General features: G+C 41.5%; 3 protein-coding genes across 3 annotated transcripts in view; 1 reads left to right on the forward strand and 2 right to left on the reverse strand.

Annotated features, from left to right (window-relative positions):
* The window catches only part of STMP1 (short transmembrane mitochondrial protein 1), a 6,214-nt gene extending 5,747 nt beyond the window's left edge, over positions 1-467 (forward strand). Inside the window, exon 3 of the mRNA XM_015629462.3 lies at positions 18-467. Within this exon, the coding sequence (XP_015484948.1) occupies positions 18-98 (81 nt within the window). The 3' untranslated portion in view covers positions 99-467. The remainder of the gene's footprint in view (positions 1-17) is intronic.
* Positions 468-5,930: 5,463 nt separating this feature from the next.
* On the reverse strand, positions 5,931-32,264 carry SLC13A4 (solute carrier family 13 member 4). The gene is made up of 16 exons (XM_015626955.3): positions 31,430-32,264; positions 25,668-25,796; positions 22,959-23,095; positions 22,567-22,748; positions 21,819-21,873; positions 20,266-20,302; positions 19,561-19,638; positions 18,092-18,276; positions 16,797-16,916; positions 13,845-13,946; positions 12,640-12,741; positions 11,456-11,553; positions 10,214-10,344; positions 9,703-9,864; positions 8,050-8,187; positions 5,931-7,396 (listed from the first exon to the last, which is right to left on the reverse strand). The coding sequence occupies exons 1-16, from the start codon at positions 31,526-31,528 to the stop codon at positions 7,259-7,261; spliced, it is 1,893 nt and encodes a 630-aa protein (XP_015482441.1). The 5' UTR covers positions 31,529-32,264; the 3' UTR covers positions 5,931-7,258.
* Positions 32,265-33,639: 1,375 nt separating this feature from the next.
* Positions 33,640-57,017, reverse strand: FAM180A (family with sequence similarity 180 member A). The gene is made up of 3 exons (XM_015626954.3): positions 56,728-57,017; positions 36,794-36,894; positions 33,640-36,501 (listed from the first exon to the last, which is right to left on the reverse strand). The coding sequence occupies exons 1-3, from the start codon at positions 56,801-56,803 to the stop codon at positions 36,160-36,162; spliced, it is 519 nt and encodes a 172-aa protein (XP_015482440.1). The 5' UTR covers positions 56,804-57,017; the 3' UTR covers positions 33,640-36,159.
* Between the last annotated feature and the right edge of the window lie 14,439 nt (positions 57,018-71,456).

Below are 71,456 nucleotides of genomic sequence, written 5' to 3' on the forward strand. Positions count from 1 at the left end.
TTGTTTTGTCTTTAAAGATTCCTAACATTGCAAAGAAGCTGGAAGATTTTAAGAAGGATGTGGAAGCCAAGAAGAAACCTCCTAATGACAAGTCCTGAAAGAGCAATGTTCCCCAGGTCAACTCTGTGTGTGCACCGAGGATGCAATTTTACCTTTCAGGCAGCAAAGGTCAAGTAGAGGGTTGGCATGCTTAGTCTCCTAGAACTGGAATATCCTTCTTTTGAAAGGGCAGTGGTGAACTTTTCCTGGGACTGATTTTCAAAGGTTTCAGAATTTGGATTTGCAACTGATACACGACTGGATGATATCATTTGTATTTTTCAGTATTTCTTTTCCTAATATTTTGTAACCTGTTTTTACCTGATCTGACTGGAGTGCTTTTGGTCCTGTTACAATGTGTTCCTCACACTTGATAATACCCTAGCTCTTAGAACAGCACAAAAGAAATTAAATGCATCAAGAAGTAACTTTCAGAGTTTCTTGTCATTTGTTGTGAGCAGTGATCATTCACTATCCTTCAGCCACACACACACACAAAGCAAAAAAAGCAGCTATTAAATCTCCTGGTGTGTAAGAAAACACACATTCTATTGTCTTCTGCTTGAAACCATAATTCTGCAAAAATCCTGTTGTGAATTCTGAAAAAAAGGTTGCAATGATTTGAATATATGTCAGTTTTATTAATTCAAGAATCTATTAAATAATTTTTTTCCCTTAAAATGGAAGAATTCTATCAACTCTGTAACATGGCTTAAATGACAGTCACCTTGACAGTCTTTCTCAGGACATGAAGAACAAAGAAAAGTGTCAGGAAAATATTCTTGCTTTTATTGAGAATGCCTGGTGATGGACTGCTCCAGAGAAGCACAGAGAATAACCTCTATTTGTTCAGGCTCTAGATTAAAGCATACCTAAAGTGCTTGTCCATTAATGTTTTAATTAGGATGAGGATTGTGCCTTCAAAGTGGTTTGTCCTTTTACTATGTTTTCATTCTCATCCTAGGAGAACTGTAGAGCATATGGTCTGTATTCCTCTCAGAAGAGACTAAATCAGAATATGTGCTTTGATCTCTAATGGGAGTTTAGTCCATTAGACAGGTCTAGAGACACTCAGAAGGAAAAGAACCCAAGCTCTGGGCACTAATTGTCTTGCTTTTTCAGTGACCTGTGCTGTTTGATATAAACATAGCATCAAAGCTCTTTAAAGTATGGAACTCTCTATGTATCCACTGTAATTTTGACCCTTTACCCCAAAGCCTTTAATTTGGATATATCTGAGTGGACTCCTAGTTCAGGAGTTCTCACTGGATCAGTAAGGAGACATTTACAGAGTATCATGTACCAAATGCATCCTTTGCCAAAGTTTGGTGGTGCCAGAGTTCTTCCACAATGCACTCCTGAAACAGAGGAAGGTATTCCTCAGGCAAAGATTCTCCTTCTTAAGCAATATAAATATATCTAAAGAATATTTCACCTGTAATTTTAAATCCTTTCACCTCTGCCCTGAAATGTGTAGCTGACATAAAAGCTTTCAGTCTTTGCAAAGGGTTATTTGTCCAGTTTAAAAGTCAGGCAATCTTAGTAGTGATGCAACCAATTTTCTCTTCAGTAACCCCAAGAACCTCTGACATGGAAGAATGGTTGTAGGACCTAACCCCAGCTATCAGAAAATATGTGGTAGCAGCATGTGTGGAAGATACCCAGAATGTGCTTGGTGAAGGGAGTTCCCTACTGAAGTACAATTATGTTTAGCTTTTACTGAGTTAGTGCTGTATGTTCTGCTTCTTGCAAGAGCTTTCCACTACCTTTCACAGAATTCAGACCTGACTGAAGGAATTTTCTTCCATGCACAAAAATGTTTCCATAGAGTGACAGTGCTGCACAGCTGTTTTGGTGCTTTCATGAACAAGATGAACTTAGATTTCCCCCAACTTCCTCTCCCTCCCCTCCCTTTCATATTCTTGAGCATTGAAAAATATTGTCCTTAACCCATTTTTTTTTCTTTGCTCACCATATAAAATTATATTAGTGTTTAAAATTGGATTATTTCTTTCCTTAAACATTCTTTATGTTCTTCTCTTTCTTTACATGGAGATGAGGAGTGAAATAGTGTTCCAAATCTTGGTGTTTGTTGCCAAACAGGCCAGTTACTGTAAAAGAGTTTTTGGAGCTGACTCTTTCAGCTTTGCATCCCAAACAGATGTTAGGATTTCTTTTTTCCTATCATATTAGGAAGTGAGAAGCTGCAGATGTAAAGCTGTAGAAAAAATATATGTTCATTAATATTGAAGAAAGGATTTCTGAGGTGTTTCACACTGTTTGCAACACTTTCCCTTTTAGCTCAAGCTAGGTTTTTTTCTTCCCGCATAATAATTATCCAGATGTTATACATCTGGATAATGTTATAGCACAGCTGATGTGGACTTTGCAACTACTATATAACACATTTTGCCTAGCCTGAGGTTATCCTAGGTGATCCTAAAATTTAACCTTAGCTTTCAGAGGGCAGAGGGTGGGCACAGATAATGACTGCTTGATGCAGGTCTTGCATCTGGGGGCTCAGAGTGCCTTGGATGCACTGGTGTCATAGCAGGGCACAAAAGATGGATGCTCCATGAAATTACCTAGGAACAAATTTCCCACTTAACACGGGCTTTGTGAATATCTGCCCATTTCAAATGCCTATGTGGGTAGCTCAAATTGCCAACTAAAATATGCAGGCTTCCTTCCTTTGCTGAAAAACAGTTGTGTTCATGTTTTCATTATTTTGAGACGTATTCTGGAGATGAAGGTTCAAAGCAAAATAGGAGGAAAGGAATATATGAACTACTAACCGACTTCTAAAATATTTACTGTGGATTGAGAGTATTATGCTGTTTGGAAAATGCTGCCCTAAGGCTCTTCTGCCATTAAACAGTCAAGGGTTAATAACCAAAATAAACAAAAAGCCAGATAGCAAAGCTAATTATTAGCTTACTGGGCGCCAGAACCCGGGTAAGGTTGGTGGATGCACCTCACAGAACTTAATTACATGAATGTTCTGTGGTTTTACATCCCACAACCACAGCCTGCTGCTGCATGATATGTGCTCCATCCCTGGTGAAATGTTTTGGTTTCAAAGCAAGAAATTGGAATTTTTGGAATTAGCAATGTGTTAATTTCATAAGCCTAGATAATATCTGTGTTTGCAGAAACAAGATTGTGCATCGATATTCAAATGTAAAAATCAATATCAATATTCTGTATGGGAAGCAGAATTACTTTGGACATTAGGTGGATATCAGTATGTAAGTTGCTGCTAAAATCCAGAAAAAAATCTACTGTACGGTTCTTTTTATTTTTGCCTCAGAAGAACAAAAAAGAGAGATGTAGTTTTATTTGATAGGCTTCTTGGTGATACGTGTTAACATTTATTTTACAAAGTCCTAAACCGAGGTCATTTTTATTGAATTTGTACTAAGATAAAATAACTCTGCAGGTTATTTGCTTTTTCACCTGAAACATACATTGTTCACAGATGATGAGTTTTACTTTCTGAAAAATAAATTTCATAATTTGTCCTCAGAATAGGTGCTCCTGCCAAAGTCATTTCTGGCTTTAGTCTTTAAATGCACATGGAAAAAAAATGAATATGCCAATCCTGTAAATCACTGTCTCAAACCATAGCTACACAGTATCTTTCCTATGCTGTGAATCCAAATGCTGGAGTGAAACACACTATTTTTTTTTCCTGTATGGAAACATGGAGTCTGCAACAGAATAATTCCACAGATTAGGGCCTTTCTCTGACCACAGCACTTCTTGGGCCCAAAGATGAAATGCAGTGAGTAAGATACCAATCATCATGTAAAAAAAAAATAATACAAGGGCCTGTTTTAAATTCTATTACTCAAATTTTCTGCAAACAAGAGAGACTTGAACAGCCATGTACAAGTATTAAGTACAGCTATCATGCTCTGCTTTTTTCCCTGAGAAATAAAACATTTTCAGCTATGGAATGAATAATTGCTCAATAGAAATCACCTCAATTTGCTTCAGTTAAATTGTTCAGATTTTAAGTCAGGTATATTAAAATGTCCATATATGAAGCCTTAATAGCATTTTAGTAAAAGGTAATATAAAATTGTAAGATGAAATATTATACTTCTATTAATTAATGCAGCTCTATCGATAAATACTGAGCTGAAAGCAGAATTTTTGTTTTCAAGGCTTGATGTATGTGCTGAATCTTGAAAGCACCTTGAAATCACTTTAATTTGAAATCAGACTTATTTGTCCTCTGAAGAAAATACTTCTGCCTTGGTTGTTGGTAAAGAAAAAGTTGAGGTAGAGTGACAGTACACTGTATCTTATGAGTGAAAATTTCTGACTTGGCTACTTGCCATTACTACTACTACTACTGCTACTACTGCTACTACTGCTACTACTGCTACTACTACGCAGCAATAAGAGCAGAGTCTGGTGGTGGGGCATGTACTGCCTGATCTCATGTGGAAAAAAGGCCAGGACAGCACACTGCCTTCCTACATCTACCTGCTGGGACATGGCAGTGACAAATGGCAGCAGCTGTGAATGTGGAATGTGCCAGGAGCACCAAAGCAGGAGTCTGTTGGGGAAATTCCTTGCCTCAGTCCACTCCAAATGCCTCTGCACCGATCTTGTGAGACAGAAGCTATTCCAGAGTCTTCGGGAGATGTTTCTGAAGAAATGTTGGAGATGTGCAATAGCACCAAGCCATTTCATTTACCTACTGCTATTGCTGTTCTTACTGAAGAGCATTGCTGGACACCCTGTTTGATTTGTGAGTAATCCCATGTCTCCCTAAGGCTGGCTGGAATGCCAGCTGCTCATCTGTCACAAATGAGAATATCCTGTGTTCAAATCCCCTGGGAAAGCTCTGGGAGAGCAAGGTGTGATGGGAGCTGAGCAGAGCTGAGAAATCAGTATTAGGAGGGCAGAGAGTGGTTTGTTGCTGAGCAGTAAAGCCATTGGAAGATGCTGGTGGATGAAGCATGAAAAGGATTAAAAGATGAGTGCACAGTAAAAGGTGTAGAGCAGCTAAAGCCCTGGGAGGAAAACAAGCCAGAAAGAATTTCATGTCAGGGAGAGAATGGTCAAAAGTAACTTTAGGCACTGTGAACAAAGAGATGTTCTGCTTGCTGTGTGTAGGGACAAGACTTGGTATTGCAGACACGCCCAGCCGCTGTAGTGCTTGTCCTGGAGGAGGTTGCCCATGCTGGTGGCCAGGCATTGCAGCCCCTTGCTCTCCTGCTCCTGGGGCTTCAGGCTGGAGCTCGTGTCAGGGGAGGCCAGAGGACCTCTGCTCTGAGCCCATTTTGGGGTCCGTGTTCAGCAGCAGCCTCCTGCTGGAGAGCAGGGAAACAGCCAGGGAGAGGAGCTGAAAGGGTGGAGGATCTGCATGGCAGAGGCTGCTGTGAGCTTTGTGTGATGGAGTGTGGTGCAGGAGCAGGCTCAGGCTGGGGGGAACACAGGAACAGGTGAGATGGGAGAAGAGTTGAAAAAGCGAGGCTGAGTTCTTTACCCATCAGGGGCCATGGGGATGCTTTAAGTGTCTGATGCACAGAAACATTGCTATTCAAAATGAAATTTACAGGAACTACCAGGAATAGCAATTATTTTGCTAAAGGATGCCCCTTCCTGCTTTTGGAACAAGGGCTGAGACACACTTTTGGGTTTTTTTTCCCATATTTCTCCCCTCTGCCAGCCTAAGACCTTTTATTGTACCTGTTTATTTCCAGGATGGGTCTGTGGGATCCCTCTGTTTTGACAGAAGCAGTAAACTAACACCTCCTGCTGTCTCAACACTGCTTCTCTAAGGGTTTTCTGGGTTATGGGTGAAATATATCCAATTTATGTTCGCATGGAGCCCCAGAATGTGCAGTAATGAATAATTTATTTTATTGACATTTTATTTTTGCAGAATAGACATTCACACTATCAACTAGAGAGACTAGATTAAAAGTGGAAAGCATAAAAATTCATTAAAGTGTATGTGCGATTACATGAGATTCAATCATTCTAATATACAGCTTATATGTATTGACATTAAAGAAATTATTAAAAACTGGACATAATACATGAGAAGAGTTAATGAGTGCCAGAGGGATCCAGCGAGGAAAGCAGGGTATTCACTTTGTTGATGAGAGATAAAAAGGTTGGCCTTTTGGCTTTGTAGTTATTTGCTCTTGAGCCACAGTTTCCTACCTTGGAAGTTCCTGCTCTCTGGGCTGCTAGAGAGCAGGGGGTGTGACATTTCAGTGAATGCATAGGATGGGGAGATACAGCAGCACCACTCCACTTCAGCCCTCTCCCTTCTTACTCATGGAGCAGCACTGAGTGCCATCGGGGATGAGACTTTGTCTGTCAGGGGAATCACAAGTGCCTAACAGCAGCCAAAGAGACAGGAGAGTGATAGGGGGTGTTGGCCTGGTAAGGTTTTGCTGGTCAAGCTTCCCCTGCTGAAAGAACTCCCACTGCAGCAATAATTAAAAAGGTCTTGAACAAAACTTTCTCTTCCTGAAGCTTCCTTCCAAAGCTGAGACGGCAAGTACTGCAATATTGGAAACTTATAGTAGTGCTGTGTAAAAAAAACCTCCCATATTCTCCTCCCAAGGAGGTTTCTCCTTCCTCTCTGGTGGTTTCTATTATCCCTTTGAAGTGCTGGAGCTGGTAGTTGGTAGCTGGATTTCTGTCCAGGTCATATGAGTTAGGTGGAAAAGTGGTTTTTGCAATACAGTGATGAGTCATCTCAAAAAAATAAGAATTTGCCTTCAAAAGAAGTAGGCTTATAAAACTCCTCTGGATTTGGGAATAAGGCTCACCCTGCATTCAGTGTAGAAGCCAATAGTAGGACTGAATTTGCTACTGCTGAGTACACCAGTGTATGTGTACTTGTCTTCTGCTACTGGAGTCCTACATACAAGTCCTACATAACTGCTCTATGGTGTGAAAAAGCTATAGGCAGGTAATTTGGAGGAGTGGATTTTTTCTGAGTTATGGTATCCCAGAGAAGACAGCAATAGAGCAAAGCTAATCTCCCCTTTTAACTCATGCTGATTTTCTGAACTGAAAAGCTGTTGCAGAAGACTTCCCAGTGAATTTTTTTTGTGGTTTTACAGTGGATCCTGGTTCTATGTATGCACAAGTTTCCTTCTTTCTTTCATAGATGAAATGTATGTTCAATATTTTGTTCCAACTTGCTTTGGTCTTGCACTTTCACTCTTTTTTTCGTTGAAGATTATGTTTGGCTTGTGATGTTGCTGACTGTTGCCCATTCTGGAAAGGTGTTCAGCTGGAAGAGTCTAATTCCCCATGTGTTGATGGCCACCATGACAACAGCCAGACCAATTAGATTTACACCCAGGCCAGCTTTCACCTGCAAAAGCAAAATGCATCAGAGTAACTTGATCAAAAACAGTTAACATAGGAAAAAAAAAAAAAAAAGCAAAAAAAAAGCAGTAGGATCTATACTGACTCATGTATAGTGTGATAATTTATGTATAGTGACTCCTAGAACAAAAGAAAAAAAGCATACATGGGAGAATATGTGTCAGGGTACATGTTGGAATATTCAGGAATGATAGTTAGAGACTGATGCAGTTCATTCACTGCTCAGTTTGCCACTTGGAGTTCTCAACTGGATAATCAGAATGGGGAATTAAACCACACACACATGACTTACTGTGGAGCTGTGTGATAAATCTAATTTCTTATGCTCTCTTGTGATTATCGTAGTAGGTCAGTGCAAAGGATTGCGTACTCCTAAAGCTCTTTAGACCATTACATTCATAAAAAAATACAGCTAAGAAATGTGTGCATCCTACAGCAGATCTGTGATTGTTCTTAACCTCACAGCTCTATTGTGTAAGAGCAGTGCAGACATCACTAATTAATATTGGCACCAATATAATAATTTTTATTGCACCAATGCAATTATTATTATTGATTATTATTGTTGGCTGCTGGATGTGGGACTAGGTGTTGGAGTTGCATGAAGCACAGGAGGATACACCCAGAGCCAAGACTCACCATATCTTTGATCTGGCAGTGCCCATAACTGAAGACAATGGCATTTGGAGGGTTCCCCACAGGCAGCATCACCGCAAACGAGATGCACATGGTGACAGGAATCAGGGTGTATAAAGGGTTGATAAGCAGGGTTTCTGACTGGAAGAACAGAGGGACAGAAGTGTTTCACCTAACCCATAAAAGTCACAGCTGACTATTGGTATGAAAGGACCCTCTCTGTATGCTGTGAATCGCACCTGCCAAATTTCTAAACTTAGGTGTGGAAGTATTTTTTGGTTGGTTGGGGTTTTTTTAGAACAGTGCTATAATTTTGAGGCTCCAGGGATCTCTCTTGAGACCTTTCACCATGAGGGAGGGTGGAGTTTGCTACTACAGTAGGACACCTTCACTCTTTCTCCCACTTGTTCTCTGTGCCATTCTGTATTGTGTCTTCTGGACTTTAACACTGACTGTTGCTTCAGTCCTCATCCACAAGAGCTCACAACAGGTTAAGACAAAGAACTGCCTTCTTCCAGTTGTTGAATATGTTGTGAGACCATTATATGATGTCCTCCTGGATAGTGCTTAAGAGAACCAGCTGTTCATGATCCAAACTTGCATGGTGAGAAGGCAGAGATGATGGAATGTTCTTTACAGTGGGCTAAAGAATGCAGTGTTCAGTGGTGATAAAATTTTCCATTTTCATTTACATCGCTTTGGCCCAGTTTTGTATGAGAGGGAAAAGGAAGGATAAACAAGGCCACAATTATTTTGGGGAGGGAAGTGTCTCCAGGTTACTTTTGCAATCTAAAAAGAGAGTCTGCCTTAAGATGGCATTTCATGCTACAAGTAAATCGGTGCTCTGAATATTTTTTCAGGAGAATCCCTTTCTGCATGGAGCAGAGGCAAATCTGAATTCCTAAGCCACAGAAACACAATTACATATTTTGATCTGACCACATCTTAATATTTACTCAGAACTGTTCCCATAATATGCTTTAGGACAGTCCCATAAAATAGTTATAATAGGGAGAGATGATTTATGACCTCCATTCTTGGTAAGAAAATTCTCACATTACGTAACAAAAAAAAAAAAAAAAAAAGGAAATTTTTCTGTAACTGCTATTCCAACATAAAATTAAATTACTATCTCTTTCTTCTACCTTTGTCAACAGCATCCTGATGTTTTTCTGCCCCTTACAAACATCTCTGCTTTCCATGGTGGAAGACAGTATACTTACCAGATCAACCCTTTGAACACTTCTAATTCTGAAATAAAATTCAGGACTCGAGTCTTTTCTCACAAGTAGGGAGCAGGTGACTACTATGTAATGAACAACACCTTTAAAATAACACTGCCAAAAGCATCTCAAGCTTGATGTGAAATTCACCTAACTCGTTGATTCCATATCACCTTTTCTGTACCTGGCATATGAATTCCTCAGTGCACTTGGCCTGATAGGTATTATAAATTCCTTGATGCTCAGATACACTTTTGGCTGCCCAATTGTATTATTTTTCCTAGTTCCAAGACTACAGAACAGTAGCTTGGGAACTGAGGCTGGGTGAACATGGTGAGGCGTGTGAACAGAGTGCCAAGACCCTGACACCCTGAAAAATTCCCACAAGCCTGTGAGGAAACAACAGACTAAAAATGTCACTATTTTAACTCACCATGCTGCATAAAATAGGTAGGAAGATGGTGATGGTTGCTGGATTACTAACAAATTCTGTTACTATGGACACCAAGATGCAAGCCAGCAGAGTTACAGCCCAGTAGGGAAGGCTGCTCAGGGAGAGCATCTGACGTCCAATCCATGTAGAGAGGCCGGAGGTCTGGGGAAAGGACAGAAGCACAAGAATTAGTAAATATCTGGTATGTTTGTAAAAAACAGATTCTTCTTTCTGTGCCAGTTTACATTAGAGAATCCCACCAGAAAATAATGTTTAGGTCTATGCTTTCTGCATTTCCTTTTTCTCAGTAAACTAGATTTCACTGCAGTGTTTAATAAATAGCAAGGAAGACATATATTGAGTGCAGGGAGTGCAGCCTACTACATTATGTACAAACTTGTAAGAGTCCACATCATAAATCCAAACTGAGGAGCATACAAAGGAATAAAAGAGCAGGTTGATAATATGTTTAGGAAGGAGGATTAAAAAAACCCCAAAACTACACCAGTACCTTGCATCCAGCTGCTAAGGCATAACCTCCTCCAACCAACACTACGATCTCCCAGGGCATGGTCTTCTGAAAGTCCTTCCAGGTAATGATGGGCTCCAGTGTGTTAATGTCTGTTGACTTTTCACCATCTCCTGTATCAAATAAAGTGTGTGTACAGCCCTTTTTGCAAAGATTGTCTCATTTTTTCACAAGAACATAAATGATTGTGCATGGGACTACCTGAGAGAGAAGAAAAGAGGTAGTGCATAGCCTGTTTCTCTGGATAGCCTGGCCTCAGAAAATGCAGTGTATTCATTCCACACACCCTGACTTTCCCTTGGCTGCTCTGTTGATGTAAGTAGTTGTAAACCCCTGTGTTTTCGTGTTACAGCTTTTTGAGGGACTGTGAGCTGTGTTGTGATATGAATGTACATATATTTGTAGACCACAGAGATGGTGTTATGATGGGATTATATTATCAAAGAAGGGCTATGAAGCAGGCCATGATGCTTGATGAAGTTCATTTAGGCCCCTAGATTTTATCTGAGGACATTTGGTTTTTTTAGTGCCTGAGTGTTTTCTTGAAGGAGTTAGAGAGTTTCATATTTTCCTAAAACCTGTACAATATATGACAGTGTAAAAATATATGTTTATATAAATTTATAATCTCTGCACAAGATTGTGCAGAAAATTCTAGTTTCATACAGCTCTGCTGAAAGACTGGCACAGCCAACCAATCAAACCACTGAGTGCTACCCAAACAAATGTGAAATAATCTCATTATCAAGAAATCTGTGAGAGAAGCATTGCACAAAATTGGAACATTGTTTGGCACTTTATGATCTCTTTTTTGTTTATCTTAAGATATTACAGTGATTTCTACTGTATAAATTATGACTAATTTTTTTACTTGGGTTTATCTTGAGCTGATTTTGCAATATAGTTTTTTAATATGGAACTCCATCTAAACCTTTCCTAAAGCTTAGTCCTTGGTCCTAAAGTCTAATAACTCTGCTAGCACAGAAGAGGGGGCAGTCTCAGATTCAAGACCTGTTTGTCACCCTCTGAATGAGACAATATGAATTAAGGCAAAGAAAAAGGAGATCTGGTGCAGGAAGGGCTGGTATCAGAGGAGAAACTGAACCTTGGCTTACCAACATAAAACTATCTTCTGGGAACTTTTTACAGACCAAAAAAAAAGAAAAATAATTGAAAAATCATTGAAAAATGTACCAGCTCTCTTTCTTACTGCATTCTCCTCACCTTTTCTCCTTTTACCAAAACATGGCTTTTTTACTGGAATCAGGAAAAGGAGAAACCCAAGAAATACAGAAACAGTGGCATCAGTCCGGTAACCTTTCCTAGGAAAGAAACAGCGGGATTTTTTTTCATAAAAACACATTAACAGAAACATTTCCAAAGCAGGTACATAGCTCCAAGCACATTTCTGCAGGTACAGTTGTATTCCCACATCTGAAGTAATACTAACAGCCCACTAGAAAAGTATGCCTGCATGTCAAAGTTACAAATTGGATTTTTTTCCCATTTATTAACTGAGTCTGGTAGCCAGCTTCAATCACAGCTCAATAATTTTTAACATTCTAGCTGAAAAAAAAATAGTCCCTTTTGGTTTACAAATCTATTAACTTGGAGGTACAGAAATGTAGTGTTTACTGTGGTGGTAAGAAAAGTAAACACATTCTGGGGAAAAGCCAAGCCAAACTGATCCTTTAGAATTGAACTGTAGATTGATTTTAAATTAAATGTTTAAAACTCTTTCTGTAAAAGTATTTTGAGGAGTGCCAAACTCCAGTGATCATCATAAAATCACAGTATTAGAAATCATTTTTCTCTCAAAATTGGAATAAAAATTAATTTTATACAGTAGCAATATAAAGAAAACTTACATTCAGATCACTTATACTTTGATGTGCAAAGTGTGTTAAAATAAGCTTTAATGTAATTTGTTTCAATATTATTTCAAATAAAAGAAAAATTATTTGCTTCAGTCATCATTCTCAGCAATATTTAATTGAGTGGACATTTGCTTGATAAAAGACTTTTTGTCAAAAGTTTTAATTTCAATTATACTTGCAATATATTCTAGTGAAAACTTCTTTATTAATGCACTAAAATACTTTAAGCTCAAAATCTGACCCTCCTATTCTATTACATTTGAAGTGATTTAATTTACTTTCTCTACTTAATTTACTTTGAATACTGAGACAGAATGGAATTTTTCACCTTACAAACAAATATAATTAAAGCAAAAAAAAAATCCTAATTTTTCTAATTTTTTAATAAAAGACTCCGTTTTCCACTGCTTCATTAAATGTGGTTGATGATGTCTTAGGGGGAAAAAAATATATATATATATATATATATAGTAGGAAGTCATAAGAAGCAAAGTTGTATTCCTGTGCAGTTCTTTAGGGGGTTTTACTCACTTCTCAAAAAAAGATGACCATCCTGGTACAAAGCCAGGCTCACGAGTGAACCAAAGCAAGGTCATCAGGATGAAGAAGAATCCAGTCACCATCTCAGGATAGCTAGAAATGAAAAACAGAGAAAGCTAGGAAGTAATTCCAAGGTCTGTATGAAGAGCAAGTTCCAGAAGAAGTAAGAAAGTAGAAACTGGCTTCAAAAAAGGATAAAAACCATGTGAAAAATAGCAAGGAAGATTAGTTTGAATTAAAGAATTCTACATTTGGCTCCCAGCTTGAAACCATCTAAACCCAGTAAGAAATAGGCTAAAAATAGCCATCTGTATTTGCAATACGATCATTCATGAGCAAGACCTGAAGGAAAATATTTCTAAATGCTTGTTTTGTATTTGCATTATTATCTGATTAAATGTGTTAACAAGGTGAAGTTCATATTAGCATTCCACTGTAAACATAGTCTTGCATTTTTTAGAAGTTTAGAAAACCTAAGTGCAAATGACAATGTAAATTAGCACAGATGGAGCACACAAGGTGACTTGAGGATACTTGAGGTGGCTTAAGGATTTTTAATTTAGCATAGATTTAAATTAAGAAAGATTTCATATTTAGGCACAGCCTGAACAACAGTCTAGTTTCAGAGCTTATCATATTCAGGCAGTTGATCTGTCAATATTTCCATTAAAACAGCACAAAGCTGTTTTGTGAAGGAGGAATTCTGTGCCATATCAGCCCTTTAGAAAATGAAAATCTTGCCAAATAATCTTTTCAAGAGACATTTCTTGCCATCGTGCATAAATATTATAGGCGACTGGGAAGGCTGGACAACTCATGGCATAGGAAAAAGCCTCTGTTGAACTTCTATCCATTAAAATAAGTATGTGCCTGAATTAGGAGAAGGGATCCTTTAGTGTTCAAAGAAAAACCCTGTCTCAGATAACCTTTGAACCCTGTAATAAACTCAAATCCTCCCTTTTCCCCCCCATTTTCCTCAGAAATAGATGAGTCACATGTTAGCTTAGGCATGCTTGTAACAAAGTCTTTGATTTTCGTTTGTTTTTGCATTTAGTTCTATTTCTATCCTGGAAGGGAGGAAAATGAGCTGGGAGCTTTAGAATAAGCTACCTGAGCCCAAGGCAACATGGAGAGCAATAGGAGAGAATGGTTTGGCCTAGAGAGGCAAATTCCCAAGGAAGGCAGGTCTGGTTTACCTAACATTTCCCAGTTTCTTGTATTCCTCTTGAATTCTTCTCTCTGACATTTCTTCCCGTTTGGTCTTCTTCTTCTTGCTCACAGAACAAGTCTCTTTAAAACTGAGATAACACAATAAAATTAGTCAAGGGCATAAAGACGGGGAGAAAAAGTAGTTAAAAAAAAAAACAAACCAGCAGTGAGGTAGATTGAAAACTCTGGTATCAGGGTCTGTTGGGAGATATGTGACTGGGGCAAGGCCTGATGGCAATGGGAAAGGAAATTATTGCGTGTGATATTTGATTAATCTGGTTTCAAGTTCTTTTAAGATTCTGTTGTAGACATAGTTGGAAAGTCCCCAGGGTGCTCTGACTAGTACTGATTGGTATCACTGAGCCATCTTGAGCCATGGCTGGGCTCCCTCTGCGTAGGCTTCCTCAGAGAGCTGCCAGAAACCTCCAAAAGACATGGCTAGTGTCCCTCACCACGTGGAAAGATTGTGACAGAGGTCAGCTATCAATAGAAATTTTTCATGGGCTAACTATGCTTTCCAGTTGGATCAGGGTTATCCAACATATTTGGGGCCTGCTCTGGCTTTGGAGACCATATTTGCCTTGGATATTCAGGATTCATAATGACAGAAAGCTGTGCTTGGGATGGTGTTAGCTGCCACAACCTGACTGCTTATGCTTATACTGTCACAATGATTGCTGTTTCTAAATCAGGCACAGCCAGAAAAGCACCACAGAGGCCAGGGGAGTCAGCCTGGTGTTTTTTACAGGTGAAAAATGCCTGTACTTCTGCCAGGGACATGAAAACACAAGCATAATCCCTAGCTGGGTATATTGACCCTTAATATTGAAATATTAACATTTGTATGGATGTTAAGTGAATTCCTTAGTTTATCCAGTTTGCCTTCATTCTATAAGAAGTCATGGACATTCTTAACTGAAATTAAGATGCTTTCAAGCTCACTTTAGCCCTCTCATTCTCTTCTTTCCAGAAGTGTTATTTTACTGTGCTTTGAGCCACAGATCCCTCTTTTTCACTTCAGCTGTACCCTCTGTCACACAGAGGTGTAACAGGACCTAAGCCAGTCTAAAAGAGGCAGCAGCAGTGACTCAGGTACCATGGCAGCACAACTTTTATAGTCCTTTTAGCTGGTAAGGGGTGCTTTTATAGTTCCTGCTATTTTAATATGTCACTTGGTACCTCACTAGACACCCAAGCACTGGCCAAAACACGGACTGCAATCTCCCTCAATGTATCTGCTTAAGGCCAGACTCGCAAAGGAATTTTCATTGTTTAATATCCAGATGGGTCCTGTCTGGTCCACAAAAAGTCTTAACCAGGGTTTTCATTTCCCATGGGCAAATGGGAATATGTAATGCATTTATTTAGCTCACTTAGCACTGCCCTTCATCTCATTTTAAATTTCCTTGCAAATCTTGCTGTTAGATTTTGGTAAACTCTATCAGAGGGAGAGATGAGGCTGGAAGAGCTTCCAAGCTGGAGGAGAAGAGCTAGATATGATTTATAAAGGACAGCTCTGTACAACTTCCACCCTTAGCTCTTCTTTGCTGGAAAAGATCCCTTGATGTGTCCATTCTCTTTCACCCTTGACCTGGTCAAGGGCCTTAAAGTCTGAAATGCTGCTCAGCTGAGCCAAGTAAGAACAGATTGATGGCACAGGGCTTCTTAGGAAAATAACATTACAGGAATTCATTAAACATTTATGCACAAGCATTAGGCAGCTGTTTCAACATGTTCTAAGTGTTTCCAGGCTCAGGAGGATGTGAAGGCAGAGTATTGAAGCCCAGCTCCCAACATAATATGTTCTTTAATGAAGTGCAGTGAATAGAAGTCAGAGATTAAGGAGCCTTGGAATCAACTAGTGCTTCTCAAAAAGTCAATAATGCTGCAGTCTCTGGTATTATTTTGAACAACATTAATCAGCATGGAGTCTTGGATGCAATGTGGAGTTTAAATTTTATTTTTTTTAAACCAAATTAATTGAGGGTCATGTTAGGACTTGTTTCTTTTCAAGATTAAAAGAAAAAAAAATGTAGAGGGAATTTATATCAGCCTTTTCATTTGGAATTACGAGACTCAGAGACTGACTGAGAGGGGTGTGGAGCCATTCACCTCTAAATTACTTCTTCAAATCTAGTCAAGGTCAGAAGCATTCAGAACTCATTATCAATTTATTCATTGACCTGGGTGAAACAGTGATGTCAGTTCAATTTACTTTTAAAAGTAAACTAAATCAAATTAATGGCCAATTTAATTCTGAGTAAATGTGTCTGCATCACAGTTTAATTCAGATTAACTAATCCATTCTAAATGCACACATTTAGGCAGTGTTCATTAACTTTGTAAAGACAATATGTGCTAGACATATGAACTAGAAGACTGAAACTTTTTCTTAGTTTGGGCTTAGGGACTTACTGGTATTAAAGGTATTTGTCTCTTAGGCTGTGAGTCCTTTCCACTTTAGAGAGAAATATATATGGAGTCTACCTTTAATTTTAACTGGTTTTATGTTAATTTCATTGAGATGGAGGCAGATCTGAAAAGTAACTTTTTCACTTGCAGCTATTTTTCTATTTATCTTTTAAACTGTGCTTTTTCAAAAGGACTTATAACAAGATTTTTGGTCCACAAGGGAATCCTCATTGTCATAAGAATGAAAAAAGCCCAAACCAATTGAATGTTTAGTGCAGATTTCTAGCAGCAATACCTGGGCACTTCAATCTCAAGCAGCAATACTCTACACTTTTGTCTGTGCAGAAGGTACTGTAAAGGGTAGCTAAGCAGTGAGATTTCCTCTGGTAATTGTTCTGGCAAGAAGAAGGAAATTGTGCCTTAAATTCTGTCATTTGCCAGTCAAAACTTCATTATGAGACAGGTTTGAGAGGAGCTGTGGGTGCCCTGCTTTTGTAATCTGTATATTTTGAACAATTTCCACTCACTTGCAGCCCAAGAACAGCCAGTGCAGCCAGAACCAAGTCAGCACCAACATGATGAGGGAGATGGGGAAACTGAACAGGAACCAAGTTCCAAAATTCACCACTTCAGCTTTTGGGTACTGGCTGTAAATGAAAAAGAGGATGCATGAGAGGTTAGAACAGTAAAGGGACAGGGGCCTCCAGTAGTCATAGTTGCACACACATCTATAGGCATACATATCTGACATGGGGTAAGAGGAAAATTCCATCAGTTTGCATTTGCAGCTGCTGCATTACCTATGGAGACTGAAAGCAACAAACAGTATAGCTCTCCAAACCTTTAGCACCAGATAGTCTGGATTGTCTGGCCAGCTTCAAAAACACCTGGAAATACCTGAAGTGAAACTCCATCCCTACCTGTGGTTTATATTAAAGCTTCTTTTACGGTTGTCAGACTTCAGAATGATTTCACCCAGAACCTCTTTCTATGTCTTCTCATGGGACACACAAATATTGACTGATTTCTGCTGTGCTCTGACAAAGATGTTGGATGTGTACATTTGATGCGACTATCATAAAAGCAAAATATTGGAAAATTCTATAAAATCCAAATCCTTGGATTGAGCATGACTTCTGAACTTAGTCTTCTTTGCTACCACTGTTTAAGAGAGAAAAATGAGAGATATCGAGGCAGTATTGGCAGCAGTAGATGGTCAGAATCAGATCTGAGCTTGGATGTGTTTCTGTGCATGAGAAATACCACCAGTCTTCTGACAGAAAAGCATTCATGTTTCTGACATTGATGTGTCTTTGTCTTTGTCCATGTCTTTGAGAACCCTGGGTCTATCATAAAGGAAGTACTTGGGTGATCAGGAAGCTGCTTCTCATCTTCTCTGGAGCAAATGTGTAAGGCCACATATCTAAGTTGGTTTGTTTTTGTGGGTTTTTTTTTCCACTGCATGTTGAGCAGCTGTTTTTATGACATTTCTTCTTCTGTGAGTACCTCTTTGTCTTCTTTGCTCTTTCTTCATAGCTTTAGTGTTTACTTTTCCAGAGTGCCTGCTGCCTTCATGATAATCAGTATGTCGAATCAAAAGAAGTTGATGTTACCTCAATGTTACCACATGCTAAGGAGTTTGTACTTTGCATGAAAGACATGGATATATATTAACTTTCAAACATTAACCATTGGTAATAACATTAGAGCAGAATTTTCGTTCGGAGAGAGTGTTCTTACCGGGGCTCCTTGAGGCAGGAAATGACCCACAAGGATGCTAATGACCCACCCACCATTCTCCCCAAACCCCAGTGTCTCTTACTTGTTGAAGTGCTCGAGGAATATGAGGCTGGTGGAGGTGCCTATGATGGTGCTGAGCCCCCCGATGGTGGCTGCGTAGGAGATGCTCAGTGAGAGGCATTTGCAGACCATGTGGTCATGCCTGGTCTGGTACTTGCTGCTCAGGCCGAGATCTGAGGGCTCAGGGGGCAGGACCAGGATCTGAGCCTGTGAGGGGACACATTCACAAGGAAAGCAGGTGATCAGAACTGCAGCCCAGCTTGCTCTAATGCCAGAGTCATAGGGGGCCCAGAGAAGCAACAGGTTTGTGTAAGAGGCCAGGTTTTTCTTCTCAGGGATTAACTGGGATCAGTCCTGGAAACCTGCCCCAGGGCCTGAAATTGCCTGGTCTGTGACAAAAATGTAGAACAAGCAGTAATCGGACTTCTGGCTAAGGTTTGGGCCAGCTCCAGGTCTGACTGGAATATCAGTGGGACACCAAAAGCCTTTGAGGGCTGCAGGGACGGGATGCCAGCACTGAGCAGAAAGAATCCATAATCCTTGAGGCTTAGGAGCTGCCACCACACAAAGGCTTGGTGAACTTTTCACACTTAAACTGGCTCAGGGCCTCTAATTAGGGATGGAGAGATGGAGACCTCAAAATGGTGTGGAAAAGGCTGAGCAGTGGGAAGGAAAGATGCCAGAAAATTTTGCTCCAAAAGCAGCTTTCTTATCAGTGACAGGAAACTGTGTTGGTAGATCAAATCCTTGTACTGGGAAAAATGGTACAGTACTTCAAGGCACTTCTCATGTACCCTGTAATTTAAGAATGAGGAAAACAGCAGCAAGTGGTTCAGAAAGGCTTGTTACATTTACTAATTTGTATTTTGACTTGTTTTTGAACTGTGAAGGCAAATTCATGTGTTGATTTTAGCCTATTCTTTCGTGGACATAAACTTATGCCATTAGGATACTACAGAATTGTCATCCAAACAGCAATTTCATCCTGGATCCACTCAAGAGAAGTAGAAATACCAGAATGAATTGATTAAATGGAGGATTTTGAGCCTGGGTATTTTGGAAGACAAAAAAGGAAGTGGCTATTAAGAGTACCTAACAAAGTGCCTGAACAGATTAATGGTCTGTGCCTGCTGCTTTTTTCATTCTGAGTAGGGTTTTGTGTGCCAGGGGTTGTTATTTTTGAGTTGGGCAATTGCCCAAGGAGGATTTGCAGAAACAAAGTGGCTATTACAGTCAAATAATAAAGGAAACTCGTGATCACATTACTGGATGGAAAATTAGATGAATTGTCCCAGGCATTGGGGAAGGGTCTTCTGAACATACCCGTGGTGGGTGCATCTAAATGGAAGCAAGAACTGGCAAAGGGCCAAGATGTGGCTGTGGTGAGACCATGGAGAAGGATTTCTTTCAAGGAACAAATCTGAAACAGTGGGAAGCAGGTGATATTCCCATCTGTCTTTTGCCTCATCCCCAGGTCTAACATTTCCTTACCTGAGGGAGGTGCTGCCCATTGCTCGTGGAATTCATTGTTCCAATAGGGTTGGCTATCATGTGCACACCGTTCATACTCTGCAAGAAGGAAAATGCCTTTGGATTAGCCTTTATTGTGTTCCTAGGGGCACTTGGAATAGAATTTGTAGTGCTTTGTAAAGGTAGCAGGTGGCAGGCTTTGGGGCCAAAAAGGAAAAAGAAAAAAGTTTCCAAAACTATAAGAAAATCCAACCCACTAAAAATCAGCTGTTAGTTTTACTCTGGGGATAGAAAAATGGTTTAAACCCCCTGCTCTTTTTTTTTAAAGTCAGGTTATAATGATATTATGTCTTCTTCCTCTGTCACATAGGAGACTCTACCAGGTCCCTTGAGCCTGTGAGTTTGTGATATGTGCAGGCTGCTGAAACCATATGGAATTGTTATTTTGCTGACTGGATCTCAGGGTCTGCAGCAAGGAGTACAACAGACTTAGATTGTTTTGTACTTATGCTGCTGCTGCTGTTATGGAGCTAATGCTCCCCTATTGATTTGTGCAAGCAGGCTGACAGGTTAAATACAAAGCAGGACATTCTGCAATACCTCCTTTAGCACTACACATTTGAAATAAAGGGACCAGAAGTTTTTTTCAGAGCTGTGTGCATTTTGTTCTACTGGTTCCTGCATTAGGAGATGGCGTAGCACAGAAGATACCACTTATGACAATACCTTTGAGTGCATCAAGGAGCTGAAGTCAGTAGTAGCACTAAAAACAAAGAAAGGGAAATATACTTTAAAAATGCCTGTTCACTCAGCTCCTGCAGGAGGAACATGTCGTGGGTAGGAGGGGCAACATCTGCAGGAGAGCTAGTGCCTACTGAAATGCTGAACACTACTCATTACAACCTCTTATGTGAGCTCTTGGCCAAACAATAAGGGTCATTATTATGTTTCACAGTTCAGTCTCTAGCTGTGTAAGCGTGGAGTCCCACCTCCATGCAAGAAAAGATTTGTTTCTTGGTAATATTTACCCCATTCTAGGAGAGGACTCTGTGGAGTGAATCACCAGGCAACCCAGCACCACTGCTGCCTGTTTGAGTCAAGTTCTTCCTCTGCCAACTTTTCCAATGTTGTTTCTGAGTACCTACCTGTACCACATTAATGCCTTCCCTAAAACCTGCCCTGTGTGGCATGTGGATCATGCAAACAATCCACTGAGCTTATTTCCAGAAGATGTGCTACTTTTCCTGCCAAATTCAAAGCTCTTTTTCAAGTAATCCTATTTTAATAATAGTTCTGTACAGAATATCCCACACATGCTCTTCAATAGGGTTTAAAGGGATTAAATGGCACAATGCCAATCTGAATATTTGATTCTATATTGCACAGAAAGTATGGCTGGGATAAAAAGAGATAACCATAAATATTGGAGAACCCAAATAATTTTAATTAAAATGTAAAGTAAAAGAAAAAATGTTTCTCTTTTGTTTTGAATAGTTATGAACAATACAGAAGGAGCTCAAAAAGGGACTGTGCATTTTTATTCTCACACTTCACAAGATGCTCCTCAAAATTGGCCTATAATAAATTTTTAGGACACTAACTTTGCATGCTGTCTTGTGTATCTTGAACTGATAGCTAATTAGATAATTTGACAAAGCAATTTTCTTGTTTTATCCTTTCCCCTTACTAGATTCTAGCCCAAATAGAAACCACTAGTGTTTCAAACTTATGAAGAAATTTGTCTATATTTAAAGAAAATTTATTACGGGATGAGAGGTGGTATTTTTGTGGGTTCTTCCTCCCCCCATGTCCCCTCGCCCTCCACTCTCATCTCTCTCTGAAATGCAGGCAGCTCAGACTTTCTTCAGGAACTCTCTGTAAGTGTTGTCCCTCTGGATATGTCCTGTGGGCAGTCCATGCTGCGCTTGGATCCTGTCCATCACTGTTCCTTCAGGGGAACAGAATTAAAAATCCATGGACAGCACTTTTCTACACAGCACGAACCCAGACCTCAAAAGAGCTCTCAAACCCCCAGAAATATTTTCCTTCTCCCTAAAATATCCATAGTGTTAAAAAATAAATGAATACTGTGAAGTTTCAGTGAGATCCAGACCATCGCATTAATCCCATTTGTCATGTAAGCCTTCCTTGTCAGTCACATGTGAAACATTCACTTGTAAGGTCTTGCTTGCCCTTCCTGGCTCTACTCCTGGGTTCATCTCATTGCAACCTGTGTAGGGCTCAAATGTCCAGTCCTGGTGTACAGGGCTCATTCTTACTCCTCATTGACGAAGATAAGCTCCAGCGAAGGCTGGCCGTGCTTTTCACTGAGACCTGCAACAGAGGAACAGAGAGCAGCCCGTGGGGTGAGAGCTGAGCTGGGCCCATGGGTCCCACCACTGCACCTGGAGGAGCTGCTGCAAACAGAAGCTGGCCCAAACAGTCTCAGGTAGTGCACTCTTGATGTGGCATTTTATTGTTTTGTAGTGTACTGATCATGTGCATCTGGCAATTAAAAGGCAATGATGCCTACATGTAAGAGACAAGGTTGGATTAAATAATTTTCAGCCTGGAGACTGTAAAGTGAGAGAAAAAAAGGGATTCTTTTCTCCCTAAACCTTTTCCATCTGGGAAGGAATGAACAAAATGAACATTAGAGCTCTTATCAATTTTTTATTATGGGATTGTCAAGACAAAACTTCTGAGCTTCTTCTAAATTTCCTGGACTTTATTACCAAAGGTTTCCTTCTAACTACCCTGTAAAATCCTACAACCAAGAGTTTATGACACACAGATACAGCAGACACCCTAATTCAATATAAATATTTTCCAAAGTCCTATTCTTCCATCACTCCTAAAACTTCTTTTCATTTTTTGAAAGGAATATCACAAAAAAGAAAGAGTGCATATCAGTGTTTTTGGCAGTGTTAAGTCAGACAGATCAGACCTGGATAGAATTTGAACAATATCAACAAGTGTGGTCACTGATAAACAAATGAGAAAAGAGTGGCCAATACTGACAAATACCTATTGGCTTGTTTTCTTCAGCAACGGTGCTGCCTGCAGTCGTGATGACCTCGCACTCCTCCTCAGTATTCACCAGCTCCTGGAGCACTGCCTCCACGATTGGCATCACCATGGCTGTGGTGGAGGTGTTGGAAAGCCACATGGAGAGCACCGTGGTGCAGCACATAAAGCAGAGGAGCAGCCTGGAGCGCAGCGCGGGGAGACACGGGGAGCCGGAGGTGGCAGAAAAAGGAGGGGAAAGAAAACCTGTAAGCTTTCAAACTCTGAAAGGAAAGGTGGGTGTGAAAAATGCCCCAAACCGAGGCAGCTTTTGCCCATGGATGGGAAGATCAGAGTGGTTTCAAGCTGCTGCTCTCAGCCTCAGACTACCCCAAAGCCAAAGGTTCACTCACATGCCTGGCTTGGCTCCAGCCATCATCACCATGCGCAGGGCAATTCGCTTGTGGAGATTCCACTTTTCCACAGAAGCTGCCACACAAATCACACCCATGAGGAGCAAAGTTGTGTTCTTGAAATATTCAGCAGCCACCTGCATTAAGGGCCAGGGGGAAGCAGTCAGTTAAGGAAGCACACAGAAAGCGTGCTGAATGGGAAGAAATATAGCATTGTGCATTTTTGCACTCCCTGGAGTAGGAAGGACAGGGAGCTGGAGAAAATGAAGTACTCATAAATCAAAATATTCTCTTTAGTCTCTTTCTTGTTCTGTTCACAAATAAGGCTCTCTCCCCTATTGTTTATAGTCTTCCCAGTTTTGAAGAGATCAAGAGAAATGTTATATCTGCAAGCAGGAGGCTCAGTGCCTGCAGTAATTCAGTCATACTCAACTAGGCTCAGACGGAAACAAGCACAGACAAAACTGCACTGAGGGCAGCTTATTCATGTGCTTCATCTGCTTTTTCATTCTGGAGGTATTGTTGTCTGTCTTGCCTATATTTATTCTTGTCTTGTTCAGCTTTTGGGCAAAGTGTGGCATCCCTAGGGACTACAGCATCAGAAAAAAAGTCCTTTGGGACTTGGTCTTTGAAGGCAATAAAAAATGGTTAGTATATTTCTGCAGTGATCCACAAATCCTGAGCCAAAACTTGTCACATTGGAAATCCATTTCCATTTTATCAGGAAAAGAGGGAAAAATTTCAAGAAAAATTAATTTAAAGACAATGAGAAAAACCATCACTGGCTCAGTAAAGTATTCAGAGACCACATCCAAAGCAGGAATTGTGGATGTGGGTCTTGCTAAAATATGAGAAGATATTCTGTGAAGCAACTTCAAAAATGACAAATTAGGCAAACCATAAAATTCTTGCACAAACATACACACATACTTCTGTAAAAACAAACAAAATGGGAGAAAGTAAAACTTGCAAGCAGATGCCTGGGATCTAGCAAAAATTTTCATATCATTTTGATGCAATCTTCTCTATGCTGTTTCTGGAAAATTGTTCAAAACCATAATTTCTTCGGTTTAAAACTAGTTCTCTAATCAAATGTAGGTGCCAGTGTTTTAAAACAAGTAAGATCAGACGAAGCAATAATTTTTCTATTGTCCTTTCTATTTCTTCTCCATAAAGTGCAAGAATAACAATAATGTTATTTTGTGAAATCTGCAACAAGTTATATATTTAATGACATTTATTTAATAAATCCCTGCGGTGACTAAATAAACTTGGGCATCATAATTGTGTGCCAAAACTTTTAAATATCATCTTTTTGGCTTTCTCACACTGATTTCTTTCTCATTAACTTTCTTTATTTTCCTGCTACCTTTTCAAAAAATAATGAGGTGAATGGAGGAAATGCATCAATCCAGTAGCATGAAGGATCTGTTTTTTTTTTCTCCTTTATTCCTTTCATAGCCACTTTGGAGAAATAAGTGAATGCTAAAAGTCTTATTAATATCAACATAAATATATATGACACACTGGCTCATGTTCTTAAGCCCCTGTGAGTAATTTGCAGCTTAAACAGTAGTAATTATCTAGGCAATAATCACTCCAGAACAGCAGATTGGAAATACTGCAGCATCTTCATATTTGTTTATTTTTGAATGCAGGGATTTATTTCAGTTCCTAAAGCAAATAATACATTCTTTGCAGTAGTCTGTCTCACTGTCACTTTATTTGCTATTGCATTGAATTTCTCCCAGGGTGACATTAAATTTCCTTCTCCAATGTGCTGCCAAATTTTTAATGAAAATGCCCAACTACTTTACCTTTATATTAGGAAGAAAAGATTGTGAAAATACTGAATTCTGTTGGTATGAAAATGTTTCTCATTTTATTACAAAACTTGGGGGAATAAGCAGTCATAAAACTTGTGGTTCATGCTTGTCTCTGTCCATTTATAGGCATTCCCAGTGCAAGATTGTGAGAGAAATCCAACAATTTTATGGTTTCTATATATTCCTCTGTATTCTTATTGTACTACTTGTCCTTAAATCAAATGTGTTGTCCCCTCATCCCCCAAAAAGAGATGGAAAAAAAATGCTGTAGGGAAAATAAAAAAGAAAAAAAATCTTGGCATATAATGAAAGAAATTAACATTCAAAAAAACCTCAAGTAAGCAAATTCAGGACTGGCTGATCATAGAGACCTTTTTGTACAGCTGCTCCTTTGCCTGAGAACTCCTGGCTACAGTGCAGCAGTAGCTTACAGCTTTGAAAAAGGACTAGACATTCACCTGGATATCAAAATTATCTAGTCTTTTGCAATAAATGGTAATTGGTTTTAGCATATATAGCCTCTTGCCTTATATGACATCCATAATAAATAAAATTGGAAGGAAACTTTTCAGAGTATCCTATAGCTGCTGTTTACACGGATTTGAGGAGGGCAAAGGTGGGATTCTTTGGTGCAATGGTTTTGGTAATTGTTGTTGGTGCAGTAGTGGAAAAGATGGACATCTCTCCTGGCTAATATAGCCTATTTATATCCTGTATCTATCTTCAGGTGAAGAAGGAGCTGGTGGGACCCAGTTACACATTACAAGATGTAAACTTCTGCCTCCCATACCTCAGAGTCTTGCTGCTGCACTAAGATCAGCCTCGTTCCAATAATTAGCAGAGAGTAAGAACATTAAATGATACAAACACACAACGGTCTGACCTCGCTGGACTTCATGACCCCAAAGAGAGGGTAGAGGAAAGCAGGAACCAAGGCTGCTGCCCCAAGAGGCACTGCTTCAGAGACCCAGTACACAGCTGTCACCACGAGCACGTAGGCACACGAGGCTTCCTGCAGGGACAGAGCACAGAGCATCAGTGGTGCTGCCCCACCGCGTGCTGTGGGGAGCCCTGTGACCTCACCCACAGTGTTCTTCAGAGTGTGGGTGCCTGGCTTTAAAAAAAACCAAAAAGGACTGCCTTGGCACCTCCAAAGGTGCAGCTCTTTGGGTGTGAAATCTTGGCTGCCATCTGGTAGTGGATGTAAAGGACATCCAAAGGACAAAGGACAGTGTCAGAAGATGACCCTAATGAACGTTTTCACACATAATCCAGGGCAAAGCATTGGGATAAGCCTATTTTTCAGCAAAATAATGGCTTCAAGTGCATTTGCAAATTTGTTTGATTTCCCTAATCCAATATTTACCAAGCATAGAGTCGTGGTTCCTCAGATTAGACCTGTTGACCTGTTATCTCTGCATATTTTTCTCTCCAGTCCTGGACAAAGAGAAGAACTGCTAGTTCTCAGGACCAGATTACAGCATTCATATCTGCCATAAAACTGTCCTGTAGTTATTTTGGGAAATGCTCTGGAAACTTGAGTTGTTTGTTTGTTTGTTTGTTTGAACAGTGTGCAAACACTTTTTTTAGCTGGTTTTATTTGCTCAGGTCATTTCTACAAACCTTTGGAAGACCACAGGCCTTCAGGGTTGGAGACAATGGGTGAATGGAGTTAATCAAACAAATTTGCTGCTGTCCAAGGTTCTGGTAGAAAAAGGCATGAGAGCATCATGGTGAGCAGTCATGGGGAGCTGGGATATGATAAAGAAAAGTGCTATCTGATGAATATTCTTACAGGAAAACACAGCTAGTGTATGGAAGTCTTCTGGTCCATTCCTAAGATAATGTCTTTATTTATGCCTCTCATTGGAGTTCTCCTGATGCTATACTTAGAAACCTGGGGATACCTGCTGATAATAATTACAGAAACTATCATCAAGAAAAGGTTTTACCTTTTTTTTCTTTCTCAAATTTAAAGCCAAGTCCTGTATTTGCCTTAACTTGCTGTTCTATGGCAGTTAGTAGGTCTGCACTGATTTACTTCAGCTATAAATTTATTTGTATATGTATATGTAGACATAATGTATATGAAGACATTATGCACCAGATGTTCCATATGAGCTCATCGAGCCAAACTGAGTCTCAGCTCACAACTGGCTATTGTTTAGAAAATTAATTGTTCAAAAATGCTATTTGAGTCTCTTAAAATATAATTTTATACATTATACATCCATCCTGGCTGGATGACTTCTAAGTCAAGCAGCTTTCAAGAGGTCACACAAGCAGTTCTCACAGATCCATGTGCAAATCAAAGAGCATGTCTTAAATTTCATTGTTTTCAATCAGTTTTGTGAACAAAGTGGCAAAGCCTAGTAAAATTATACAGGGATGTAGGTTCAATGAAATGAATCAATAGCTTGTATTTAAATTCTTTATAGATGTCATTTTTACATTACCTCTAATAAAGAGCCACAATCAGCTGTTCATTTTTTTTTTGAAGTACAGATTACAGTAATACCAGGCAGGACACAGTCCAGAGAGGAAGGTAAGACAGATTGATATGTACTATTTCTTTTACCTGTGTAAGAATTGTAACCAAAGTTGCTCAGAAGCTTGGATTTAAATTACCTCTCAGGTCTTGCTTTGACTCCTATTTCAGAAAAGTGTAACATTAAACTGGTATAATTCAACAAATTAGGTTTACATCATGTCAGGTTTATATGGGATATTAGGAAAAAGTTCTTCACTGGTAGGGTGGTCAGGGTTTGGAATAGATTGCCCAGAGAGGTGGTGGACCCACCACCCCTGGGAGCTTTCAAAGGACATGTGGATGTGGCCCTTGGGAATATGGTTTAGGGGTGAACATGGAGGTGATGAGTTAGCAGTTGGACTTGATGATCTTAGAAGTCTTTCCCAACTTTTCCAAATGATTCTATGACTCTGTGATTCTATTAAGCAGGGACACCAATATAACTGAAAGAAATTTATAAGAAAACCTAACTTCCTTTGAGGAGAAAAATGCCAATAACTTGAGAGGCTGAAAAGAGTACCTGAAAGGCTGCTGGAGAAATGTAGCTCTGGAGTAGCCAGCTTGCTGCTCAGTCACCTTTAACTACATTATGTCTCAAGATAATATTCCACAGAGGAGAGCATAGGGCCTTTTTTGTGATCTTGTGACTCTGACACATTTTTAATTTTTTTATTTCATCATTAAATCATTTTTAATTTTTTTAAATCATCAGCTTCTGCTAATGTTTGCATGGGCTCTGTATCAGATTCAGCAGTTGTCTGAGGAGAAAACGAACTTCTAATGAAAGAAGAATCAATAATTTTTATTTTAGAGCAGTCCAGATGTGTGTTTTGCCAAAATTAATAAGGTAAATTTCAGCCTAAGCTGAATCCAGACCATTTTCTCACTCCAAAAATGTACTTCTCTTTAATTTCTTTGGGTGATTGTTGTTTTATTTTATTACTCTGTGTGTGTCAATAAAGTAGGCTGGTAGTGAAAATGGAATAAGACAAAGAGAATTTTCATCTCTAATAAAACCTAACTGGGATGGCAACTAAGTTGTTGTATTTCCTATAACACTAGGTTTTAATAATTTTTTTTTTAAAAAAAAAACCCAGATAAACTGCATTTTTAAATGGTACAAAACTGTAAGCAAGTACTGGGAAAGCCAAGCTTGCTAATCTCCACTAAATCTTAATCGGCTTGTCTGGCAACTTCATTTTTGTTCCCAGTTTATTTCCAAGAGAAACCATATTAATCTCTTCTATTTAATTAACTGAGTTTATATATTTAATTAATGGTTACCAGAGCTACTGAGTATTACACTGAAGCGGTGCCAGTGTAATTTTAACTGTTTCACCCTCCTCACTTGTTTTACAGCTGGAAAGTTCTGTTAAACCCACCTCAGAGCTTGAAACAGGGAGTAGGAAAACATGGGATGGTTGGAGGGACTCTCATCTAAGTATCTGTCTTCAGCCAGTCCCTTAGGTGAAAGAAAAGAGGAGCTGGAAGGAAGCCATGGCTAAAAACTCCACCCCAAGGGTCATGCATTTATTTTTGTAATTAAAATATCCAAGGATCTCGGAATTGTTAAAAGGAAGAATAAAGTCTAAGTTGAAAATTTGCCCAATTATTTTCCCTTTGCATATCTTTCATGCAGACATGTGGTTAAGCTCTGCAAAGAGGTAGTCCAGCCTCTGGAATAACATCTTTGATTTTATGGGATCATGCTAAAGTTCCATCCTTCAGCTTGTATAAATAAAACCAAAGGGGAATGAAAATATGTAAACTGTGGCTCTACAGAGAATATTCTGTGCTTTGGGGTCCATTCTGCAGATTTGGCATATCAAGATGCCAACATCTCCTGGTACTCCAGGTCTCACAACTCTGCCAACAGGTGACTTTCAGGAGTCATCCAAATGTCTGGGTGCAGTGTGGCCACAGGAACAGTGGTCACAAAAAGCCTGTCCCCAGCTGACTGAAATCGTGTGGCATGCCTTATGGCATCTCTGGTGGCTTTATGACAAAAAAAAAAAAAAAGTAGATAAAGATTACAAAAAAGAAGCAAAAATGCTCCCATGTCACTGTAAACAATGAAGGAAATAAGGAGAGAACGAAAAGACACTCAGTTTGTAAAACACTCACTTTTTTGACCTGAAAGGCATTTATATATGTCCAAACTTGTGGGTTTTGAAGAGGAAAGAGAATTCAAGCAAATTTTCTCAAATTTATTTTTCACCCAACCACTTATTTTCACAAATATTATAAAAGAAGCTGTGGACTTTATTCCCATTAGCAGCATGTACAAACAATCCTGAGCTCTTGTGCTCCCTTTGATCTCTCTTGCCACTACATATAATGCTCCTTTGGCATTTCCAGAGATGTGCTGGTATCATCAAATAAACTGCAAACTGTTTCCCTGCAGAAATGCAAATATAAATGACCTGGTAATTTCCATCTCTATAAAAATGACAAAAAACTAATATAATTGTAAAAATACAAGCATCTGAGCAGGCATCTAATTTAATCTTCATATTCAAAAAGTAATCATAGTCAATGGGTTGTAACAAAGTAAAATCTGCACAAAAGCACTTGAAGCCGAGTTTATTTGGTGTAGATGTTTTCTTAATAGCACTATAAACATTTGTCCAGCTCTTGGTCAGATTGTCAGCTGTACCTTACCCTCTGTGGTCACTCAGATATGTACAAAATGCATGTAAATTGGATGGATTTTCATATCACTTTGCAGTAAAGCAGCACCACCAGGTGCAGAGTAACAGTGCAGAGGAGCTTGTACTGTGCAATAGCAATTCTTGCAGCAATCCTGTCAGTGAACTCCTGCTTCAACAACCATAAGGTGCTTTACAACCCCCTTGGCTGAGCGTGCCAGGGAGCATCTCTTTTCATGTCACCCTTCCAGTGACATCAGGGGAGATTAAACCCTGCTGTAAAACAAGCCTCTGTGAAAGGGTGACCCTTTCTGCTCCCTGAAGAGCACAATTGTCTGTTATTCATTCCCTCTCTTGAGGTAAAAGGGATGAAAAACTACTGTAAGAGAACAGCTAAAATACGTTGAAGCTCAAAGCAGGAAAACTCAAAGTGCAACACACAGTTCAGTGGTGCAGGAACATTTCCTTTCTACAAATCCTGGTTTATTTTCCAAACAAAATGTTACTCTTTTGTTTTTGAAATCAGCTATGCAATTTCCAATCCTTTGCATTTCTGTTGGATAAAGTGCTAGTATTCATGAATCCTCTGATACTTTAAGGAAGAATTAATCTTTAGCAGGGTAGAGGATGGAATGGATATTGCTGCACCTTTTGGACAGATTTATGTCTAGGTCGATGGGGAAGGACAAGCTGCAGATTTTTAATGCATTGCAGATTTTGCTAAGTTAAATATCACCACCTCTCCAAGGTAGCAGAACATTGGTATTTTATGGGTTACAACTGTAGAGATGTGCAAAGAAAGGACTCTACCACGTGGTCACGGTATTCGGTATGTCCAAAGCAGTGTGGGGAACACAGCTGCATTCCCTCCTTCCTTGGAGTGTGTGTTAGGCACAGGATATTCCCTCCTTTGCACTGCTGTGCATGTCTCTGGGGCAGCATTTACAAGCCACTGTCAGAGCTGCAATGTTCCAGCAGAGGTGCCTACACCTGCTCTGGAGCAGCCAATGCCTTGTCACCGAGTCCTAGGTCCTGCCTCACCTGTGTCTTTATAAACCCTCACTAAACTGAAAGTCCCCCCATGCACACTTGCTGCTAAAAAACTCAAGACTCTACAAGCATTCCTTTTAAAGACCTCTCCTGAAGGAAAATATCATGGATGTGTTTGTTCTGCTCCCCCTTCCACACAGATATTATTTCAGAAAGAGATCCAAAATTTCTCCTTTAAAGCAGTGCTTTTCTAGCTTCACCTGGCTCTTCAGCTCTGCCTGTGACACAAGGTAGCTCTAAGCTCTTAGTGATGATTTCTCAGGGACCCTCACAGTCCTTCAAATCTGAGCCTTTGATTTTTCTAAGACCTGTGCTTCTTGATGTCTTTGCTTTTGTTTTGCACACTGTAAACTTAATCAGCAGGACTACCTGCTGCACTCAGAGGCTTTGTTAAAAAGAAAATGAAAATGTACTTACACTGCTGGGGTATATGAGTGGTAGAGGAAGAAGCAGAAGTGGAATGAGAACAACGAGTAAGAGATTTCTGGATCGGAGAATCTCCTTCATCACTGCCATACTCCTTATGGTGGCTTTCTTCTTCTTCTCCGGTTCCTCAGGTATTCCAATTTTCACACCACGTTTTCCTTCACCTGTGCCTGGATTTCCCCCAGAGATCCCTCACAACCTCATCTCTTATCCCCACGGTCACTGAAAATACCTTTCTAAGTTTAATTATTCTTCAATCTGTTGTTTTGAAAAGGTTTTTCGATTAAAAAGACATTCAGTCTATGTAGGGCTCACCAGCACATCCGAATTATTATCACACCATAACATACAGAGGTTTGCAAGCTGGAGCATAGTGATCTTTTGACAAATTTTCTTTATAATTCAGACTCACAGTTGTAGATGTGTTGTATCCTTATTCCCATGTTTTATAAAGATTTTTTCTTCCATCATCTAGTGGTGTTATTTCCGTTTCCATAAAACAGACGAGATATGTTTTGAGCTGCTGCTTTTCCTCCTGTTTGATATTCTGAAAGTCTCGAATACAGTTTCCTTTCTGCTGGAAAATTACGAAACCAAACAATTTATTTTTCAATGCATTGAAGTAAATTTTCAGGTACTTCTTTAAAGAAAAGACCAAATCCCTCCTCCATTTGCAGCTCCTTCGGATTTTATTTCTTTGCTTTTATTTTGTATCTACCTTTACCCTACTTTTGCCCTGAGCTTGGAATTCACAGGGCAGTAATTCCAAGATAGATTATACTTGATCTCAAGATAAAAATTTGTTAAAAAGCTACAGGCAACTCTAATTCACCAATGAGGACTGCAGAAGGTAGAAGTTGCTCCACCCATTGTCCCAAACTCAGTCAGAACATTTGAAAAAATCAACAGCCTTCTGACATTCCCACAAATGTATAAAAAGACCTTTTTTAGGTGGCTGAACAGCTTGTTATTGTTTCAAGGTCCCAGTACTGCTGATAAATAAATAATCATTGTTTTCTGAACAGTATCTTTTGTCTTCATGTTTCTCCCATCACGACCCTTGAATGTTACTAATTCATAAGGCATGGGCTGATCTCTGTACTGATTCGTGTGCCCTGAATAACCATAGGGTTCAAAATCAAATTGAAAAATTTTAGACTTTCTACTCTTGTTTTCTAGGGGAAAAAACATTTCTCCAACTTTTCTGTTATTAATGCTTTTTGTGGGGTGGAAAGCACTGGAGATTTAGGACTGAACCCACTGGCTGGTTACATGCACGATCTGTACATGTAAGAAAAGGTACATTTGCCCTGTATCTCATGGGAAGAACACATCTAGGATTTTCCATGCCCCCAAAACTTGCTTGCCTGTCCTCTGCCCACCCTCTTCTAATCAGTGACAAACTGGGCTCCCCAGACTGGACTGCCATGCCTCCATGACCCTGGGTCCTGGAAACTTGGAAAATTCAGAGGAGTTTGATGTGCAGGGTGAATTCTTCCTGAAATTAATAATTGTATCTCAGACTTCTATGCTTCAAAACTTCCATCAAGCAACAGAACCTTGAGACCTTTCAGGTAAATTTAACAACTAGTTCTGGAAGAAAAGCTATAGTTAATGTGAAGATTTTGGGTTGGCCTGTACAGCTCAGGATCTCTTTTCTCAACTTTTTCAGAGAAACTAAGTAAATAATAATAAAAAAGGTCTTAAATATTAAAAAAAAATAATTTTTTTTAAATGGAAAAATACAATCTTATTTCGTATTTTTATGATCCATAAGGTCAAAGGGTGGATAAAATGCACCATTTACGGGTAATGGTTTTCTAACCTGTGAGATAAGAACTTTCCCTAAAGAAGATTCAGTTCAAAATGATAAGACGAAAACTGAGATAGGGAGAAGGCAACCTGCACCTGCATCTTAAACAAGACTGAGAGAGGGAAATGTCCTGAGCCCAAAGAACTTCCTTGAAGCCAGTGCTGCTTTCCACCTGAACTCTGGAAAAAGGAGACATCTTAATTTCTATTTATTATCTCCTTCAGAGGGAAGGGCTGCTCCCTCTTCTCTCTGTACCATTGCTCCCACAAAGAGTTTCACAGTCTGAGATAAGCAGTTACTCAAGCTGAAGTTGCAAAATAATAAATCTGCTGCTGAAATCAATACAATGCAAAGGCAAGGAGTTTTATGTAGAATGTTTTTATTATTACATTGAGAGTCTCTGTTAAATTAACCTGGGTAGTCCAAGCACTTTCCCAAGGAATAAATCTTTTTCTTACATTACACACAGTAAAAGGAGGAGCGAAACAATCTCATAAAACCTTTATTCTCTGTTGAGGAGATAAATGTTTCAGTTGCCAATTTGTAAGTAGGGTAAGGTATGTATACCAGCGGGAATTATAATATATTAAAAATTGTAATTCTATTTTATGGAACATTTTATGATTAGTAAACTCTGCTGAACAGTCCTGTTTTGGGGTGAGGAACATGGCTGGGAGGTATTTCTCTGATTGGTGACTGCTAGCAATTAATATTTGCTCTATTTTGCTCTCCTGCTATTTTTGCAGACTTGGAGTAGCTGGCTATGAGGCATTTATGGATTCCCCTGGTTCCAAGCTCTTCCAGCAAGTGGTGTTCCAGGGAGCCAGGAAGCAGAGCTGGAAAGGCAGCACTGCATTCTGTGGCATTTCTCCTTCATGTGTTTATAAAGCATGGTGGGGGAAGAAATCACAAGCAGATCATCGGAGTTAAAGCTGAGGGCTCAAACGGCATGTGGGCAAGAGCACAAGGCTGCTTTGGGGGTGCTGAGCTCTTTGTGTGCAAGCAGAGGAGACAGAGATATTTGTGGCCCACAGCTTTGTGGCTGAGGTTTGCAGTTTCCTTCACCACCTGCCAGACAGGCTCTGAAAATGGCCAGCAGAATTCCTCAGGTGTAAAAGTGCTCCTGCACAAGGGCGTGTCTGAATGAACGCGCACACTCGCGCACGCAAATCCAGAAACTCCTGGGGGAAACAAGACTCACTCTGTCTTTTGCCCTTTGTCCAGCTGCTAATGCCATGGCCAGACTGCTCCTAAAGCTGCTGTGCTTCCACGTTCCCACAGGTGTTTGCCAAACCCAGCGTGCTCTGACTGCTTGCACTCTGCTCCTTGCTGTGCTTGTGGGTGGGTTTTTTCAGCTCCAGTCCTTGAAGTACCCCTTTCAAGGGACACAGGGGAATTAATTCCTTTGGTTCAAGTGATGCAAAAAGAGTTAAACCTGGTTCAGAACTTGGGCTGGAATTCTTAGGTCTGCTTTAGTCTTGGGGATTTGTGATTTGGGCCTGAGCCCTTAAGATATTATGCAATAGAAAGATAGAGAATGATGGTACGAAAGGATGAAATAAAGGTGCAGCTATTTTCCCATGGTCTGGAAGACAATATCAATACAAAAACAGAGTTTATATCACTTCTGCACAAAAAATGGGGGGTTTGATTTAGAAGAGTTTGGATTTTTGATAGCTAGTCATCTGTCTGACAAAATATATCTCCTTTTTGTGCCTTTTTTCTGTTCATGATTTTTTGGGGAGTTTATTATAATTGGTTGCAGTATTTGTACAGGTTTTCCTTTGCTGCCCAAATTCATAATTCGCACCACTGAATTGATAAATAGCCTCTTCTGCTAAGTGCTCAGATGCAATTGTTCACTGACTGAAAAATTTGGGATTCTTCTACATACTCAGCACTTATGTGCATACACACGCATGAGCATAGACACACATAGACATACACATACACGCATATACTCAAATGAATATACAATTTACTGTTAAAAAAAGAGCCACAGTGCCAAATTCAGCACCAGGTATGTTTTAATGCACCTTCCTCCCTTGCCTCAGAGGGATTCTGAAACATGGGTTGTGATGATCTACGTTCAAGTGATAGAACCAGGAAAAAATGTGTCATTGTTAAATTAAATCAGGCCTTTGTCTTGCCTTGGATTCCACTGAGGACAAATACATGTTCCTTTCAAAAAAACAAGCAGCAGAAGCAAAGTCATGTGCAAATAATGAAAGAAACATTGCAGACTGTTTGGGAGGACAGCTCCAGGAAGCTGGGAATACGTTCACAGGCATTGTTTGCTGCTGGTCTTCACAATGCCCTTTGTCTTCTACAAATGCTATTGCAATTAAACACTGGCTCAGCCAAATTAAGTGAATCAGAGAGGGCTTATTTATGAGAACATTTGGAATGAATAAAATGTGGCATAATTTCTGAAGGCTGACGGTTATGAAACCTCTTCCTTTTCCAGCGGGCCTTCACCTCTGGGTAATATTCACTTACTGGCCAGCCAAAACATGAACTTGTTTCCCCATCTAGGAGAGCAGGACTCTCCAGCACTTACACATCAGCATGTGAGCATAAGCACAGTACATTTATGTATTGCTTATAGGAAACCCAAAGGATGAAATCAAGGGTTGGCCTGAAACAAGGGTCTGCCTGGGTGTAACTCCCTTATTTTCCTGTCACAGAACGTGCCTCCAAGCCAGCACAAAAATCGAATTCTCAGGACTGAAGACGTTTTTCACCGTTTAGCATGGCACTAGAAAGCGGATTCCACAAGAGGGAGCCAGAAAACGAACAATCGTTCACGAAGCAGGCTATTGAACTCTTTACAAAATAAAGTGGTGGGCGTGCTCCATTGTGTCCTTCCTCAACCAGAGCAGGTGGCTGAGGCGCTGCTCCTCTTCCACTATGAGGGCTGCTTGCTGTAGGAGAGCATCAAGTCGTTCTTCAGGGCTTTGTAGAGGTGGACAAAGGATTCAGCCCAAGTGTCCTTCTGGTGCCCCTGGGACTGAGCAGCTCTGTAGGCCGCGTAGACCATGGTCAGCACTGTCCTTTCAAAATCCTCTTTCTTGAGGACCCTCGGGTAGGAAGACAGCCTGCTGCTCAGCCTGCGGATCTCTGGGATGCTCTTGGGGATAATCTCGTTGCAGATGGTGTTAAACTCAGCAGCCTTCCTGAGCGAAGCCAGCTCCTCATCTTTGATGGAGATCCTCTGACCTTTGTCAATGTCAAGCTCAGCTAAAAGAAACTGGTACAAAATCAGAACACAGAAAGCTATTTATTTTCTCCAGGAGACTCTAGACAGAGTACACGTGAATTAACAACATGTCCTTGGGTCTTTACTTTTTGTCAAATGGGGACAGTTGCACTGTCTGGAGGTGGGGAAGACCAGAATTTTTCTATGTGTTCCCACCCTTCTGGTGAACTATCACACAGCCACGGGTTTACTGAATAATGGGGTGAATAAAAGTGACATGAAGCCAGATAATGGACAACCCCAGTATGGCCAGTACCCCCAATCTTGGCACCATATACTGAACCTCATAAAGCAGGACCACATCTTCCAGCGAGTTTTGTAGCACTGGGTTGAGGAAGGCAGCTGAGGACCTCTTGAATCTCTGAGCAGCTGGGAAAAGCATAGCTGGAAAATAGTAATGGGAAGAGAGAAGTTCTATAAGGTGCCAAACACCGACAAGAAGCAGCACTTTTCAATAGCAGAGTCATGTAAAGAACTGTCTCTTGCAAGGTCTTACTGCACAGTACGGCCTTTCACTATAAATGAAACGTGTGGCAGGGACTGCTTTAGCCCTGATCTACCAAGGATGGAGGTCAGATCTTTGTCCTGGGTCCACAGGGTGCCTAACATTGTTATCCAAGCCTGGGACTGTGAGTTTCAGCCTCAGAGGTGAAAGGAATAATGATAATTGCACATTAACCTTGTCTGAAATACAGGCCCTTTTCCTGGATCTGAAAGGGGAAACCAGCATCGATACTCAACAAAACTTACTTTTCCTGGTCCATTCTTCTACTGTCATGCTTCTGAGAGTCTACATTTCTCCTGGTTTCAATTATCTAAATGTTGATCTCCCCTTATTTATTAGAGACAGATCCACCAGAGAGTAATTAGCTCATCTGTCCTGGGCATTTACACTTGGAAGGAGTGACTCACCCAGATGTCTGTGTCCCTTCACTGAGCCTGTTACCAGCTTAGACAAGACAGCCACATCCAGTGAGGTGAATCCCAGCTTAGTGTGACTTTAATACTCTGCAGTGTAATAACTGGAAAAAACAGAGCCTGCTACCATCAGGTATCTGTGGCCCACTGTGAAATGCACTACAGACATTGTCTCAGGGAAATGAGACAGAGAACATATGTACAGTCCCTGAACTCAGCACCCCAGTGAAGTGGAGCATTTGTGGAATCAATGACCTGGACAGTCCAGGGTAGAGAAAATATCTGATGCTGCCTTAGGGAAGCATTACTAAATGCTTTGAGTTATTAACTAGGTTACTAACCATCAATGTACTGTTAAAAGGTCTAAATTACTTTCAGAGCAGAAGTGGAAGACTCTGTTTAGTGTTTAATTTATATATTATTATTTGCATATAATTTAATTTTGGTGTTTCATAATTTGAATTTGTTGGGTTTTTTCTAATATTCAGTAATAGGAAGTTTTTTTTTAAATCAGTGCTTATGTGACTCTTGGTATGTTTCCCATAAACTTCACTTCTCTACTTTAACTCTCTTTACCAATAGATAAATTTGGAAACCAGTCTAAGAAAAAAGGAAACAAATCCCCACATTTTGAAAGGCACTATGATTCCCCTGTCAAAAGTAAGATTTTTTAGAGTTATGAGTAACATGTAATAGAACATGGAGCTTACTTTGAATTTCTGGAAAGTTTTAACCCACCCTTCCTCTACCAGATTTTTTTTTCCCATTTATACTAAATCAATTTTGTCTGGTTTTGCCAAAGTTCTTCTGATGGATTTTGCATGCTGCCTGTAAATGACCTGAACATCATTTAAAGCTCTTTCCTCTGGACATTAAAAAAATAAAAGAAAAAAAAAAAGAAAAAAAAAAAAAAAAAAAAAAGAAGAAAGCTGGAGCAACTGTAATTATGTTATGGAAAAGCTGTCCCAACTCTCTGACTACATGGTTTGTCAGACAATTTACCTCTTTTGGGTTACCCAAACAGATCATAAATATGCAGTTTTCTCTAGTCTCTGTACCCTAAATGCAGCCCTGCTGCTTCCTGCACCATTGGCAACTGCTGACTTTGTTATAGTTTGTCTTATTAATGATATTTAAGTTCTAGTAAAGCAAGAAGAAAGAAACCAGAGCCTCGGGACCTTTATGGATAATAAATCATGTGAAAAATGAATCACGATAATGCTAGGTATGAAACAACACATACCTGACACAACAAAGGGTATTTTGGCCTTAAATTAGCTAGGGAATAGGTAAAATATTTTGCTGAATTGCAATAAATATGTTGCAGGTAGATAGAGCAGTTAGGATGGGTTTCAGGTATAGCTGCCCCATCCCTGATGTTTCCCTCTCTTGCTCAGAGCTTTGCTGAGGCACACTGGAGCTACTCCATTTTTTGCTCTTGACAATTCAAGGATGCAACTGAGTGCATGTGAAGCACTTGAAACTTCAAACACTAATTGCTGAGTAATTAAAACTTTTATTACTGGGCAATTAAAACTCTAATTACTTAGCAGCTGGCAGAAATCCAGTCCATAATGATGACTATTCATTTTTATCTCTTTTAGTTTTTAGATGTCCTTTTGGTGAAAACAGCCTCAGAGCACAGAGTACCTCTACATATGCAGATGGTTTACAACTTAAATATCCCCTGAGCCATGGAAAATGTGTCTGTGGCATCTTGCTTCAGTGCTGTCATGCTTCTTGTCATCACACTTATTGCTTTGAAGCTTCATCCCAAGCAGAGATTCCCACCATGGAGCTGAGCTGGGAGCCAGCAGCTTCAGCCCATCACCACTCACGCAGAAAAGCCTCAGCAAAGGACTCACACAAAAATGAATGCCATCCTCCATCTATCGATTCAGTACTGGCCCACTTGCTGAGACACAGGCAACACCTCAGAAGAAGCAGGGTTTTCCCACCCTGCTCTTCCCACGATGCCTTAGGTTAGGAGATTCAAAGGGACAAGGGCTTGGGCTGCTTTGTGGTGAGAAGGGATATTTATGTGTACCAGAAGCATGCCAGCCTCTGTGGCACTGACTCCCTTGTCTCATTATCTTGTTCCCAAAACATATTACAGTTTGTTACAGTTCTTGGAGACTCTACTCAGAAAGCCTTTCAGAGCTCATTTGTATTTGTCATAGTTATCTGATTTTCCTGATTTGCTTTTTATTCAGTCCTTCCCTTTATCTTTCTTCCTGCTCAGTAGTCAAATCCTTCCCCCATCACTCCCTCCACGGTCCTCTCCATGAATTCACGAGTTCCTCCAAGACAGTATGAACATTTGGAACAAGCACTCTGATTTTCATTGTACTGACTTAACACACGTGTCAGTTGAGCACAAAAGCTGAGATATAGAAAGATTTTTAGTCAGTTTATGTATTTAATGATTTTGAATTCCACTTGAAACTTTTTTGCTGACTTTTACGTCTTCCTGCATTTACTTCTATCTCTGACACGAGTTGTCTGAGGACATCAAAGAACAGTAGAAGAGTTTAGAATTCTTTACCAATTTCTTTCTCAAGGGACTTCTCTATAAAGCTATCAAGCAATTGGAGATGCAGAGTGATGTGCATCCCTTTATGTTGATGTTGCAGCCAATTCATTTCAATGGCAGTAGCCATGAATATCTAAGCAGCAGAGATCCCAAATTACTATTGACAGAAAAAGCCCAGCCCAGTGATCTCTGAAGTCAGTGGAGAGTCTCCTGTTGATTTATTGTTTTTATTTCTCTTACAGATGTGTTAAGACATCTCCCATGTAAGTGTGGGTGCTTCTGTCCTAAGGGCTGGTCAGTGTCGTAACAAAAAGCTTGTGATCTGAGAAGACAAGTTAGGAAAAACAAGCTTTTCATTATCCTTACTGAAAACATTTTCTATTATATATCTGTGCATGCTCATTCGCTTCCAAATCCCTTCTCCAGAGAGGACCTGGGAGTTCTGCCTTACTGCCTGCTCAGGACTCAGGGCTGGAGGTGGATCAGAGAGAGCAGTGTATCTGCCACCCCTCCAAGCCTCCCTGCCTGACCCTGCACAGCCTCACCCTGTGCCCTGGAGTGCACCACTGCCTCTGCCTGAAGATTGCAGGCAGCCCACACATCTCCTGCTAAGGGTGGTTAAAAGAGCCCATCAAAACTGGCACAGAAAACTCTATTTTCTGCTTGCTGCAGGAGCCCATCCAGTTTCCTACAGCTCTGTTGACTCAATTCCATCCTCCTTCAAGACTGCCCAGGCTCTTAAACAGAAAGAAAGCCGTGTTTGCCAACTCATTGACCTACTTCTATCTACTTAGCTGATGCATCTTTATGGTTTAAACATAACATCACATTTGAGACAGACAATAGCCTCATTTTAAAGATGTTTTCATCCCTCTTAAGAGATTCTGCCAGAATTTTCTGCACTTCATTAGCCGTGGGGTAAATATTTGTGATCCCCTCCCAGGTTTTCCCTGCAGTTTGATTGGTGAGGGTACAGATGTTTAGTTTGGCTTTCCAGTTCATGCATCTGCTCATTATTTCCCAGTTGCTTCCTGTGATGTGTTTGCTCAATAAGCACAGAGCATAGCTGCAGGAGTTCTCAGTTATTTCTGCATCACCAATGCCCTTTTCTTCCCCTATGAAAAGGTATGAAGCACGATTTGGGACCTGTGCAGACCATTTTTTCAAAGCAAGTACAGCTCCCCTGCACTCTAGGACATGAACAGTTTAATTTGGGTTATGACTCGGAAGGAATTATTTTGATTGTCATCAGAGGCATGGAAAAACGTTATCTCACTGCATCAGTAATATCCCTTTTGTGAAGGATGGGAGGAGAAGAGGAACAAGAAGCATTTGATGTGTGTATTGACCTGTGATGGGTGTGTTGGGCAGTGCAAGTGGTAATGTAAATCACAAAAAGGGCAGGATGATTAAAGGATTAATGTGTTTTATGCATTTTACTCCTTGTCCTGTGCTTGGCTCATCCCCAGAAGGAGGCATCTTCACCATCTGCAAGGTGCTTATACTGACCTGGGCCTGCAGCTGTTACCAGGGCAGAGCTTTGGCTACACTCCCTGATTTTTTTGCTTTTCTGTATCAAAACTGCTATATTAGAAATCATTGAACACTTTGTCCCAGTGCAGGAGAAACTGACAGCCTGGGGATTTGGAAGGAAGAATAAGGCCAATAAAATATAGGAAACACACACAAAATCCTAGAAAGACAAGGAAAAAATGCTGCAGTGCTACAGTTTAGCATCTGAAACTTGTGTCTGGATTGGCAGTCATTCACATAAGTAGCTTCAATTAACAAGTGCAGTGCAAATACTTTTACATTCCAATTTTGATACATTTAAATCTCCATCATTGGGGGATTAAATCCCGATGCCCTTTAGGAGAACACAGCAGTCAAATGGAGAAAACATTTTAATTACTAAACAACATGAATTAGCACATGTTTAAAAGCATCTACCAAGAGAATGTGCTTCTTTTTGCTCTCAGTTTATATCCTTGCTATCGTAGCTCCTAAGGCTAAATGTAATTCCTGACTGTTGACTAAAAGTGAGAATGGACATTAGCATCATCTTTAATTATTTTTAAAAATGGTTAAAGTAAAAGAAAAGCTTTGTCTTGAAAAGTTTCATCAAAAAGGATGTAGATAGTAGATCTCCCTACAAAAGCTGTCAACAGGCAACTAGGAAAAAAAACAGTTTAAAACACTTTAAATTAATAGCAGATTTTATTCAATTCCATAGTGAAACTATGAAACATAATCAGTTTTTTTCAAAGTAAGTTAGTTTTTACTAATTTATCTCCTTTTTAAGAAACAAACAAGTTCTGAAAGGGTGCCTCAGTTGCATAAACCAGAACCCATTCCTACATAAATTTCTGAGCTTCATAAATGGCCTGAGATGTGTGAGATTAGATTAATGTGCAACGGAGTTCCTATATAAAATCTAGAGCAGTAATAGCCTATCTAGCTACTTGGCACAAGTAAAAAATGTAAAGGTGTGTTAGAAAGACCAAAAAAACATTATGCTTGCAGAAATTGATATTGGTAGAGAAGAAAATGGTTCAGCTGAGCCTGTGTTTGTGAGAGGTGGAGGATATTTACATTTATGACTTAAGTGAAATGGTTTCAAAGATATCACTAGCACCGACTAAAATGGTCTGAGAATTTATTCCCTCATATGGAATTTCCATTATGCAGCATTTTCACCTCTTCCCAGCCTGAAACAATGTATACTGTGTTATTTATTTTTTCCCTTGGTGTGATAAGGAGGGGTCCCCACCTAGAATTACTTATGCTCGTAAAAAAACATTCCAGTCAGCCTTTAATATGCTGGAGTAAAGTCTCTGCAGAAGGTGTGAGGAGAAAAAATGCACCCAGACAAACTGAAGGAAAGAAGTGAAATATATTGTCTTCTTATCCTTCGGTTTGCTGCTATATTACCACAAACTGGGGATAAACTATGGCAAAAACTGTGTAAGTGAAGGGCAGAAATAAAGGAAAGAAATATCAACCCTGCCCCACAGGTTTAATGCACAGGCCATAAATGATTGTGGGAACACAGTTAATTTCAGGCAGAGTCAGGAAACGGATCAGTACTTTAAACTCCTGTCTTCATTGCAGAGCCACCTCTCCTTCCTTATCTGTGCTGCTCACAATGGTCCTGATCCAAGGGAAAAGCACCAAGCAGTCTTAATTAAACACATTTGAAATAATTTCTTACAAATGAACAAGTCAAGGGGTACAATGATGATCCAGCCTGCTTCCATTTCTCCCAGGAGAGGGATGGAAGGAAAAAAATAGAGCAAAACAAAATTGTGTTTTGGTGCTGAGCTGTGGGGAAGTGTTGGAGTCTGAGGCACAGATTGTGCCCTTGTCCCTGATGCCTAGCTCTGACATCCAAAAGAACACTGAATTTCATATAACATCATGAAAAAGACTGTTAAATAGAAAAACTAAAAGCGTAAGTGTGTAGATTAGAGAGTTTTCTTGAGTCACTGGGTGAAAAAGTTAGAGTTTAAGCTAGTTTAGAGAACAGAACACAAGATGGAGGGTTTAGGGTGTTGTCTCCTTTCTTTCTTCATCATCTTCTAGAGGTTTTTGGGTAGTAGTAAGTGATTGGATAGAGAATGCTGCAGTGCAACACACAGGTGTTGGGTCATTGAGTCATTAAGAAAAATAATTTACGTGACTAGTGAATTGGGTGAGAATATAAATAATTAAATTTATTTATATATAAAGTGAAATGATGAAATGAATTGTCATTTCATGAAATGAAATTTCATTTCAAAAATGAAATTATGAAAAAATATAAAAATAGAAAAGTATTTTTAATAGAGATAAAAAAGCTGCGTAGACCGAGGCCATTTTGTGCTTTTCCAGCCAACCTGAGCCAGGCGATGGTGGGTTGGACTTGAGCAGGAAGTCTGGGGAAGACCTGCCAAGCCTTTTGATTATATATTAATAAACACAAGAAACAAGAAGCTAACGAGCCTTTGTAGCATCATTCCTGAAACAGAACTGAGGGAAACTCTCCATGAGGGAGTATCCCAAGGGGCTCAGCCGAAATCTCCGGCAGCAGGGAGGAGCAGAATGAAGCAGCTGCCTCTGCTGCTGTGCAGTGGAGAGAGAGGAAAGGAAATCACAGCTCTGCTTCACAGGAAAGGACAAAACTACTGCAAGAGCTTCCTACACGGTGCTATTGGAAGGAATACCCTTCAACACCAAATCACCAGCTCTCTGCCCTTTTTGTATCAATATGGCAGAGCCCAAAGGGGCAGGCTTGAGCTGAGTCCCTGGGCACCAAGAAAAGGAGTTCACTTGATAGCTGAGAGTGGCTGGGTTTCCTCTGGGCCTTGGCAGGCAGAGGTGACTGCCTGGCCAGGGTTTTGCTGAGTCTGACCTGACCTGGCTGAGCTGTGGCTGCAAAGGGCAGCTCCTGCCCCACACTCCATCCTTCCCTCTGTGCTCACACCGACACCGCTTTGCCACGCACGCAGCTCAGCCAGGAATCTGCCTGGTCATGAATGATGGGGAAAGGCAAACAACAACAAAAAAATCCTGGTAGTTTTTAGCTGTCTCACTTCACAATGCATTTGCTATGCCAGCAGCATTTCTACGTGTGAGATACTCCCAGTACAGTTGTGCTCTAACTGTTCTTAGTGCATCTGGTGACGATTCGAGTCCTTAGATGACCCAAGGATGGAAATCAGCCCTGGGAGGAAAAGCAGAAGCCCTTCCTCACACCTTCCTCATACCTTCACACCCTTGATCTAACCACCAGATGGACAAGATCCTCAGATCCTCTTTTTTTTTTTTTTTTTTTTTTTTTTGTGTTGCTGGCCACCTCAACAAGGGTAGTCATTGCTCCTGCTAGAGGTGAGGGTTGGCTGCAGGACCATTAGCTGCCAAACACTTCTTACCCTCCTATACTTACACCCCACCGAGCTTTTTGTAATTCAACTGGAAGAAAGAATATTAAGTTTTTTTCCCACGCTGGATGAAGAGAAAAGAGTCAAAGGTCCAGTTTGAACCATAGACCTAGCAGGGAGTAATATGAAATTTTATTTCATGATCACATGGCAGCTCAGAAATGCCAGGGACCCTGAAATTATTCACTTAAGCCATCTGTGTGAATGCTTTCAACTAGCAAATAAATTCAAGTGTCTGACAGTGGGTCTAGGAGCAGTCTCTGATCTGATTGCCAACTCTTATTATTTTATTTGTGTATGAACTGCTCACACACATGAAGCAAGAAGGTACTCCTCATCCTCACTAAATATGAATATCACAGCTCAGAACTGAGGAGGAATAAACATTAGATTGACCATTTCTTCTCACTCCAATTAGAAACAACCAGAAATGTCTTCCCTTTTCTTTCAGATCCCCATCCAAATTGAAGTAAATTGTTAGGAAGTGAATACATAAATACCAGTTTTCTGCTTCCTCTGCTCTGGGATTTCACTTGCTCTTCAAAAGCAAGGAAACCCCAGCTGCCTTTCCAGCTGTTCATTGAGCTCCAAATGTCAGTGCACCTGCTGGGGTTTTCTTAATGACATGAATATGTGCTGGATGAGAAAGAGCATAAATCTGCCTTGTCCAGTAAACAAAAAGAATGGGGGTCCTTTTTGTAAAGAAATCTGTTATTTTTGTAGGCAATGACTTTTTAAATCATTGTACGATTTCTCGTAGTGTCAATAAAGATAAGTCTGAGAAAGAGACTCAAAATGGGAAGATGGATCTGGGTTTGTCTCTGAACTGGACTGGTACAGCTGCTTTGCTACATGAGCAGTCCATGAAGGATGGAAAGCTGGGCTGTACCCCTGGGTGAGAGTCAGGGCAAACATGTTTCTCCTGGAGGGGTGAGTGAGGATCAGCACGGGAAGACATCCATTCTGTCAAGTACACACCTGTGTGCATGTCCTGGTCTATTAATGTCTGCATCTCTGTAGAAACAATATTAAAATACTAGTGAAACTCAAATATAGTCCTCCACTAAATCTGATCAGTGGATTTCAGTGTGTGCAGATGCGATGTTGGGCCATGACACTCTTTGTGATACTGCCATAAACATAGCACAGAAATATAGAGGATGAATGTAAAATGGGTTGGGTTTATAGCTGCATCCCCCATTTCACAAACACACAAATGGGATTCCCATTTTACAAAACTGACATTTTTTCAGTCTTCACTGTTATTCCAAACTCTCCTAAAAACCTGTCTATTTCTAGATCTTTCAGGTTTCAAGATCTGCTGAAATAAAGCTGAGACTGACGTTCAGCTGGATTCACCGTTAAATACAGAAAGGCTTGCCAAAACTTGGAATGTTGCAAATTGTTAAAGGCTGCTGAACACTGTGGGTGAGATCCTCAGATGACCTGAGCTGGCACCACCAGCCCTGTGATGCTGCTCTGCTGGCAGCCAGGTCACAGAGAGCCCTGTGCTGTGAAACACATGCTTGAGATCACAAAGGAGACAAGAAAGGTAGAGTCAGGGTTACAGAAATCTTACAACCAACAGAACAACACAAAAACCCTGTTTCCTGAGAAGAGAGACCTGAAAGGCACAAAATGCTGACAGCTGTGCCTGAAGTTGATGGAAATTCAAAACCTTTCTCAACCTCTTTCACTGCTGCACCCCTACAGGTGTCATTTCCCTGGGGGCTTCCAGCCCAAGAGAACCCTGCCAATTTATCCCTTTGAATTCAGTGCTTTCTTCCTTAATGTACACCCTCTTCTAGAGGCCATTTCAGCTTAGCTTGTAAAATAGATTTTGGCTCATGGGAAAATATTGTAAATAAATGTTTAAGGAAAAAATGACCTCATCTTCTAAATTTAGGATGAATAAATTTAGAGAAAGGGAGGAAGGCCTGATTTCCAATGAAACCCTCTAGCATGCTGCTGACTGAAACCAGCTGTGAGTCAGTTCTTTGGTTTAACTCCTCTGTGTGTGAAGGCATCATTACTGTGGAGAAGCACTTTAAGATGCTGTGATACTCATTGTAAATCTCATCCTGTTGTTTCCTACCTTTGGGCTTTCCTCTTACTACTTCAGAGCCTCTGAACCTTGCATAATGAAATGAGCTTATTTAGAAAAGCTTTTGCTGGCATGTGGGTTACATCCTGCTAGAGAAAAATCTTCTGGTCAGTCTGCTGTCTGTTACTTTGGCCTAGAGAATCACTCCTTGCCAAAGCTGGATTTCAGCATGTGATATATCTGCATGACAGATCTTCCTCAGCTTGCTAGGGATGGTGATCTCCCAGGTAAGCTTATAGACACCACCTGGTTATGAATATGTGACTGGTACCCATCATCTTCATATGATTTCCTTTTGTCAGGTTGTTTTTTATCATTGTCTGAGATACTGGAACACAGTAGTCGTTTGTAGGGGTAGATTGACATTTAGTGTGGCCACAAAATAAGGCAGGGACTACTTGTCTCCTTATTTATAATTCCAAATGCTAGCCCCAGTAATCTTTAAGTTCTGCTTTGACCTCTGAGTGCCAAGGATTAAGGATGGGTGAGGGAGACTGAGAGCTAGCTTGTCATGGCTGAGCTCCTTGGATTAGTAGCTGTTACCCATTGCGTTGGGTTACAGAGACAGGCTGCCACGAGCACGCCGGTTTGTTGTGAAAGGAGCACTCAGAAGGTGATTTATTAACTTTGTCTAAATAATACATGTGTTAATTTGTCAGCAAAAGCACCCATAGAGAAATGCATTGGGCTTTGAAAACAGCTCAGTGAACCACAGTGTGCTCCAGCAGTTGCTCCCAGCTGGAATCGCAATGAGAAGGACTGGCACTCTTTTCTACCTCAGTGGGCAGACATCCAGGGGGAGATGAGCTCCAGCCTCAGGTTCAGCAGCATTCACGTGCAGAGGAATCAGGGATGATGTATCTGCTTCTCTGACAGCTCACATCGTGGTGGGTAGCAGGAATTCAACCAGGAGGGAAAAGCTCCTGGGGGAGCATCACAGATGGGTGTAAAAAGCCAGCTGGGCATGACACACATTTCCATCTTTGATCATGAAAATAGAAAGGGAGTATTTAAGATGTGATAATTTGGTTACACTGCCAAACTTATGCAAGTAGAAACTGAGCTCTCTGCCTTGATGGTGGCATTTCAGCCCAGAGTCCCTCTATGCTCCTCTGGAGGATCTAAGTGCACATGTTTTTCAGCTCTAGCACTCACTTTGGCTATGAGCACTCACTCACACTGGCTGTGAGCAGCACGCACAGGGAGCGGGGCTGACAGAGCTGGGTGCATGATGGATTGCTGGGCTATGGCACATGCAGTTAGTCATTCAGGGTTTGAAGGGTATCCAGAAATTTCCAGCAAGTGTCCAGCAGCCTGCTCCCAAAAATACAGCTTCTGGCTTGAAAAGGAGCGTCTTTCTAGGGAAATACAATTTGTTACAGTATCTCTAACACTTAGGTATTTACCAGGCAGATTCTTCAAAACCAGACTTGATGAGCTGAAGCCCACAGCATTTCCCTGCTGTGAACATGGAAATGTAGCACCATGGCAGCATTACTACCCTGTCTGTGTGACTGCCCCATCCCTCTCAGTCCCTCTGCTAAACATCTCCATCCTGCTCTCGGCCTTCCTGCAGGATTCCCTCCATCCCTGATATGCAGCAGAGCCCAGGTCTCAGCCAAGTGGCTGCTGTCTTCCCTCAGAGCAGGAGGATGTTTTTAGGGAGAGATCGGATGCTGTGCTGCCCATTCATTTCACCCTGGTTTTTCCCAGATGTCCTGTGTGTCACCAGGGCCACATCATCATCCTCCTCCTGCTGGAGAGCCCAACAGGGCAGACACACAGTGTCCCCTGCCACTTGGGCCTAACTGGGGCTGGCAGATATGATTTTTGCTGATTACATCTGATTCCTGCTATGGGAAACCCAGTGTGGACAACTCTTTTTTCTATCCTCATTTCTTTGTGAGGACCCAACCGAGCTTTATGTTTGCTAAGTACAAGTCAAGGTAGGACAGCCCCTTTTGAGTTCTGTTTGTTAAAAAACCTGGCAGTAGAAAGCAACAGAACAAGTAGTGTATACATTTTTATCATTAGACTATTCCAAAACTTTCTGCCAAATTGGCATGGTAATCCAGGAAAACAGAAGTTGCTGCAACTATGAGAAGTGGATGGTTTCACTCAACACATGCTGTACTATATTAGGAGGTCCACAAGTAGTGTTTAACTGGAAATGGAGTTAATTCAGTGCCAAGCCATGAATAATTACAGTAAATAAAAAATGAAACATGTTTTAAATGTTTTTTATTTTAAAAGGGGGCTTAAGAACAGTTCCCTGAGACATAAAATCTGTGCTTAATAAATAAATTCAATAAACACTTTCTGTTTCTTCAGAGCCAAGCATAAACAAAAAAGTAATGTCGTGGCTGTGAGCATTATGCAAACCAGGGAGGAAAATGAGGGCTTTCAAAACTTGATCCATTCCTCCAGGGGCTAATAGGGAGATACAGGGACTTGTGCAGTTGTGGTGCTGTTTCTTATGACTGATGTTAATGGGAAATGCTGTAGCTCCACAGTCCTGTAAAATTGCAAGATCCCTGCAGCCTCTGTGGAATAAAACAGGCTGTTTCTTGGGCAGTGGCAAGAATCTTTTTGCATAACTACATAGTGTAGAAGATCAAAGGGAGGGGGTTAAAAAAGTGAAGAAATCCTGACACAGTGATGATTCAGTAGCAGTGACTTTAATTTTTATACTGTGACTAGAGGCCAATTGCCCAGACTAGAAGCTCTCAATATCTTGGTAGGATGAGAGGCTGTTGGGGACTGGAAATAAACTTGAGTCCTGCTTACACGAGAGAAAGTCAGAGCCAGCTCCAAAGACAAGCAACCCTTCCAAGAGCCTGAGAGGCAGACGGGTGAGATGAAGACCAGCTGTGACAGATGGGCATCTGCTGAAGTGTGGGTTCAAATGGGGGTGCATACTGTGCTGGCAAGGGAGACAATGCTACTCTAATACTGATGTGGTGCAGTTTAATATTTCCCATCCATATTTATCCATTTTCTCTCCCTACACCTTTCTTTTATCTTCATTTTTCTTCTCCTTCACACCATTTTCATTTTTACCTCCAGCTTTTTCCCTGTTCTTTCTCAGCATATCTATCCTTTGCCCTCTTTGGGGCTCAAATCATCACTGCCAGGTCATAAAGCCTCTACTCTGCTCAAGACAGAGATCAGAAGCATCAAGTCCTTTTATGGCACACCACCAGCTGCCATAAAGGTGGTGGAGACGATTACATCCTGATGTTCTGGCTTGCAGCAGATATCCACATCCAGTCCAGTGCAGTTTACTCTCTTTACAATTAGGTAGAACCTATCTGAAGTGTCCCTGCTTTCCCTGTGCCCTGCCAGGGTGTGAGAGGGCCAGGCAGAAGACCTTGTGAGTTCGGGTTGCCAATGTGAGACTGAAGCACAGCATTGTCCTCCCACCGTCCCATTGCCTCACAAATAACTTCTGAGCACTGAACAACTTCTTTTTCCCTTTCTCAGCATCTTTTTTTTCAGCTAGCCACCTGGCTCCTCCTGAGGAGAGGGAGGCTCAGTGGTTTGGAGCCTGGCTTCTGGCTGGTGACCTGTTTCCCTGTGGCTAGGGAGGAATTTCCAGAGGACGAGTGGTATGCAGGCTGCTCTCAGGGGAACCAGGGGGCTGCCAAACCTAACCAGCAAAACGGGCCAGGAAAGGCCTCACATGTGCTTTCACCAGAGGAAAGGAATGTTTGTGGAAACTGGGAGTAGTAGAGCTTATTTAACTTTGCTTCTCTGCTCACATTCTCAGGCTGCAGCCCGACACTGAGCTGTTCCTGTGCTGTAACAAGCGCTGTGATAGCGAGAGAGGCGGAGATGGGTCATTGCTGCACCTGGAGCATCTCAGGGAGGGTAAAGGGAGTCACTGAGCAGCCATGGGAACACCCCAGCTCCTGCTGCAGATTTGGGCTGCTTTAATGGCTCTGAATGAGCAATTATATACCATACATATACTATATATATACACCATAAAGGGATATACCATAGATATATACGGGATATACCATAACGCTGCCATAGCAGCTCCCAAATTAAACAGGGTTTGGGTGCAATAAGAGACGGGAACAATAGAGAGATATAAGATCCCTGCCTTGACTTTCTTTCCTTCTCTGTAGTTAGAGAGAAAACCCCACAGATGACAGTCCCCTTGGGGGTTTTTGTTTGTGTTAAATAACAAGTGTCGTTTGCAGCTTATTTACAAGTTGCTGGTTTGGTTTTTTTTTTTCCCCTTTTAATGATGCTTTGATACATTTCCCCCTTTGCTTCCCACTATCAGCTCTCTGTACAGCTGACCTGCATTACCTTCACCCATGCCAGTGCCCTTTTGCTGAAAACTCCTTTAATTAATAAATAACTGATTTGGGCTGGAGAGTCAAGGAAACAGAATTCCTTATAATGAATTGTGGCTCACTCCTGAGAGCAGAAAAGCTGCTGTTGACTTTTGTCATGCTGGTTTGCACATTGAAGTGCTTTTAAAGTTAAATCAAGGGCCAGGTTTGTCCCCTTCAAACCAAGACACACAGCTCCCAGTTTTGCTGCAGCCAGGTCCATGTACCCAGCTGGCTTCTCTGCATCTTGGATGGACTCAGCTCCCCTCAGCTGGGGTGCAGGGAGATTCACAGAGCCCTGGCTGTGCCTGTGAACAATCACCAGTTTCTCCTCCAGCACCTTGGACGTGCCCTGTGGGTCCTGCCCTGCCTTGGACCCGAGCACAGGCACTGCATGCAAAGTTAATTCCTGCCCCACTCAGTTCTTCAGCTCAGCAATTTACATCTTGCCTCTCAACATCCGAATAATCAGAGCCTCTGCAGCCTGCTGATGTTCATTAAGGTCTGCTGACTTCCCTTTCAATTAGATTGTGCTATTCAGGGCTTCTGACAGGATTCCTTTCTGCGTGAGAAGTCATTACACTCCTGCTGAATCTGGCATGATCTACCCCAGGAGAACAAGAAAAGCACTTTGTGCTTCAGAAACAGAATTTTAAAAAAATAAAAAATTATAATAACAGCTATTAACAATACACAGGACTAAACACACAAATGGCTATCCTGAAGAGATCTTGGGCAAGGGATTTAATGATTGTGCCTCACAACAAGAAAAGGATGCTAATATTTCCTTCCTTAATTACACCAAAGGTTCTCTAGAGAAGGACAGTTTAATTTTTATTCTGTGTGTTTGCATGATGCCAGGTATCATTGAGGTGTCTGGGCCCAGCAGTTGAGTATAAGGTAACCAGGAGGGGATTCCCAGTGTTTTACAGTCTTTGCATGAGTTATTTCATTCATCACAGAGCTGCCTCACTTATGGAAAACCCTGGCTGATGAACAGGCACTAAGAGCAGTGAGATGGTTGTTGGAGGTGAGGTGAAGGGAGCTTTTTCCAGCTGAGAGTGGAAAGAGGGGCTTCAAGGGCAGGAGGTGCTTCCCAGAGGAGCTTTGGCTGGGGTAGGAAGATCTTTGTGCAAACTCATCCAGATCCCAGGACAGCTCCATTCCTGGAACTGAGGCAAATAGATGTGCCACTACAGCATGCAGGAATTCTCAAAAAGATGACCAAAGTGGCAGCAATTGTCTAACTGACTTGCCAGTCTTCAGTACTGGGATGGAACTGGGATCACCTGGAAGATTCTACAGGTGCCACTTTCAGCAAATAGATCTCAATAAGACATATCAAAGAGAAAACAGCTTTACTTCATGTGTCTTCCTCTTGTTGTTTACTCAGGTTTCCTCAACATTGTCTAGTTCCACTCTCTTTTTTACTTTTATTGTGTGAGCAGTAAGTTTTGGCCATTTTTTGGCTGCTTCCTGTGGTGAATAAAGTCTCAGAATCACTTAGATCCTTCCTTCCTAACAGCATGACTGCTGTTAAAGAGTATAAAATCCATTTGTGATCTAAACTAAAATGTGAAAACTTCTATAATCTATCTTCCCTCTGATCTCATCAGAGTTTAACATCTTTGCCCTAGAAGAGATTAGAAATTTTGATTTATTTTTTTTTAAAGCATCCCTTGCATGTCTTTCAGATTCAGGTATCTACTGTGAAACCTGATTCAGGGATCATCCTCCATGCAGGTTAAATTAATTAATTAATTAAAAAACCCACAGTGAACTCTCACCACACTAGATCAGATACTAAGAGCTTGCAAAGTTGTGGGGAAATCAAGGAGGATGGACCTTCTTTTCTTCCAAGCAATTCCTTCTGCAGAAAACCTTTGAGGAGAGCAGACTATTCCCCTGGTGCTCTCACACAGCCATTTGACTTTCACCAGCCACTAGAGATTGGGTAGAAAACAATGCACAGGGACCAGATAGATCTGGATGGAATGGTAATGCTGCTTTTGAGGTCCAGAAGGAAGAGCACAAAAACTCCCCAAAAGCATGAAACCTCTGTGGTGCTAATATATCCTTTTGACACTGATGGGTGAAAAACATTCTACCTTCTTATTTTGTGTCTTTCAACATCTCCTTCTCCAGTCTCCACTGAGGGGTGAACTCAGCCTTGCAGCTGCTTCTGCACTGCCCAAAAACCACAACCATAAGAAATCTGCATCTCCCCTCCCTGAGTAAACACACAGCAAGGACTCTTCTGTTTGTGTGCCCCATTAGAATTGGGCAGCCCTTACAGCAAATAAACTCCAGCCAGCTGAGATGTGCTAATAAGGATTGCCTTAGGGTTTCACCTCCAGGAACACACAGCTCTAGTAATGCTCACAAGGCTGGCTTCTCCTCTCCAGTGGATTGGTACTTCTCAAAGTTTGATGGCAAGCAGGGACACTGGTTGCCATAGCTGTATGGAAGGGGTTTTTTGCTTATTTGTGTTGTTAAAACCCAGGGTTTGTTCCTTGGTTTCTTCAGAAGTAACATCTCTTAAGATATGAAATTGTTATTTGGAACTTGAAGAATTTATATGACCTCACCTCTGTCACTGCACAGAGAATAATACTTGGTCAGTAGAGACTTCTAATTGCCTTTTTTTGTTACCTTTTTTTTCCCTAGATGGGGGCTTCACAAAATCTGAGAGGATACTTCCATGCAGCTAGAAAAGGCTCGAGGAAACTTGAGGTGATGACAAGAAAATTGTTTAATCATCACTCAGGATCTTGTCTTTGTTATTTTAAACACACCCATCCTAGGGACTAAGTTTTGCCTGTGGCTTCTAGACTCGTGTCCACAGCTCAGTCAAGGCAGGTTGAGGAGTGTGAGATTTTTAATGCAAAGGGCTGGGACACTTTAAAAAGAAAAAAAAGAATGAATAAAGCCCTCTGTTTTCCTGCCAGAATTGCTTTTTATTTTCTTTTCTCCCCACTCATTAGTGCTTCCAAGCAAAGGGAAAAGGGAGGGAGCAGTCAGGAGTTTCCAGCCACCAGTCAGTATGAGTGTGTTCATCTTTTTCTCATGTCTGAATTTTCCTTGAGCCAAAGCTTGGACGATTGGTTACAAGGGTTGGGGATCCCAGGCTGCCCCAGTGCTTCCCTGTGGAAAAATGGTCAAAGCCAGGCATTGTTGTATACAATATTGACTGCTCATTTCTACTGCAAACAACAACTGCTGGCAATTAAAGCAAGACCTTTGCCCTACTGTTTTGTAAACAATCTGGATGACAAGACAACATGGAGCTGATACACAGATCTGTCTCTCATTTCCTTCAGACCAGATGCTGATCTGTCTTTGCCTTTTCATTGCAAAACTCAAATCAGGACTTGGATAAGACTTAAATGACTGAAGTTTAACCTAAACAAGATTCAGTTGTCATTTGTGGAGGGAGGGAAGAGCTCTGAGTATGCAGAAGAATGTGTCATTTCTCAGTAGTCAAATTTTATCTTAGTTTCTAAGCAATTCAAAAATTAAGACAGTGCTTGGACCCTTTCAAAATATTGCAGAATTGGTTGGGTTGACACACAGTTCAAGTGAGTGGAGATCCACTGAAGTAATTATTGCTGAAGGAGTCGTGCCTCTAAAACATCTTTAGAGCAGAACAGTCCCAGTAGATGTGGAAAAGAAATCTGGTCTCCTCCTCAGAAAATATCTGTACACACAATTTGTGACAACTGAACTCCTTATCACGACAGGGAATGAATATTCTCTTCCCTCTGAAGTCTCCAAAAATAAGTGCTAGAGCTTCCAGCTTGGAAAAAAAAAATAAATCTGCTTTCCCAAAAGGCACAATAGAGTTCTGATGATTTTCTTTAAATATTCATGGTGATTAAAATTGAACTTTAATAGTTGCATGAATTCCTTTTAGGGCTGTTGATGTTGTTTAATTAAAATTAGTGTGTTAGCAAAAGTGAAGGACATCCTTAAATTGCATAGTGATTATTACATGAAATTGAATTCCCTTTTTTTTAATTTTTTGTTTTTATTTCTTAGGCAAAGTGACATCATTCTTCCAAAGGGTGGGGCTGTGGTTTTTTTATTAATATATAGAGATCTAGTTCTGATCTTCTCACATTTTTGTGCCACCCCTGGAACAACAAATTCTTACCTACAGAATTACAGGATCTTATGAGAAATATTGGTGCTATTTCCAGTCTTACACCAGAAGAGAAAAGTAAGGTACATGCAGGTACAATGACTCATGCAATATCAGCCAAGAGTCCGATGAAGAAGTTGTGGAAAGAACCTGCCATGGTGAGTCCCAGGTCAATGCCCTGCCAGTGATCTCCCACTAACAGGGGTTTTTGAAAGGAATAATTAAGCATTGTAAGGAAAAATTAAGCATTCATATAGCCTGAGCCAGATTGTGTAGCCCCTCTTTAATTCCCTCAACCATTCCCTCTCCTACGAAATCAAAAGCAAACCCAAATGACAGACTGGAATGGTACCAGCTATGAGATGAGAAAGACACAGAAGAGTGGAGTAGGGAGGGAGGCATTTGAATGCTCTATTTTTCTAGCAGACTGGTTCTTTTAAATGCCTCTGAATCTCAATATCAGAACCAAAGAAATCTTTTGGGAGGTGTTTCCTTTCTCCACTTCCAGCAGCTACTGAACCAGTGCCAAATACCAGAGGAGAGAATAAAACCAAAAAAGGGAAAGGACATCATCACTAGCTTTGAAGCAAGCATCTCCTATGCAATCCAATATCCCCAAACATTCCATATGCTGCTGTCACACTTAAAAAAATTACAACTGATTCACAACCGTGTATTGTCACATTGGCAGCTGAAGCCTGGTAACACACCAGGCACTTTCTCTGTGCTCTCTGTGCTCCTCTGCCAGGGTAGGACAGCAGCATTCCCAGGCACTTCCAACAATCTAGACATTCTTTGCTTTACTCTTGCCAGGTACCTTCCTGCTAGAGTAGATTATGCCTTCTGTGACTGCACAGGCTTTCACTTTAAGGTTTCATAAGCTGTATTTTTTTGTTAATGCAGGAGAAAAATTAGATTTAAGAGGGGAAAAAGTGCAATAATGTAATTCTGGTTCTCAGGCTATTTTATATATTTTTATTATAATAGAATACATATACCATTTTACTTTTTTGCACTTATTCATGTGTAATTTTTATTTATCTATGTATTTTTTACCTGAACGGTTTAACGCAGAAAAAAAATCCAGAGTTGGGAGGGAAAAAAATTATAATTGTGTATATATATATACACAGATATATATATATGTGTGTATACATCTATATATACACACACACATGTTTAATGCAACATAATTTCATAACAAATCTACAACTCAAATTTTTTTCCTTAAATAGTTTTTCAGGTTGAAATCTTACCTCTGCTCCATCTGTGGGTTAGAGTGGCATGAGCACTGTAATAGAACAGCAGCAGCACCAAAGTCTTCCAAAGCATCCTTCTCTCTAAAATACGTATGTCTAGCTGTACAGTAGCTTTTTTTATTTTCCAAGCTCCTTTCTTTTCAGGAATAAATAATGGCTTTTCCTCTCCCCCTCCCCCTTTGCAGAAGAACCTGTCTGTTCTTCTGAGTAGAGCTGAAGTCAGCGAGCAGCTCCTCTCCCAAACCAAGTCTCCTCGGGATCAGGAAACTTACTTTCACAGACAGACTTTGTTTTTATCCACATCTGGAATGACTCATAGTGCATGTGAATTTGCTGGCAGCTGGGTGAATAAATATCATTACATTTTTGTAGTTGAGTTTCATTTGTTATATGGGCCAGTCGGAATTTATTTTCATCCAATAAACAGCCACAAGCAACTTCTTTAAAAGAGACTCTGGGTTGTAGCTACTCCTCTGTAACACAGGGGGCTTCACACTAACCCCTGTCCCAGGAGAATCCCTCCTCTGGAATGATGGACATCTGCCCTTGGATGCTCAAGTCAGGGAGTGGGGCATGTGCTCTGCAGAACATTTTGCTACTGTGATTCATATAATCACTCCTTTATTAAGAACATATCATGCTGCCTTTAGATTTCAGTTCTAGGCAAGACAAGTCCTGGCCTTTTCCTCCATTTGGCCAGTATGGATAACAGGAAGGTCCAAATCCTTAACTGGCTCTCCTCAATGGAACTGTGAGGAGTGCTAAACAATCCTAGGGACATACTACATTAGCCAGAATGTGGAGGGGTGAAGCTGAGAGAAATAAAAGGCTGCTGATAGACATCTCCTGGCTGATGTTGGTGCCAAGGAACACAACCCTGGAAGAGTCAATCCCAAACTGACTCAGCATGGAGGAAGTTGCAGGTATCTACTGTCCCTGACACAGCTTCAGCAGCAGCACCGTGGGGTGCATTTTGGGAGCCTAGCACCAAAATAACATCAGGCTGATGTGTGTTAGAGCAGGCTGATGAAAAACAGGAACACAAGGCGTATTTACAAAACCAAGGGATAGGGGATATTCCATTTGGTACCTAGAAGTGATGAGTCTAATTCTCTTCTTTTGTGGGTGAGAGTAAGCCAGTAAGAAACCCACAGACATCCATGAATTTATACTGGTGTAAAACTGGCACATAAGAAAGGAGACTCCAGCTCAGAAGGTATAAATAGAAGGATTAAGGGAAAGGATCAAGAGCTGGAATGACAGAGGGCACTGTGGCTCAGGATTAATGTGCACTGGCAGGAAGGCATGGAGAAAACCTGTTCAGCTCCTGTGTGCCTGATGCCAACATCTGGCCTTAGCCTCATTCTTCTCTGTCCCAGCTGAAACAGCAACTGTAAAGGAAGGAGGAGGGTCAAATGAGGCTGTCTTGCTGAAGGCAACTCCACTTCTTTTCCTACATGTACAGATTTTCCTATGCTCAGACTGCCCCAGGTTACTCCCACATGAACAGCACATGAATGCAAGACAGTATTTTACATGCCAAGGAGACGACAAAAGGTGCAATTCAAGTGGAGGGTGGCTCACCAACTCTGTTCCACTCCTGTTACCATAGCATACTAGGGGTGGGTCTGGATGCAGGGTTAAATATAGGCGTGGGCTCACTCCTGTGTCTGTCCAGAAATTACAGAGCTGGAGGAAACTGAGTTCTATCTTCCCTAGAGAGGGGGAGAGAGAAAGAGAGAGGATTATTCCTACTTCGCTCAAGTCACCTAGGATAGGATGAGCTGCTCTTAAAGGAGGTAGATTCAGTCATCAGCTTGGCCAGTTCTGAGGTGATGTGCATCAAGAACGATGATCTTAACATCAGCAGGGTCTGTGAACTAGGTGTTTCAAAGTCAGGTAAACAAGGGAGAAGCATTACTTGGGATGTATGCTGCAGGCTTGAGAAATGGAAGAAAATTATGAGAGAACCTAAGATCCCATGGGGTGACAAAGGAACATCTTTACAGTGTTATTTGGAGAGCACTTCTGAGGTGCTGTATTGTGTAACTTATCACACTTAAGGTAATAACAGTGATAAGAGAGGATTAAGGAGGTCAAACACTCTTTTCCTCCCAAGGCAGAACCAGAACCATATTCTAGAGAGCCCTTTGGAATGGTTCTCTCTTCTGGCTGGCAGCAATAGGACACTCTCTGTTTTTGAATTGTCACTGCTTTATCTGTGCAGCCCAGAAAGGCTCAGGAGAAGAGTCCTAGGAATTTCCTTGCCTAATTTCCCCCCTACTTACAGTCTCTGGAGCAAGAATCCTAGGAGCAATGGAGGAGTTGCATCTGAGACAGAAGAGTTGTGTGGTAAGACAGGCATACAGATCAAAGGGATACGAGAGTAGGAAATGATAACTGAGCACTCCATTTTCAGACCCTGGAGTTGTTGCTCTGAAGTTACATAATACATATTTTTTAATTGGTGTTTATTTCTCCTTAATCTGAGTCTGGCTACAGAATCCTCTCCAGCAGCCTCTTCCTCCTCTGAGCTCAAATACAATCTCTGCCCACATCCCACTCCACAGTGAAGTCTTCAGGCACTACAGCTTTGTCTCCCTGCATGTACCACAACTGTACAGCAGATTTGCCTGTAAGACTGTGAATGGTGCACTCACATCTGTTTTCTTACAGGAAATTCAGCAGCTGTAAATATAGCAGGTCCATGGAAAATAAAGAATGCTTTCTCTGTAGCACTTCCTCAAGAAGTGTAAATGTCCCCTTCCCCCCTTAAAACTTTAAAATATTTTTATCTCTTATATAGATATATACACACGCACGGAGTCAAATCCTCCCTATTAAAAAGCCCTCCAGAGGAAGCCAGGAAATAAATCTTTCAAGCATGCTCAAGGCACTTCAACTGTATAACTCCTATTCATCTCATGACTATATTTTATTTGATAGTTCCTCAATTTCAGCTCAAGGCAGTTCCTGTCTATGCTGGAGGTTTGAATCACTGCAGAAATCCTCACTATTTATAAATATTAACCATGCCTACATTGCTTTGGAAATATATAGCAGGGGAGCTTTAGAGTGAAGAATTCATCCTGAAGTTGCATCCAGAAGGAGAGGGTGCCATGCTGCTGAAGCCAGGAAGCTGAGGGCTGCTGGCTGGTCAATATACAGGTCTTAAATCAGAGTACTGCTAGACTTAAGTGTCACAGTTATGTTAAGGTGAATATTTATGTTTACCAACTCTCACAAGTGTAGGTGTTGGAGCTGCTCCAGCGCTCCCAGTACCTGTGAGCCATGTCAGGCACAGGAAAGGTGCAACTGCTGCCTCTTGCTGGCTTTTTGAGGTGAAAATAGACATTTCTGCAGCTCCAATGACTAGATAATAACTAGCAGCTCTTCCGTTTGAGTCTTCCATCCTGATGCTGTCAGTGGCTGCCACTGCTATTCCCACACAGTCCTTTTGAGTAACCTGGAAATAGGGCAGGGTGCAAAGAAGCACATGAAGACCCCAACAGGGAAGCTGCCAGCTGACATTTTGCAGAGCAGGGCTTGTAGTGGTACTCCAAAACTGTCTTCCTTCCCATCACAGATGCTGTCATGGGGAAAGGACACCTTCAGACTGCTGGATACATAGAAATCCTGAATTTCCCAGGAGATGCTCTGGAGTGACCAGTGTATCAAGAGGGGCATCCCTTGTGTTCCTTTAAGTAGCTTACTTTGTGAAATGACATAATCTAAAATGTGAATGGAAGGGGAAACAAGGCAATGAGTGATCAGGAGCCTGTGGGTCTTTTTTCCAAGGAAAATAATCTGTTTCACTGGGGAATACCAACTCATGATACCAGCTCTGGCTCTGATGAGCTTCTCCCAAACCCAGGGCAGGACAGGGCAGCCTGCCCTGATACCTCAGTCGCTGTGAATGTCCCTTACAAACCTTCTGTCAAACAGACAGTTTGTTGGGTTTTTTTAAGATGTACCCTGTTTCAACAGGAAAACAGAGTGCATATGGAAAGCTCCTCTGAGCAAGACTCTCTGCTCTGCAGCCAGAGCCCTGTGCCACAGGCATTGCAGGATCTGCCAGCCCGGTGGAACAATGAGTGTGACACAGGCACTGTGCCTGCCACAGGGATGGAGAAATGGAGACATGCACACAAGTGACTCACCCACTGAATGAGCTGATGGCAGAGCTGGGGGCAGACACTGAGAGCAGATCCATTCCTCTGCCCAAAATATGAGGGACTGCTCTGACACTGCAGGAGCTCACACTGCCATCTACCAAAAAGAGAAAGCGATTTCTGCAAGAGGAAAAGAAATACCCTCTTAACAAGGAGAATAAAGAGACAGGAAAAAAAAATAAAATAGCTGTGCTCAAGCTCCAAAGAGAAGAAAAGATCTTTTTAAACTAAACTGCTGGCATTTGAACCCCATAGTCCATAATGACTATTGCTGGCCTCTCAGCTGAGCTTGCAGCTTCCTGCAGCAACAATTTGGATGTCAGATTCTCAGCAAGCCTCCAAGCAGCCACAGCCAGGATGAACCTTACATGGCCACACAATGCCATGAGTCGGAAGCTGGAAGGGGCTTTAGAGCACCTTTTAGTTGTCCTTGTGCCCCACAGCTCCCTTGTTGCCTTCATCTAGCTGCCTGAACTCCCATTCACAGGAGCACTTAGATGCTGAGCTGGTACTTTACAGATTTACTTTTAAAAAACTGAGATTTAAATTCTGCACATGCAGCTTTGCAGATATCTGAATTCTTTGTGCGCTTCAGCTTCCCCTGTGAGGCTTCTTAAATGCTTGTATCACTGTATCTACCTAAAAAAAACCAGAGCTTCTTACATCCTAGTTCATATTTCAAACAAAATGTTGAGACTTGTATTACTACTCACAAAAACATATGTCTGCAAAGGCCCCTTTCCAGTCCCATGTTGCACATTTCAGTTTTTTCCACATATTCAGGAAGCAGATGGGGAACATATTTCTCTGTGACTTGTGTGTTTGAGAAGTTCTCTGCTTTGTAAGGTGTCCTGGCCCAGCCCATTCTCTGCCTGAGGAGATGTGGATATACACCATAAGAAATACCCTAGGACCTGAACAACAGGAACTTCTGGGATGGAGCTTCTCAACTCTGTTGCTGAATCTCTTACTATCTGTGGGTGGTAATTAAATATTTATTGTGGCAGAGAGAAGGAAAAGGAGGGTGGTGCTTTTTGTCACAGCACTCACACGTAAGATGCAGGTTTTACTGCCTAGCCATCTTTTTTATTTGGAAGCAGGATACATTCCATGGATACTGCATTACTCACCAAACTCATATAAAAGTTCAAGTTGCCTCAAGTAGAAAAGGTATTTGAATCCACGTTCTTGGTTCTTACTAGAGTATGTTAAGTATCAAAGAAGAGATCTCTCTCTCCTGCTTTAGATACAAAAAACAGGGAGAGGACTCATGTTTGCAATGAAAACTTGAGAGGAGACAAATAACTCCCACTAGCTTTAAGCTCCAAAGAGACACAAAATTTGATACGCCCCTTTCTTCTTGGTATTTCCTCTTGACTAGCTTAGAGTCTCTGTGTTTCAGCCTGGATTATGTGAAACATTCTCAGAAATCAGGCTTTCTCCCCAGGCACTGTACAGATAGCTCAGATACTGAAACTGGAGCTGTGAATACAGCTCAGAGGGGTGCTCACAGTTTCACCCAGCAGCAGTGAGCCAGAGTCTTTCCTAAACCAAGACTTCATAGAAAATGATGTGTCAGTAGGGCAGCTTTGGTCAAACGTGTGTTAGACTATGTAGAAATTAATGATGCTACCTCGTGATGCAAATGCAAGGGCTTTTTATGTTCAGTCCCTCAAGCATCAGTCAGGATGCTGCTGCTCACAGCAATCCACAGTGGAAGGAGCATGGAGATAGGAGAAGGAGTCAGCAGGAGATAGCGCAGAAAGTCACTGAAGGGAGGCTGATTTCTTTCTCTTGCTGCACCTTATAAAATGCAGATTGTTACCTTTCCTTGTGGCTGCTTGGGCAGTGCTGATGTAAATCACTGCAGCTACAGCTCCCTGAGAGACTCACTGAGGATTGATACCAGCCTATAAGCACGTAGCCCTTGCTGGGAAATGCAGCATGACCCTTTTGGATAGTTTAATTTTCCAAAGATCCCATCAGTTCTGCTTTGTTGCAACCTGTTGGGGCCAGCAGTGTAAGCTCCAGTGGCACAAAGCCAATGGAAACACCAGGGCCGTGACTTACAGCTTCAGCAACAGAAAATGCTGTTAGCAGTGCTACTGTAAAACGGGGTCTGAAATGCAGCAGACAAATATCTGCCACAAATCACTGCTAATATCATAAAGGAAGGTCAGCTATGCTGAGCATTTCCTGCTTTTCAGCCTGCAAAGCCAGTAATGACAGCAGTGAACATTCACAGGGCAAGTTTCATGATTAAATACTCAGAACTGCAGGGAAAAAAAAAAGTCTCCTCAGCAAATGTTATGAAATGTTAAATCCAAAGCAAAACAAAAACAGAGCTTGACAATACAAACCCAGGAATAACTGGTGCTATCTCAGGAGCAGAGTGAAATACCAAATGCTGAACATAAGCTCATTTCCACTCATTATCAAGAATAGCCAGACCAGAGCTTTCTAGAGATTTTACATTTTATTTCAGAGTATTAGTTCATCAGCCTATCAAAATTGTGGATAAAATTGTTCTGGGGTAAAGAGAGAGAGGCAAAGACTCTGGCTAGTAATTATAGAATAAAGAGATTGGAGACAAAAAAAAAAAGATGGATTATGAGGTGATAGAATTAGAGGTGGGCTGCAATGAGGTAGCATTGCATGAAGGCTCAGATGAGTGGGGTGAGATTGGATGATGCAAAGAGAATGACAGAAGAGGGGGAGGGTTAGGAGTGGGTGCCAGATGCAGGTGAGGTTATGACATGAGCAAACAGACACAGGAGCTGGACAGAGCTGGGCTCTTGTGCAAAAGCCCTGAAATAAAACCAGAGCCAAAGGGGAGTGAATTGTGAAAGTTTAGTTCATGATCTGACAGCCTTCATCCACTGCTTCTGCCTTTTAGCACACTGATATTCCCACTTGTTTACTCCAGTGGAACACTGGTGGGACTCTTCAGGGAAGGGTGGGGGACTAAATGCAGGAGAGGGATGAGAGGACAACTCAAACTATTCCCTTCAGGCAGAAGCAGAAGGGTGATTTGGCTCTTCCCTTCTTCTTGGGTAGCCAAGAGAACAAAGCAATGAGAGATGCAACAGGAGGCCTGCAAAGCACAGCCTGACTCTTCAGATACCAAACACTGCCCTCTGGAAAACGAGCATTCTCTGCCACACCAAGCCTTTTGACACTGAGGAATCACAAACCAATTGCATTTTTCCTGCAGAATGAAAATTGACAGCTTCTAAATAGACCCCTTAAACCAGTTTGCAGTTAGGTAGGTGCAGGAAGTCAAAACATCCTCAAAAAATGGGAGGTCTGAAGTGTGTCTGACCCCTCAGATCCACTGAGAATGTGCAGATCTTTAGAGAGGCAGGAGTTACTTTTCCTTGCTGCCAGTACACTTGGCTGTCACACCTCCAGGGAACCCATTCATCATTTCCTGAAGCAGCAGTTTTCAAATATGAGAACAAATTTGTAGCAAAGGTCTTCAGGAGTTATTTGGGGACACTTCCATTTCTTTCATTGTGTGATGCAGGCAAACATTTGCATCAGGCAAACTTTGAGTAAAACACTGACTTTTTTCTGCCCTGTTTACCTCTGAGCAGAAAAGGAAGGACAACACTGCCCTTGATCTTTGTCTGTTTATCTCTTTAGACTAAAATCCTTCAGCCAGAGCCTGTCTGTGCCACACTAACCAACCTCACCTCTGCTGATGCCCTGGGGTGCTTTAGGTGTCTGACCAACCCCTCATACTGTGCCTATGATTGCAATGAGCCACCAAGATGAAGGAAAGGAGAAAGGAATTTTCACTTTATTTTATTCTAACAGGTCACATCCTGAAGGATTCCCAGCTGAAATATCCCAGCCATATTTAGCACTCAGATTCATTTAGAAGCCTTAGGAGATTAAAAAAGTGGCCACATTCTTCAGCTTAAAAATTAAGATACCTGTTTCAGGTGTAGGGATGTGTGAGGATACGTAAGAGGGACAGCAGATCAACTCACCTCTCCAGGACTTTCTTTGGCTGCCTTTAGCAACTATATCATAGTGGTAGGAGTTGAGACACAGTTTTACTGAGAGCACAGAAAATAACACACAGGTTGGAGGGGAAAAGGAGGTCTGAACCAATTAAATATCCTAGGCTGCACAGACTAAAGTAAAAATCAATGACCTGAACACATTAAGTGTTGGATTTCAGTTCAAAACACATTTTTCAGACTTGTGAACCAGGATTTTTCTCGATAAACAGCTATCATGTGAATAGCATGCTAAACCCCTAGACTGTACCTTAGGCTTCAGGAGAGGAGTGAGCTCATTGATTTAACAACTCAGGTTTATAGCTAAAATCTGTCCAGGGTGCAAGATTTGACCAAGGATAAAGAAGCAAAGGTGAGTGGAAAGCACAGGTAATGCCCTGGCTTTAAAAGAGCTCTCAGGACTGCTTTATATCAGTGCAGCTTTCAAGAGACTTTTGCCAGCTGTGATCCCTGGCTCTCTGCCGGGGCTCACAGGGCATCCTCTCACCTTGTGTGCACACAGGTGGTGGGGCAGAGGTAGGTGCAGCCCTCCAGCCACCCCACCAGGCTCCTGGAGCATCCTCATCCCCAGCAGCTGCAGCCACCAGTGCCACGTTGCATGACAGCATAAAATACTGCACTGTGGTGACAAAACTGCCTCGGGGCCTTTATAAAACTCTTTCTAACAGTGCCAGCTTCCTAAAAAATCCCAGAATAAACCAAAACAAACAGATTGTGTGAGTGAATAACAGGCATGAAACAGAGTTCTCTCTCTTCCAGAAAAATAATGGATGCATACAGCAGGCAATTCCCTTGCTGGAGAGGTCTGAAACCTCTGAAGTTAATGTATATTCCAGCTAATGGGAATTGTAATCATTGGCACCAGGCCCACATTTAGCTCAGTACCAGCCCCAGCACAAGGGAGGCATTCAGAGGCAGCTCACATCAGAGGGCAGGAGAAATGAGCTGCCAATTGTGTCAGACATGTTGCCTCGGGAGGGGGGAAAATTGAGCTTTTGCTGCTGCTGCCTGCCCTGTTCCTCTGGTCCCTTCCTGAACAGGCTGCTCCTGCTGTGCCAGCACCCACAAACCACACAGATTTATAGCACAGCTTTCTTACTATCTGCCAAGATTTCTTGATCATGCATGTCACAGTGCAGGGGTGACAGCACAACCAAATACCTCTCTTGTTGCTGAGAAGGGTGTGGGCTGGTCTCTCTCCGATGTGCTCTCACTTTCTTCTTCAGCTTGGCACGAAAGCTCGAGGGCAAATGTAATGGAAAAACCAGGAAATTCTCACCTCCTCTGTTTTCCTTGAAGAGCTATACATGGAGGCATGTACACATGTCTGTGTGCAATCACACAGCGGGAGAGAGCTCACTGCTCGGCGGGGGCACAAGTTGTCTTTATGCCTGTGAATCCCAGCAGTACAGAAGCTACTGCAGCACAGCAACCTTCCCTCTCTGATGGCTGGCACTCATCAGAGGTTCTATCAGCTGCTCCTTTGCATCCTGGGCTCTATCAAGTGCCAAGACACCAGGGGAACGCTCTCATTATCTTGACTTGCACCAAGCCTCCAGTGAACTGAGGATCCACTGAGACCTCCATCCTACCTGTCAGCTGAACAATTCTCTGTTACTTTAGTTCAGTGGGACTTGAACCATGACTTTTGTTCCCAACACTTTCTGTCATGCACAGTAGCAAAAAATGTCATGGAGGACAGACTGACCCTGATCCTTTTATGTCCTCCCTTCCTTCCTCCCTCTACAGTAGCCATGCTGCAGAAGGCAGAGACAAAGTACCATCTCCCTTTTCTAAACAGTAAAATCAATAAGATTTAGTTAAACCTAAAGGTGGAGGGGAACTGTACGGTTCATATCTTTCTTCTTGGAAAATGTCAACCATATGAAACCAAAATTTTCTGAATTGGGGAAAATATGTGGAAAGGTTTCTAAACCCCAGAGAGAACTGTTGGTCCAACTTAAAAGAGCATTCAGTCCTCAGTGAATGAATGAAATCTTTTAATGTTTTGCTACTTGGATTCAAATCCCTTGAAACTCATTTGAGACAAGAACCTATCACTTACCTACATGTGGAGAGAATCCTTCAGACTCCTCCATTGTAAGGACTCCATCTCCTTCAAGAAAATCAGTATTAATGGAGACAGGGATTTCAGTTTGTCTCCTTCACATCCTGGCAGCCTTTTCTAAACCTAATGAGCACCTTCCTCACCCTTCTTAATGAGTATTTACTTATACAAAGTGAAACCCCTTTAATAAAAGGGGTAAAATCAAACTTTTCTTTCTATGAAAGGTGGTGAATTTGTCTGAACATTCTTGACAATGGAAAATCTTTTGCAGGGCAGGAAACCTAGTTTCCACTCAGCATTAATTATGCCCCTGTAACAGGACATATGATGAGCTGAACTACATTTAATACCTCATTAAGTGAGGTTTGGGCACCAAAATTCAAATCAGTAATGGCTTAGATATAGTACCTTTAATGGAGCTTACAAAGCTCAAAAGGATTATGCAAACAGTTGAAGAAATGAAGAAGTTTGTCTTTCCTTGGAGCCAAATTATGTTCAGGCTCCACAGAAAGCCTTGGTTTTATCTATAGACATAGGTTTTATGATTATCCTCTTTGTAGAAATGTGAAAATGCCTAGTGCAAAACAAGATGTCTGTCTCCTTTTCGTAGACCTGTGTTTGCATGGCTGAGACATCTTTTATCCAAGCTTCAGATATGAGGCTTCCTTAAGCAGAATTCATATCTCTAATAATGTGGATCTTAAAGAGCTCAGCATCAATGGGGGGTGCATCAGTCTCGCTGTTCAGAGTGCTGGAAACACAAAAGCATCAACAGAGTCAGAGGAAGGTGTGATGGGAGCTGGGCAGGACCACAGCAGACACATCCCCCTGTTTGTAAGACGTCCCCACTCCATGGGAGGACAGCTGTGCAGCACCACTGGCATGGTGAGGTTGTCTGAGGCAGCTGACACTGAAAAGCTCTCACAGTGGTCAAGAGCATGCAGAGGTGTAAATGGGAGATAAGGAATAATCCCACTGGGGCAAAGCTGCAGGGCAGGCAGTAAAAGGAGGAAAACAGCAGAGGAGAAGAAATCTGGAGGAGCTAACCTCAATCCAATGCATGTGCAATTGTAGCTGGAAGAAGGTTTGGGTTGAACTGCATAGCATGGCTGGAGATAAGAAAAAAGTACAGAAAGTCCATTTTAGCACAATGCTCTGAGGATTTAGTCACACCACCACTCCAAAGCTTTATAGCCTCAGGATATTGGGCATTTCCAGCTTGCTGTTTCCACAAAAGCTCATTCCCCAAGGTGCTTTACTGCACCATGAGCATCCCTCTTCCTCCTGGACACCAGGAGAAGCCTGTGCTTCATGCTGGGGGATGAGGACAGGCTCCCCACCCTGCATGGCTTCATTACAGCTCTAGGGCCCCTCTTGGCCAGTTTGCTGCTCAGGATGGTGCAAGCTGGAAACTGCTGGGCCTCACTGGCCTGGAGCTGCCCCTCCAGGACAGATCTTGTGCCTTCTCTGCCAGGCTGGCTAGCTACAGAAAACATATGTGACAAATTTTATCTGAGCACAGGCAGGCCCTGTGCATAGTCTGTGCTAGCAGGTTGTTAAGGAACCAGAGAAGACCTGAAGAAAGAGTAGGGAAAATTTCTCAGATAACAGTCCTCTTGTGACCACTTCCACATCCCAATGATCTCTGAACGTAGATCTGTGTCACTATTAAGGTCATTATCAGATAACCTCCTTCTGTGACCTGTGAAATTTCTTGATCATTAAGTTAAAACAAAGCGTCCAGATGAATGGAGGGTTTCAAAATGAAGTCATTTCACTTCTAACAGGTCCCTCTGTGTCCTCATATGATGCTGGCTGTTGACAGCAGAAATGAGGGAAAGCAAAACTGACCCAGTACTCTTAAGAGCTGGATCTAATGGTTATGCCACATTTGAGTTAAAACAGGAGAATAAGGGAAGGAGACAAATTAAGTGGAAACAGATTCTGGGAAATATCAAAGAGATTAAATGTAAACGTTAACAAACTGGGAAAGCGGGGAAAGAAAAAGAAATTTAACATAATCCTTTATGAAATTATAAAAAGAAGATGGCCAATCCCTTCTCTTTTCCTTCTCTCTCTTTCAGCCACCATCTTTCTTTTTTTATTTTTATTTTGACAGCAAGCCTAATAGAAAACCAACAGCTGAGCTAGGTTGTTGAAACAGCAAAGGGAAAAGATGAAGGCAGCTTTGCAGATTTTGCAGGTTACTACCTCTGTGACAATAACCTCCTTTATTTCCTCCACCTCCTCCCTCTGGGGATGTGCATGTCCTACTGTCTTTAGTTGGAGAGCAGAAAGACACTGAGCAGATAAATGATTTTAAGCATGTCTCCCAGGGAGACAATAGTGCTGACGTTATTCTAATTTTTCCTAATAAACTAGGGCTTGGTCCTGAAACACTCTCCCAGGTAAAGGGCCCAAACATATTCCAGGAGCCCTATTTTAATCACAGAATATTATTTGCAACAGAGCTGTTTGGTCTTCACGGATAGCTGAATGGGTGTAGTGGTTTTGGTTCACCAATTTGAGTTTTCCAGGCAATGCACCAATTAATGCAGTGGGTCTAATTCTGGCCAAATGCCAGTGCACCTACCAGAATTATTTACTAATTTTCTGTTGTGAGATAAGAATTAGGAGAGCAAAGCAGGCTCAAACTTTGAAGGGTATAAAGAAAAAATTATTAACAGAACTAAAAGAATAATAAAAATCGGAATAAAACTTTCAGAACTCCTCCCCCCCTCCCCACAACTTCTTTCCTTTCCAACTGGCAACGTAGAGAGAAAACTTGGGACTTTCAGTCAGGTTACCACCTCTAGAATAGCCTTCAGTCCACTTAGGGAGAGGAGTCTCTCTTACCATGCCATGGAGACTTCTCTACAAGAAACAGGTCCCTAGTGGCTTCAATGTCACAGCAAATCAGCCACCTCGGAGATAGAAATCTGTTTGCCCTGTGAAAGTCCCTTCCCTCGACTGACAGCTTTCCCCACAACTGTTTTTGAGGGCTCAGTCTTTGGCTAATGGGGTACACTTTTAAGGCTGAGCTGCTCACAAGCAAAAGTTCTCTCCATTTATCTCCAAGATCACCTTCATCTCTGGGAACAAAAGTTTTTTAGTCCTCTTTCCCTGGGGGCAAAGGGTCTTCATTACTTTTATTCATTACTGTGTTCAAGCTTCTCAATTGGATCACAGCTACTTCAACATCTGCTTTGCTTCAGCATGGATGACTCTGCTCATGTCCTACAGCTCAAACACTCCATCCCCCCATGCTTTTCCATGAATTCAGAGATATTCTAGTGTATCGAGAGTCCATCACCGTGGCCTTACCAAAAGAATTTCAACCCAAGACTAAGGCATCTCCTCAATCTCCTCCCATCTGGGATTTAACTCATTCTTCACTGATTTTCATGTTTTCATGTTGTTATTCTACATGTCTTCACTCTGTCCTTTTCTCTCACTTGAGAGAGGATTAACATTTGTTTGTAAGTTTCTTCTGTTTTGGGGAGAATTGCAGTGCTGAAAGAGTTAATCTTGCCTGGGCCTTGCATCAGGAATTTACCTCTGCTGTTGTTCCAGTGACCTCTGCCAAGCAGGGCTTGGAGCTGCTTATGGTGGAGGATTTTTTGGAGGCCATGCAGGGGGCCAGGCTGCCCTGTTACCTGTTCCCAGGCTGGAAGGAGGAGAAAGGTTCCTTGGTTTGTTCTATTCCTGTCTTTAAAATGTGTTTCTCTTTTTAGAGTGGTTTAACTGGGTATCAATCTTTCAAACGAGTCACGGATTGTTTTTGTCAGGCCTGGAGGAAGCTCTTAACAGCTCCTCTCAGAAAAATCACTTCTGTGGCTGGCTCCTTCCCTCCTCTCCAAAAATCAGTTAATGCAAAGCCAGGACAATGGGGCAGAACTTTATGTTCGGTGTTTGACAGGCAGAAAGGAGACAGGACAGTCAAATGGTGAGGCAGAGACTGTGTCTCTCCATGGGGATCACCTGCACCACACATAGCAGCTGCAATTTAGGGATGATTTATATTCTCTCCTGCAGCTGACCTTACCTTTCTCTGCCTCCATGTCCCACAGTCTCCTCTAGCAGTGACCCAGTGTCTTGCTGCCTCCTGGTATCCAGCTCTGGGGCTGAAGGAACAGCAGGAGCACAGGTGGGCTGGGTGCCAAGCACTGGGTGCCAAGTTTGTGGCTTTGCAGTTTACCTGTGGTGGTTTACTCTGCCTCCCTCTTTGCCCAAACACTCTTCTTAGTTTATCTCTAATTACAACAAATGCCATCTCTGTGGTTCCCTGTGGCTTGCTAATTAGGCTGCTGAGGCATTGCTAAGTTCCTGGAGAGCAGAGAAGGTGTATGTGCCAAAACCTTCCTTCCCCCTGTTGTCTCTCTCTCCCATGGGGACACACACCACCAGAGGAGAAGCAGCTGACCACAAAAGTTAAAGTTTGCACAAAAGTTAAACTAC

The sequence above is a fragment of the Parus major genome, chromosome 1A (genome assembly GCF_001522545.3).
Source record: "Parus major isolate Abel chromosome 1A, Parus_major1.1, whole genome shotgun sequence".
Taxonomy (NCBI): domain Eukaryota; kingdom Metazoa; phylum Chordata; class Aves; order Passeriformes; family Paridae; genus Parus; species Parus major.

What these genes read in the sequence shown, in the direction of transcription:
- SLC13A4 (XM_015626955.3), bottom strand. Translation starts at nt 31,528, where the DNA reads ATGGCAGTGATGAAGGAGATTCTCCGATCCAGAAATCTCTTACTCGTT. An exon ending in CTTATCTTCGTCAATGAGGA is followed by an intron (nt 20,303 to 21,818) that starts GTAAGAATGAGC and finishes CTTTGTTTTTAG; the next exon opens with TGCTACTACTGACTTCAGCT. An exon ending in GCTCCTTGATGCACTCAAAG is followed by an intron (nt 19,639 to 20,265) that starts GTATTGTCATAA and finishes TCCTTCTTGCAG; the next exon opens with AGTATGAACGGTGTGCACAT.
- FAM180A (XM_015626954.3), bottom strand. Translation starts at nt 56,803, where the DNA reads ATGCTTTGGAAGACTTTGGTGCTGCTGCTGTTCTATTACAGTGCTCAT. An exon ending in AACCCACAGATGGAGCAGAG is followed by an intron (nt 36,895 to 56,727) that starts GTAAGATTTCAA and finishes ACTATTTTCCAG; the next exon opens with CTATGCTTTTCCCAGCTGCT. An exon ending in ATGTGGTCCTGCTTTATGAG is followed by an intron (nt 36,502 to 36,793) that starts GTTCAGTATATG and finishes ATTTTGTACCAG; the next exon opens with TTTCTTTTAGCTGAGCTTGA.